General features: G+C 38.8%; 7 protein-coding genes and 1 pseudogene across 12 annotated transcripts; 3 read left to right on the top strand and 5 right to left on the bottom strand.

The window, feature by feature from the left end:
- Window positions 1–9,625: 9,625 nt before the first annotated feature.
- Window positions 9,626–12,912, top strand: LOC143550988 (uncharacterized). Its single transcript, XM_077041532.1, has 7 exons — window positions 9,626–9,802; window positions 10,931–11,079; window positions 11,159–11,216; window positions 11,506–11,577; window positions 11,669–11,764; window positions 11,829–11,918; window positions 12,510–12,912. The coding sequence occupies exons 2-7, from the start codon at window positions 10,931–10,933 to the stop codon at window positions 12,558–12,560; spliced, it is 516 nt and encodes a 171-aa protein (XP_076897647.1). The 5' UTR covers window positions 9,626–9,802; the 3' UTR covers window positions 12,561–12,912.
- Window positions 12,913–12,917: 5 nt separating this feature from the next.
- Window positions 12,918–19,649, bottom strand: LOC143550989 (DExH-box ATP-dependent RNA helicase DExH12-like; annotated as a pseudogene). Its single transcript, XR_013138425.1, has 4 exons — window positions 17,783–19,649; window positions 17,306–17,695; window positions 15,483–16,586; window positions 12,918–15,093 (listed from the first exon to the last, which is right to left on the bottom strand). The product of XR_013138425.1 is annotated as a DExH-box ATP-dependent RNA helicase DExH12-like (transcript).
- Window positions 19,650–43,721: 24,072 nt separating this feature from the next.
- LOC143550967 (AT-hook motif nuclear-localized protein 5-like) lies at window positions 43,722–46,893 on the top strand. Its single transcript, XM_077041512.1, has 6 exons — window positions 43,722–44,576; window positions 45,371–45,438; window positions 45,551–45,682; window positions 45,947–46,108; window positions 46,654–46,750; window positions 46,793–46,893. Exons 1-6 carry the CDS (start codon window positions 44,081–44,083, stop codon window positions 46,891–46,893), a joined length of 1,056 nt encoding a protein of 351 aa, XP_076897627.1. The 5' UTR covers window positions 43,722–44,080.
- An 895-nt stretch (window positions 46,894–47,788) lies between these two features.
- LOC143550987 (putative phospholipid hydroperoxide glutathione peroxidase) lies at window positions 47,789–50,066 on the bottom strand. Its single transcript, XM_077041531.1, has 6 exons — window positions 49,904–50,066; window positions 48,759–48,835; window positions 48,609–48,670; window positions 48,370–48,488; window positions 48,074–48,241; window positions 47,789–47,985 (listed from the first exon to the last, which is right to left on the bottom strand). The coding sequence occupies exons 1-6, from the start codon at window positions 49,946–49,948 to the stop codon at window positions 47,953–47,955; spliced, it is 504 nt and encodes a 167-aa protein (XP_076897646.1). The 5' UTR covers window positions 49,949–50,066; the 3' UTR covers window positions 47,789–47,952.
- Window positions 50,067–52,846: 2,780 nt separating this feature from the next.
- Window positions 52,847–55,201, top strand: LOC143550986 (serine racemase-like). Its single transcript, XM_077041530.1, has 6 exons — window positions 52,847–53,088; window positions 53,181–53,267; window positions 53,668–53,898; window positions 53,978–54,051; window positions 54,164–54,350; window positions 54,924–55,201. The coding sequence occupies exons 1-6, from the start codon at window positions 52,853–52,855 to the stop codon at window positions 55,168–55,170; spliced, it is 1,062 nt and encodes a 353-aa protein (XP_076897645.1). The 5' UTR covers window positions 52,847–52,852; the 3' UTR covers window positions 55,171–55,201.
- Window positions 55,202–56,158: 957 nt separating this feature from the next.
- Window positions 56,159–60,650, bottom strand: LOC143550985 (uncharacterized). Of its 2 annotated transcripts, XM_077041528.1 has the most exons (13): window positions 60,340–60,649; window positions 59,023–59,444; window positions 58,667–58,784; window positions 58,469–58,567; window positions 58,104–58,370; window positions 57,372–57,479; window positions 57,210–57,281; window positions 57,027–57,113; window positions 56,889–56,960; window positions 56,724–56,810; window positions 56,523–56,630; window positions 56,371–56,439; window positions 56,159–56,283 (listed from the first exon to the last, which is right to left on the bottom strand). In XM_077041528.1, exons 1-13 carry the CDS (start codon window positions 60,532–60,534, stop codon window positions 56,209–56,211), a joined length of 1,779 nt encoding a protein of 592 aa, XP_076897643.1. In that variant the 5' UTR covers window positions 60,535–60,649; the 3' UTR covers window positions 56,159–56,208. The 2 variants fall into 2 exon arrangements, with proteins under 2 accessions (XP_076897643.1, XP_076897644.1); XM_077041529.1 differs by lacking the exons at window positions 56,159–56,283; window positions 56,371–56,439; window positions 56,523–56,630 and having other exon boundaries at window positions 56,724–56,806; window positions 60,340–60,650.
- Window positions 60,651–61,738: 1,088 nt separating this feature from the next.
- LOC143550966 (LIM domain-containing protein WLIM2b-like) lies at window positions 61,739–64,527 on the bottom strand. Its single transcript, XM_077041511.1, has 5 exons — window positions 64,128–64,527; window positions 63,350–63,443; window positions 62,711–62,733; window positions 62,502–62,609; window positions 61,739–62,027 (listed from the first exon to the last, which is right to left on the bottom strand). The coding sequence occupies exons 1-5, from the start codon at window positions 64,260–64,262 to the stop codon at window positions 61,782–61,784; spliced, it is 606 nt and encodes a 201-aa protein (XP_076897626.1). The 5' UTR covers window positions 64,263–64,527; the 3' UTR covers window positions 61,739–61,781.
- A 295-nt stretch (window positions 64,528–64,822) lies between these two features.
- On the bottom strand, window positions 64,823–68,447 carry LOC143550965 (ubiquitin-like domain-containing protein CIP73). 4 transcript variants are annotated; one of them, XM_077041506.1, is made up of 13 exons: window positions 67,881–68,447; window positions 67,624–67,741; window positions 67,390–67,482; window positions 67,166–67,290; window positions 66,944–67,090; window positions 66,786–66,855; window positions 66,543–66,697; window positions 66,282–66,446; window positions 66,006–66,198; window positions 65,875–65,925; window positions 65,729–65,797; window positions 65,252–65,645; window positions 64,823–65,158 (listed from the first exon to the last, which is right to left on the bottom strand). In XM_077041506.1, the coding sequence occupies exons 1-12, from the start codon at window positions 68,031–68,033 to the stop codon at window positions 65,281–65,283; spliced, it is 1,704 nt and encodes a 567-aa protein (XP_076897621.1). In that variant the 5' UTR covers window positions 68,034–68,447; the 3' UTR covers window positions 64,823–65,158; window positions 65,252–65,280. The 4 variants fall into 4 exon arrangements, with proteins under 4 accessions (XP_076897621.1, XP_076897622.1, XP_076897624.1 ...); XM_077041507.1 differs by having other exon boundaries at window positions 65,286–65,645; XM_077041509.1 differs by having other exon boundaries at window positions 65,252–65,666; window positions 65,768–65,797.
- Window positions 68,448–69,894: the final 1,447 nt, after the last annotated feature.

Genomic DNA, 69,894 nt, shown 5'->3' with positions numbered 1-69,894 from the left:
TGACAATACTGGCAAATTTTTGAACGGGCCACGGGATGGCGTCAAGGCATAATTATTGATCCGATTCTTTCTTAGGGTTACAAAATATTGTATGGCAGTCTTCATGACCGAATTTATGATCCGATTCAGTGGTTCCACCCATACTCAGTTTTTCCTCCGGCTCGTGTACTATACCCCCTTTGGCAATACTGGCAAAATTTCGAGCGGGCCACGGGGTGGCGTCAGGGCATAATTATTGATCCGATTCTATCTTAAGGTCATAAAATAGTGTATGGCAGTTTCCATGACTGAATTTATGATCCGATTCAGTTGTTCCACCCATACTCAGTTTTTCCCCCGGCTCGTGTACTACCCAATTGGGAATACTGACGAAATTTCAAACGGGCCGCGGGGTGGCGTTAAGTCAAAATTATTGATCTGATTCTTTCTTAGGGTCACAAAATATTGTATGGCAGTCTCCATGACCGAATTTATGATCCGATTCGGTGGTTCCACTCATACTTAGTTTTTCCTCCGGCTCGTGTACTACCCCCTTTAGCAATACTGGCAAAATTTCGAACGGGCCACGGGGTGGCGTCAGGGCATAATTATTGATCCAATTCTTTCTTAGGGGTCATAAAATATTGTATGGCAGTCTCCATGACCGAATTTATGATCCGATTCGGTGGTTCCACTCATACTCAGTTTTTCCTCCGGCTCGTGTACTACCCCCTTTAGCAATACTGGCAAAATTTCGAACGGGCCACGGGGTGGCGTCAGGGCATAATTATTGATCCAATTCTTTCTTAGGGGTCATAAAATATTGTATGGAAGTCTCCATGACCGAATTTATGATGCGATTCAGTGGCTCGACCAATACTCAGTTTTTCCTCCGGCTCGTGTACTACCCGTTTGGCAATACTAGAAAATTTTCGAACGGGCCTCGGGGTGGCGTCACGGCATAATTATTGATCTGATTCTTTCTTTGGGTTACAAAATATTGTATGGAAGTCTTCATAACCGAATTTATGATCCGATTCAGTGGCTCCACCAATCCTCAGTTTTTCCTCCGGCTCGTGTACTACCCTCTTGGGCAATACGACCAAAACTTCGAACGGGCCACGGGGTGGCGTCTGGGCATAACTATTGATCCGATTCTTTCTTAGGGTCACAAAATATTGTATAGCAGTCTTCATGACCGAATTTATTATCCGATTCAGTGGTTCCACCCATACTCAGTTTTTCTTCCGGCTCGTGTACTACCCCTTTTGGCAATACAAACAAAATTTCGAACGAACCACAAGGTGGCGTCTGGGCATAATTATTGATCCGATTCTTTCTTAGGTTCACAGAATATTGTATAGCAGTCTTCATGACCGAATTTATGATCCGATTCAGTGGTTCCACCCATACTCAGTTTTTCCTCCGGCTCGTGTACTACCCCCCTCTGGCAATACTTTGAAAAGTTCGAACGGGCCACGGGGTGGCGTCAGGGCAATATTATTGATCTGATTCTTTCTTAAGGTCATAAGATAATGTATGGCAGTCTCCATGACTTGATTTAAGATCCGATTTATTGGTTCCACCAATACTCAGTTTTTCCTTCGGCTCGTGTACTACCCCCTTTGGCAATACTGGCAAAATTTTGAACGGGCCACTTGATGGCGTAAGGGCATAATTATTGATCCGATTCTTTCTTAGGGTTACAAAATATTGTATGGCAGTCTCCATTACCGAATTTATGATCTGATTCAGTGGTTCCACTCATACTCAGTTTTTCCTTCGGCTCGTGTACTATCCCCTTTGGCAATACTGGCAAAATTTCGAACGGGCACAAGGCGACGTCAGGGCATAAATATTGATTCGATTCTTTATTAGTGTCACAAAATATTGTATGTTAGTCTCCATGACCGAATTTATGATCCGATTCAATGGTTCCACCAATACTTAGGTTTTCTTCCGGCTAGTGTACTACCCCTTTTGGCAGTACTGGCAAAAGTTCGAACGGGCCACGGGGTGGCGTCAGGGTATAATTATTGATCCGATTCTTTCTTAGTTTCACAAAATCTTGTATGGCAGTCAACATAACCGAATTTATAATCTGATTCAGTGGGTCGAAGCATACTTAGTTTTTTCTTCGGCTCGTGTACTACCCCTTTCGACAATACTGGAAAAATTTCGAATGGGCCACGGGGTGGCGTCAGGGCATAACTATTGATCCGATTCTTTCTTAGTGTCATAAAATATTGTATGGCAGTCTACATGACCGAATTATGATCTGATTCAGTGTTTCCATCTATACTCATTTTTTCCTCCGGCTCGTATAATAGCCTCTTTGGAAATAGAAGCAAAACTTCGAATGGGCCACGGGGTGGCGTCATGGAAATATTATTGATCCGATTCTTTCTTAAGGTCATAAAATAGTGTATGGAAGTCTCCATGACCGAATTTATGATCCGATTCAATGGTTCCATCCATACTCAGTTTTTCCTCCGGCTCGTGTACTACCCCATTTGGCAATACTGGCAAAATTTCGAACGGGCCACGGGGTGGCGTCAGGGCATAACTGTTGGTGCATGATGTCAGTAGATCAGTATCTAGTGTATGTAATCGTGTTAGTTTGTTTTGTTTTGGTGTTTTAGATAACTTGTCTCACAAGTTCGCCTGATATAAGCGAACTTGTGGACAAGCGAAGTTAATGACAACTTCGCCTAGGCCGTTAGGCGAAGTTGTCGTAGCGTATATATTGATGTGTTACGGCTTGTTTAGTTTGTTTTGTTTTGGTGTTTTAGATAACTTGTCTCACAAGTTCGCCTGATATAAGCGAACTTGTGGACAAGCGAAGTTAATGACAACTTCGCCTAGGCTGTTAGGCGAAGTTGTCGTAGCATATATATTCATGTGTTACGGCTTGTTTAGTAGATGGAGTTGGCCAGAACGTGTAATTGTGATTGATTGTCACGTGTTAAAGTGTTGCAATACAACGTGTCTTTTGAGTATTGTAACGTGTGTTCGTGTTCGGTATTAACGTAGTTTACATCTTACGCTCGTATCGTCGTACGTAGGGATTCCGCACCTACGTAGTACGAGATACTTCCGTGTAGATCCGGCTGGGAACCTACAATAACTATTGATCCGATTCTTTCTTAGGGTCATAAAATATTGTATAGAAGTCTCCTTTACCGAATTTATGATCCAATTCAGTGGTTCGATCAATACTCAGTTTTTCCTTCCGCTCGTGTACTACCCTCTCTGGCAATACTGGCAAAAATTCGAATGGGCACGAGGTGGCGTCAGGACATAATTATTGATCTGATTCTTACTTAAGGTCATAAAATAGTGTATAGAAGTCTCCATGACCGAATTTATGATCCGATTCAGTGGTTCCACCCATACTCAATTTTTCCACCGGCTCGTGTGCTACCCCTTTTGCCAATACTGACAAAATTTCGAATGGGCCACTGGTGGCGTCGGTGCGTAATTATTAATCCGATTCTTCTTTAGAGCCATAAAATATTGTACGGAAGTCTCCATTACTGAATTTATGATCCAATTCAGTGGTTCGATCCATACTTAGTTTTTCCTCCCGCTCGTGTACTAACCCTTTGGGAATACTGGCAAAAATTCGAACGGCCACGGGGTGGCGTCAGGGCATAAATATTGATCTAATTCTTACTTAAGGTCATAAAACAGTGTATGGCAGTCTCCATGACCGAATTTATAATCTAATTCAATGTTAGACCTAACTCAGTTTTTCCTACGGCTCGTGTACTACCCCCTTTGGCAATACTGGCAAAATTTCGAATAGGTCACGGGGTGGAGTCAAGGCATAATTAATGAGCCGATTCTTTCTTAGAGTCATAAAATATTGTATGGCAGTATTCATGACCGAATTCATGATCCGATTCAGTGGTTCCACCCATACTCATTTTTTCCTTCGGCTCGTGTACTACCCATTTGGCAATACTAACAAAATTTTGAGCGGGCCACGGGGTGGCGTCAGAGTACAATTATTGATCCGATTCTTTTTTAGGGTCACAAAATATTGTATGGCAGTCTCAATGACCGAATTTGTGATTCGATTCAGTGGTTTGACTCATACTCAGTTTTTTCCTCCGGCTCGTGTACTACCCCCTTTAGTAATACTGGCAAAATTTCGAACGAACCACGAGGTGGCTTCAGGGCATAACTATTGATCTGTTTCTTTCTTAGGGTCATAAAATATTGTTTAGCAGTCTCCATGACCGAATTTATGATCCGAATAAGTGGTTCCACCCATACTCAGTTTTTTTTCAGCTCGTGTACTACCCTTTTGGCAATAATGGCAAAAGTTCGAACGGGCCATGGGGTGGCGTCAGGGCATAATTATTGATCCAATTCTTTCTTAGGGTTATAAAATAATGTATGGAAGTCTCCATTACCGAATTTATGATCCAATTCAGAGTTTCCACCCATACTCAGTTTCTCCTCCGGGCTCGTGTACTACCCCATTTGGCAATACTGACAAAATTTCGAGCGGGCCACGGGGTGGCGTCAGGGAATAATTATTGATCCGATTCTTTATTATGGTCACAAAATATTGTATGGCAGTCTCCATGACCAAATTTATGATCCGATTCAGTGGTTCGACTCATACTCAGTTTTTCCTCCGCCGTGTGTATTACCCCATTGGCAATACTTGCAAAATTTCGAACGGGCCACGGGGTGGCGTCAGGGCATAAATATTGATCCGATTCTTTCTTAGGGTCATAAAATATTGTATGACAGTCTCCATGACCGAATTTATTATCTGTTTCAGTGGTTCCACCCATACTCAGTTTTTTTTCAGCTCGTGTACTACCCTTTTTGGCAATACTGGCAAAAGTTCGAACAGGCCACGGGGTGGGGTGAGGGCATAATTATTGATCTGATTCTTTCTTAAGGTCACAAAATATTGTATAGCAGCCTCCATTACCGAATTTATGATCCGATTCAGTAGTTCGACTCATACTCAGTTTTTCCTCCGCCTCGTGTATTACCCCTTTGGCAATACTTGCAAAATTTCGAACGGGCCACGGGGTGGCGTCAGGGCATAAATATTGATCCGATTCTTTCTTAGGGTCATAAAATATTGTATGACAGTCTCCTTGACCGAATTTATTATCTGTTTCAGTGGTTCCACCCATACTCAGTTTTTTTTCAGCTCGTGTACTACCCCCTTTGGCAATACTGGCAAAAGTTCGAACAGGCCACGGGGTGGCGTCAGGGAATAATTATTAATCTGATTCTTTATTTGGGTCATAAAATAATGTATGGAAGTCTCCATTACCGAATTTATGATCCAATTCAGAGTTTCCACCCATACTCAGTTTCTCCTCCCGGCTCGTGTACTACCCCATTTGGCAATACTGACAAAATTTCGAACGGGCCACGGGGTGGCGTCAGTGTATAATTATTAATCCGATTCTTTCTTAGAGCTGTAAAATATTGTATGGAAGTCTCCATTACTGAATTTATGATCCAATTCAGTGGTTCGATCTATACTTAGTTTTTCCTCCCGCTCGTGTACTACCCCCTCTGGCAATACTGGCAAAAATTCGAACGGCCACGGGGTGGCGTCAAGGCATAAATATTGATCCGATTCTTACTTAAGGTCATAAAATAGTGTATGGCAGTCTCCATGACCGAATTTATGATCCAATTCAGTGGTTAGACCCATACTCAGTTTTTCCTCTTGCTCGTGTACTACCCCCTCTGGCAATACCGGCAAAAATTCGAACGACCACAGGGTGGCGTCAGGGCATGAATATTGATCCGATTCTTACTTAAGGTCATAAAATATTGTATGGCAGTATTCATGACCGAATTTATGATCCGATTCAGTGGTTCCACCCATAGTCAGTTTTTCCTTCAGCTCGTGTACTACCCATTTGGCAATACTGACAAAATTTTGAGCGGGCCACGGGGTGGCGTCAGGGTATAATTATTGATCCGATTTTTTTAGGGTCACAAAATATTGTATGGTAGTCTCCATGACCGAATTTGTGATCCGATTCAGTGGTTCGATTCATACTCAGTTTTTTCCTCCGGCTCGTGTACTACCCTCTTTAGTAATACTGGCAAAATTTCGAACGGGCCACGGGGTGGCGTCAGGGCATAACTATTGATCTGTTTCTTTTTAGGGTCATAAAATATTGTATGGCAGTCTCCGTGACCGAATTTATGATCCGAATCAGTGGTTCCACCCATACTCAGTTTTTTTTCAGCACTTGTACTACCCCCTTTGGCAATACTGGTAAAAGTTCGAACGGGCCACGGGGTGGCGTCAGGGCATAATTATTAATCCAATTCTTACTTAAGGTCATAAAATAGTGTATGGCAATCTCCATGACCGAATTTATGATCCAATTCAGTGGTTAAACCCATACTCAGTTTTTCCTCTTCCTCGTGTACTACCCCCTCTGGCAATACTGGCAAAAATTCGAACGACCACGGGGTGGCGTCAGGGCATAAATATTGATCCGATTCTTACTTAAGGTCATAAAATATTGTATGGCAGTCTCCATGACCGAATTTATGATCCGATTCAGTGGTTCGACTCATACTCAGTTTTTCCTCCGCCTCGTGTATTACCCCTTTGGCAATACTTGCAAAATTTCGAACGGGCCACGGGGTGGCGTCAGGGCATAAATATTGATCCGATTCTTTTTTAGGGTCATAAAATATTGTATGGCAGTCTCCATGACCGAATTTATTATCTGTTTCAGTGGTTCCACCCATACTCAGTTTTTTTCCGGCTCGTGTACTACCCCCTTTGGCAATCCTGGCAAAAGTTCGAACGGGCCACGGGGTGGCGCGAGGGCATAATTATTGATCCAATTCTTTCTTAAGGTCACAAAAATTGTATGGCAGTCTCTATGACCGAATTTATGATCCGATTCAGTGGTTCCACCCATACTCAGTTTTTACTCCGGCTCGTGTATGTTCACCGAGCCTGAGAGAAAACTGAGTTTGGGTCGAAGCACGGAATCGGACCAGATAGTCGGTCTTGGAGACTTCCATACAATATTTTTCACATACGATAGAATCGGATCAATAATTACTTGACGCCACCTCGGGGCCCGTTCGAAATTTTGCCAGTATTGCCAAGGGGTATGTTCACCGAGACGGAGTAAAAACTGAGTATGGGTCGAAACACTGAATATGATCAAAAATTCAGTCTTGGAGACTTCCATACAATATTTTATATACATACGAAAGAATCGGATCAATAATTATGTCCTGACGCCACCTCGCGGCCAGTTCGTAATTTTGCTAGTATTGCCAAAGAGATATGTTCACCGAGCCGGAGAAAAAACTGTGTATGTGTCGAACCACTGAATCGGATCATAAATTCGGTCTTGGAGACTTCCATTTAATATTTTATACACATACGAAAGAATCGGATCAATAATTATGCCCTGACGCCACCCTGGGGCCCGTTCGAAATTTTGTCAGTATTGCCAAAGGGTTCACCGAGCCGGAGAAAAAACTGATTATGGGTCGGACCACTGAATCGGATCAGAAATTTGGTCTTGGAGACTTCCATACAATATTTTATACACATACGAAGAATCGGATCAATAATTATGCCCTGACGCCACCTCGCGGCCCGTTAGAAATTTTGCCAGTATTGCCAAAGGGGTATGTTCACCGAGCTGGAGAAAAAATTGAGTATGGTTCGAACCACTGAATCGGATCAGAAATTCGGTCTTAGAGACTTTCATTCAATATTTATACACATACGAAAGAATCAGATTAATAATTATGCCCTGACGCCAACACGGGACCCGTTCGAAATTTTGCCATTATTACCAAAGGGGTATATTCACGAGCCGGAGGAAAACTGAGTATGGGTCGAACCACTGAATCGGATCAGAAATTTGGTCTTGGAGACTTCCATACAATATTTCATACACATGCGAAATAATCAGATCATTAATTATGCCTTGACGCCACCCCGGGGCCCGTTCAAAATTTTGCTAGTATTACCAAAGGGGTATGTTCATCGAGCCAAAGAAAAATATACAAGTGCCTTGCCTTGCACACCAAGGTAAGTAACTTCATAAGCAAGTTATTAAAATTGTTATTATTTTATAGATTATAGATATAGATACAAGGTAAGGGCCAAAATTTATTAATTTTTATTATTATACCGTTTTTACATCTATAATTACTTTTTCGAATTTTGAAAACTTTTTAAAATTATTTAATTAGGTAAACGATTGAATACAAAACCCTTATCGTACGAAAACGTACGTGACTAACATCTCCGTCGATTTAAAAAAACACGTGATGATAAAATTGTAAATTGATTCACTTCCATTTCATCCTAATTAACTGTTTCGTCATCGACGCCATCGCCAAATCTGGTCCCCACATATGAACTGCATTAGAATTGATAAACCGATTAGGAATACGGACGTTAGTGAAATTGGAATTCATGTCAATTTTGATATCAAATCATATTTGTTCCAATGTAAGCGTATCCGGAATTCGATTTTGAGAATAACCTATTTGAGCGTAATTTAGATTTGAGTGTAATTGGAATGATGAACCTATTTGAGTGTAATTGGAATAATAAACTTATTTGAGCGTAATTAAGATCAACGCTTAATAATATCGCGTGCGTAACTTATGATAAACCATTATTATACAATAATTCACCTATATATAATTATATTATAATAATGATCATTCGTGTAAATAATTCCTCCCAAATCACAATAACCCTACATACATCGTTCCTCAATTTTAGAGGGTGTTTGGAATTCCTTATTTTACCATATAAATTTTTATCAAACGAATAAATAATAATTTCCTGACTTATTAACTTATCATCATGTCACTACATAGGAATCCCAATTAAAAAGGCTAATAAGTTATAAGTTAGTAAATATAAGCAATCCCAAACACCCCCTTATGTTCGTCAAAAATATGGTTGTCAATTGAGTATCTGTTTTAAACACGATAAAACATGTTAATAAAAAAAGTGTGTTAAGTGGTTTTTTGTTATTTTTTTTTCAAATAATTGAAATTACCAGACTAGACTTCATTTTTATACTTATTGTACATGAAATGTAAAACTGTCTTATAACCATGATAAAGTAGTTAACGACTCGTCTTTATGTTTGATATTTGTGTTAAAGTTTAGGGATGACAGTGAAACCAGAACCCAATGGAAAAAACCCGAAACCCGACATAATTGAGACGGGTAATACCCGATGAATATTTATATGGAATACACTCTAAATAATATAAAATATATATTATATGCTATACTTGTTTATGAGAATCATTCGAGACATTTTATTTTTATGGTAATCATTTCTTATCATCAATTAGTTATATTTTCTTAAAACCCTATGGGTATTTTGACGAACTCGATTGAAAACCCGACAGATAATTACCTGATTAAAACCTGAGGGGTTTAAGACAAACTTTCATAACCAGGTACGTGTTTAAGAATACCTAAACCAGGCCCATTGTTAAACTTAGCTATCAACACGTTAAGATACGAATAAAAAGCATCAAAGGCTTCCTACCGTGTTGCACTTGGTTGATTCTCATTAACTATCACCATCGTATGTATAATAATATAATAAATGCCTCTTGTTTTTGCTGCACACCAAGTGTTTGTGAAAATGCCTAGGAAACAACCCTTGACAAATTTTAATTGATCTTTCTTGGGTCAAGATTTTGATTTGAGCTTCTTCACCAAGGACCCACCTACCTTACAAAATTTGTTTGTTTGTTTAGTTTCTTGTGTTCACTTTTCTTGGAAATCACTAGCTTCTAATAAAAGGTATATGCTTACCTTTTGAGTTAGTTTCATGTTAGAGAATCTGCAATTTGCATATTGGAAAGACATAATTAACTGTAGGGGTGTGCTCGGTTTGGTTTGGTTTGGGTCGGTTTTGAGCTAAAAACCAAACCAGTAACCGAAAGTTTGGATTTTGAAAAACCGGTTTTGGGTTTTCGGGTTGGGTTCAGTTTGCCATTTGAGCTTGAAAATTTAGGGCCGATTTTCTTTTTGCCCATAATAGTGAATTTCGGCCTAAATCATTCGGATTTTTGAATTTTTGAATACCGTTCGGGTTCGGTTTGATTTTGGTTTTGTCGGTTTTTTGTTCGAGCATGAAAAATTTGGGCCGAAAACACAAATTGGCCTAAAATAATGAATTTCGTCATGAATTATTTTGGTAAAACTAATAACTAACTGATTATTATATATTTTGTCTAAAGTATTTGAGCTATATATATTCATTAAATCCTTATGAATTATAATATAAAAATTGAAAATCTATAAATTTGGTTCGGTTATTTTTTTTCCGTTTTTATTACATGCAAAACCAAAACGAACCGGAAGTTCGGTTTTACAAAAACACAAAACCAAACCGTCTGTTTTTACTTCGGCTCGGTTTCTTCTGTTTTATTACACACAATACCAAAACCGAATCGTAAGTTCAGTTTTTACAAGAACACAAAACCAACCCGTAGGTTTTTGCTTCGGCTCGGTTTCTTCGGTTTTATTACACACAAGACCAAAACCGAACCATAAGTTCAGTTTTTACAAGAACACAAACCAACCCGTCGGCTTTTGCTTCGGTTTTTTCAGTTTGGTTAATTTGGATTTTTTGGATTGGTATTTTCGATTTCATGCGCACCCGTACTTAACCAATCTTCTATGTTTAGTTGTATGTTCTTTTTAACCTTTCTGTTTTTTTTTGTTTTTTTGTTTTTTTTTCTGGGAATGGATAAAGATTTTTAGTATGAAAAGTCTCCATCTTTTGTAATTAACTTAAATATAATTTCTGTCATGTCTTAACAAATTAAATATCTTTTTGAGGGGAATGTGAGTTTAGAATCATAAAGCATTGAGCTTTAAAATGAATTCATGTTAATCGCTAATCTCTTAATAATGGATTGATAGATGAGATTTGTGAAGCCACTCAACTTATACCAAGACTTGCTGAAGCTGCGCGCAGTGGACCGGGGCCGGTTTCTTGGTTTGGATGTCGGTGACAAATATGTTGGTCTCGCAGTTTCAGATTTTGACAACAAAGTTGCTTCACCATTAAGGTATATAAACTTGTTGCAAATGAACAGTTATTAATAGGATATGGTTTGAGATAATATTGGTTGTTTTTGTATGCTGCAGTGTTCTGGTAAGGAGGAAAAACAATATCGGTCTGATGGCTCTTGATTTCAAACAACTGGTTAGTTTTGCTTTCACAACAATCTATTCGTTTCTTTATATAAAACTAGCTTAGAATCCGTGTACTACACGAGGTGTAATATATCAATACATAAAATTCTTAAAACTTTATGTACATCTTATAGATGGAAAATGTATTATATATTCTGACGATTTTAAATAAAAAATAAAAAATATGTAAAAAATAGTATATAATTGGGTTTCGAAAATACATTAATTACTATTTAAAATTATATCATTATTTATTAAACAGTATAGATAAGATATGTTATTTTTGTTTTTGTGTGCAGATATCAAAACTGTCTCTGTCTGCATTTGTTGTCGGGTACCCATATGAATACATGCAAAAGAACAGCGAAAACGCAAGTTTTTATTTCTTTTTTGTAACTTCACCTTCTCATTTATTCTTTTTGAAATTCATGGTCTTATGATTTGTTTCTTCATCTTTATCAGGCTACACAAGTGAAAGTGTTTGTAGACGACCTTAGTAAAACCGGGAAACTTGTAGACGTGAAGTATACTTTGTGGAACGAATGCTACACGACAAAGGTGTGTGTATCTTTTTGCGCAAAATGTTGACTATAAGGTTCTGATGTGGTTAAATTGGTAACAGAATGTGGAGTTATTGTTGAAGCCATTGAATTTGCATCCGGTGGAAGCTAAAACAAGTAGTGACAAATTTGCAGCTGTAGCAATACTGCAGGTATTACTTTTGTTATTGTCTGTAGGGGTGTAAATGAGCCGAGTCGAGTTGAGCTCGTTAACATATAGAGAGCTCGAGCTCCATTTCTAAAACTCGAGCTCGGCTCGTGAATAGTTTTTCAAGCTCGAGCTCGACTTGGACTCGGCTCGTTTACTGTTTATTAGTTAAATTTTATATATATTGATAATTATTTCTGTATATGTTTTTTAATTATAAGTTTATAACGTAATATATATTATTTAGTTATTTTTTATCATAATTTTATATATAGTAGTAATTAAATAAAAAGTATATAAGCAATAGGCCCGTTTAGGCTCGTGAGCCGGCTCGAATTCAATAACTAAAACCCGGGCTTGTTTATTAAACAAGCTTATTTTTTAGGCTTGGGTTTGTTTATTAAACAAGTTTATTTTTAGGATCGAGCTAATTTAAGCTCGGCTCGATTCGAGCTTTTTTGCTAGCCGATCTCGAATAGCTTGTGACTGACTTGGTTCGTTTACACCCCTAATTGTCTTTATTATCTTATTTACCACGTTAATTCTTTGTAAAATTCTTAGCATATATTAAGTCTTATTTTTTTTGGTGTCGCAGGCGTATTTGGATTTTGTGAACAGGTATGCTGTGACTGAGCAAAGCCAATGAACATCAAGACCTTAGTTTAGGGCCATAAGTTATGCGGCATGGTTTTGAATATTTTGTTGAGTTATCATTTCATATTTAGTATTTCGAGTTTCGACTTAATTTGATACTTATCAGCGATATTTAATGTAATACTTTACGCTTAGTATTTCAAAAATTTTAATAATGTGATTGAAAAAACCCGAGGGATTCGTTCCTCGCCATTTAAGTAAATGATTACAGAAAACCCGAGGGATTCGTATCCATTTGACTGTGCACCGTGACTGTATGATGATCACAAAGTGGCGTTTTGATGGCGTTTACATAACATAACAACAAATAACAAGCTATAGCAAAAGATGATCAATATCCTAAAAACAAAATTCATGTGATTGTAACAAAAGCTTGAAAATTGACCAACATAAATACTAAAAGTCAAATGACTATAATATTAATATGAGTCTAATAATAATATCCTTGGTGAAAGTGGAAATTTATGTGATTATGAAAGAAACATCTCAAAAACACTTACTAATATGGTTTAACATCAACAGTGAAGCTATACTCTTGGTCACACCCCCATGAAAGAATCACACATCAAATACAAGCTCAACATTTTCTTCCCAACTTCACTTGGAGCACTAATATTATCAACTCTCACCCTTAACTTGCTCTGCAACTTAACCCTCTTAATCGCAAGCAGCGCGTTACTTTCAGTATCCCCGACAACAAGCCACCACCCCTCTTCTTTACTCTTCGGGTACCTCGGCCCATCCACGGGCCCTACTTCGGTCCCATCCCGTTCAAGTGTCACCATCAAAGTAAAATCATCCGTGGCCCGAATACTTTCACTATTCACCACTTCATACGACACGTCAATGTTGGGATAACGGATGCAAAACTTTGCGATATCCATTAACTGTTGATCCGACATTTGTAACAACTCTCGTCTTTCGTTATCTTCCATTTCGACTAAATCAAAAATCGTCTTCACACTTCTCCCCGGGTTTGCTTCACACCGTTCGCCTAACTCTTTAGTGAAATGAGGCAGTTGTAATAGAACCGAGTCTCGTTCCCACATTCCTTGTGTCAGCATTTGGCTAACTTCCATTGCAAGAAGAGCTAAACTAAGTGACCCGTTACTCGAAACAACATCAACCAGAGCTTGAACCAACTTACCAGCAGTTATGACCACTTCTTTTTGGTCAGACCCAAGACTCCCGCCTACCAACTGTCTTGAAAAATGAGCTTGTAACAGCGCGTTAGCCTTGACATGTGGGTCAGTGTAGTTCGGGTTTTCAAACGAAAATCGTTGATGGTTGATTAACCTCCGGATTAAAACCTCTTCACCTGGTCGAACTGCAAGTGTCTCATACTCGGATGCTGAAGCTAAAATCTCCAAAATACCCTTTAGTTTTGTGTTACTGGTAATCGAAGAACTAAACCGTTCGACTGTCGTGTAACTGATGTAATAATATGAAGCAATCATACCAAGATTATCAGGTGAAATGTTAATATCATCCTGGATCAAAACACATTTGCTCGATTCCAAATCGGTTAAAGTTTTCTCCACTAGTTTGGAAAAATGATCCGATAAATGCCTGTGACTTACACCTTGCAGGTTGTAATAGTTAGGGTTTTGGGTGAGTCTACGGTACATAAACGTCCATGTCAGATAATCAACGGCTTCTTGTTTGTTTGCAATCGCCTCAGTAACCACCTCAGCATTGAAAGTATCATGTAAGTGATGCTGCAAATGGCTTTCAACTGGAAACCCTGTAACGAAGAACTTTTTGCAGTATGCTCTACACAGGCCGTCACAAAAGATAACACATTTCCCATCACTATCGACAAGTGGTCGGCCCGTGCGACCATCATTCGAAGAAGATCGGTGAATGGATAATCGGTGTCATCATAATATTGTGTTCCCATAACAACCACCAAGTGTGCACGAAGAGAGACCGCCCAACACATTGCAGCACTAATTACACACACTCGAATGCAGCCCGTTTCAAACAGTGTCTTAACTATATCTTGGTCAATGGTGGTCAAACCCTCGTGTAGATACCCGACCCCGTGTTTCAAAGTCTCCTTCAACGTGGGCTCTTGGATTCGGTCGATAAACGGACCCACCTCATTTTCAGATTGAATATTGTTTTCGGCAATCGAGTATGTCATCAGATCGACAGCTGTCAGGCGGGTGTGTTTCCTTGTGGGAACAAACACAATGGCGGGCTCTTTATTCTTAGAGTGTTGTATGATTGCATTGTAAGTCGGTTTGCTCAATGATTGCATTAGGGCATCAAAATTAGCATATTTGTACAATGGCAGGTTTTGAATATGAGTCTCGAGGGGAACGGGCCGAACAGATGGCAGGAAATTGAAAATACCGCGTGACGTGGCACCCATCCATTCGCTCAAATTGTTAGCGTTTGCAAGTGAAGTCGATAACGCGACGATCCGTGTATTATGACCCAGACTTGCAATGTGCCTCATTCTGGGCACAATAATCTCCAAGATATGACCATTTTGCCCTCCAACCAAATGCAAATCATCATCATCATCATCATCATCATCATCATCATCATCATCATCGTACTCAGTATATCCCACCAATAGCAAAGCTATGGTAGGGTCTGAGGAGGGTAAGATGTAGGCAGCCTTACCTCTACCCCATAGGGATAGAGAGGCTACTTCCGGTGAGACCCCCGGCTCTATAGTAGTTTTGCATCAAGCCTTGGACATAAGGCACATAGCACTCAATCATCGGGACACCGGCTGATCGGTGCATGTACCCTTATCTTTCAGCTATCAACGCCACTACATGATGCCTGATTAACCGTCCGTCACTTTTAACGTTATTTTCACGAGATTAGTAAAATAACGTCAAAATTAGTGCAATTTCACTTTTGCCCACCCGAGGGTTCACACATATATACATCATCAACAATAAAAAGACTTACTTGTTGAACAAGTTTTCTTTGCTTCCAACGACGTGATAACGCGTCCCACTTATCAGGAGTACTGATTATCACCTGCCCGTTTTCAAGTAACTTCAAATCGGTTGTTGTTTCCCCGGTCAACTCACAAACGGTCAACCCGAGCCCGTCTCCAAATTTCTTTTTCCACTCGTTATATCTTTCCTTAGCAAGTGCTTCAACGGGATCAATATACACGGCCCGCATGACATCACCAGGCCCTTTCTGATAGTGTCTTAAAACCGAAAACTCAGCACATATAGTTTTCCCCCATCCAACTGATGCAGCAACTAACACATTGTCATCAGTGTTATACAGCACATCGAAGACTTGAGTTTGAACAGGGTTAAAGTGTTCGAATTCTTGATAAAGAGATTCATACAACGGGTTTCTCAAAGCGGTTACAGGGAGTGGCTGCAACTCTAGTAATTTGGTTGGTGGCGGGTACTTTTCAGGTAAGATTAAGTGACGAAACGAAACGGGTAAAACCGATAACGAACCAATCCATCTGTCAGAAACAACCTTAATATAGTACTGAGGTGGCAACGGTTCGTATAACGGTTGAACGAGCTTTAAAGTGCTGTCTTTATCGATATACTGTTTTTTCAGCAAGAAATACTGGTGATGAAGAATGTTTTCCCCATCATTATCTTCTACAATCACCCAAAACGGTTCAACATAGCCATGAATCTTGTCATCCCACTGAAAATCTGGAGTGATAGTGAGTTCAACTGTTAACATGCTTCGGGTGACTGGTTGAATATGCGCTGCAAGGTTAAGTTTCGGGACCCGGTGAATGCATTTATGAAGAATTCTTCCTAAATGCGGGGCTACGAACAAGCTCTCCTAGCTCGTGTGATGACAGATCATAATATCTTTCCCATGCTAAATCTTTTCTCTCCAGTTTTATTAAAATATCGTTTTTAAAAACATCAAATTGGCGTAGTGGAGTTTGTACACCCCAAATCCTCTTATTTATCATTTTGCACAAGTTTAAAGCTTTCTCGGTTAACTCGGCCCAGCCTCTGTTTAACACAATCTCAAAAAGAGCACGCATCAGACGTCCCGCACTCTGCAAAACCCAAAACATTGTAATTAATAATAATTAATAAAATATGTAATATGCAACCATAAATGGTAAGTGAATATATCATGGAAAATCCAAAGGGTTATTTGGATAAAATACCAAGTTACAGTCAAGTTTGTCCTGTTTTAGCCATTGTGTGTTTTTTGTCTATTTGAATCATTAAGAGATTGGAGATTGATTTTAGTCATGTTTGGGTGATTATAAGGGATTTTACAAATGACCCCATAATGACCCAAACCTTGGCTTTAAAAGGCGCAGTGAAGGCGCTAGCCTCACGTGTGTGAGGCGCCTGATATTACTAGATAACATTTTCTACCGTTAAACACCTAAAACTAAGTTAATAAAAAGATGAATCATTCATGTGTGAGATTTTTTTATTTATTATCTTTATGTCCACTAGTACACTCAAAGCTCAGGCACATTTCTTTATTTCTATGTTAGGCCTTCCAAACTAGGTGGGTTGGGTCACAGGTTAAAACGAGTTTTAGGTCTATTCAGCTTCTGAGCAAAATGAGTTTGGATCAAAATGGGCCCATCTAAAGGAGCATTATATCGGCTTGGGTCAAAATGGGTTCCGGCCAAAAAAGTATCAAAAAATATACAATGACTAAAACCTAACTATAGTTGGAATGCATTGGTATTTTATGGAGAAAAAACAAATGCAAAGTAAGTTAATGAATAAGTAGAGCATAAATAAAACCAACCTGAGTTATGAAGACCATGTCAGAAGTCAAAGAATGTCCTTCAAGCTGTAGCTGAGAAATATATGCTTGAAGTAAGACATTGATCTTTGCACTCGGTTCTTCTAAGCTTTCCTTGATGGGAATAGGAACATGATCCGCAAGCTTTACAAGTTCCATTTTTTCATCCCGTCTTACTGTCACATGTTTGAACTCCTCACTGAGTGAAAACAGCCTGCAAAGATCTATTTCACTCATAGTAGGCTTCAAATTCTCGTTGTAAGTAGCAATCGTTCCATGAGTTACGTAATAGTAACTTGCAATTCTACCCAAATTGGTCTCCTGAAAATAACCACTTTTTCTATCATACTTCACCAAGTTGTTTCTTTCAAGTATAGTCGCAGCTGAATGAACCTGCAAGAAACAATAATCAAAATCAGAAAAAGATAATTACTACAACTTTCAATAAAAACCAATAATCAAAAGCAGTTGAAAACTCACCAGATCAGCTCTCCTAGCCTCGAGTAATTGATCTGTCTTCAAAGCATCAGAAGATAAACCATAAAGTGCAGGGTTCCGCATCATACGAATGTACAGGTAAGTGTAACTAAGCCAATTGATGGCTTCTTTTGCATTTCTAACAGTTCCTATAACAATCTCTGCATTCAGTTGATCAGCCAACTTGGAAACAAACTGACTTTCAATTGGAAGCTGTTGATTCATTAAAGAAAGATAATACAACAGCTCACTATGTCCAGTTATAACAATCCCTTCACCACAAGTATCATACTGCGGTCTCCCTGCACGACCCAACATCTGCATAACATCGAGTGGACTAAGTTCAGTCCATGCTCCTTTTTCTGGATTATAAACCTGTGTTCCTTTGATAATCACAGTATGAGCTGGCAAGTTCACACCCCATGCCAAAGTGGCAGTTGAAACCAGTACTTGAATGCGTCCGGAAGCAAATAAATCTTCAACTACTTGACGATCAGCCCGAGTCATTCCCGCATTATGAATTGCAAAACCGTAAGGCAACAATTCCTTAAGATCATTGCTTTTCACAAGCTCCTTATGTCCATGAAGAATCTCGCGGCTTGCACTGTCTTTTAAAAAGATCCCTAATTTGTCATTAGCAAGAGCCGTGTCTTTAATTGCACGTGCAGTCTTTACCGTGTCTTTCCTTGAATGCACAAATATAAGCACCTGATGCTTTCCCGCCACATTAATTACCTTCTCATAACAAATATCATTCATCAACTGAAACCTCTGCAAAGGCTTCTTCACTGTGATTCCAATATACTGCTGAGCAAGCGGGCACGGTCTGTAACTATTGTCAAAATAAAAAAGACCTTTCTTTAAATCTACTCGCAGAAACAACGCCACGTCATCATAGTTCGGAAGCGTGGCAGACAATCCAACCAACCGAATATGTTCCTTTGTCGTCTCAATTTGCCTAACCGTCCTCGCAACAATAGCTTCAAGAACAGGTCCTCTGTTATCATGCAAGAGATGTACTTCATCGATAATTATAAGCTTCACGAGTTGAGTATACGTCCGGTCTCCTGACTTCCTAGTAACAATATCCCATTTCTCCGGCGTAGTTACAATAATTTGCGTTTCCTCGATTTGCTGACTCGTCAACGACTGGTCCCCGCTTAACTCCATCACCGTAACACCATACGGCTTCAAACGCGTAGACAAATTCCCAACCACTTCAGCCACCAAAGCCTTCATCGGCGCCACATACACTATCTTATAATCACTGTGGTTAAACGACCCGTCTTCATTCATATGCAAACCAATCTGTTGAAGAATCGCAAGCATAGCAACATTCGTCTTCCCAGCTCCAGTAGGCGCACAAACCAAAACATTATCCGCTTTAAACAACGCAGTCACGTAAACCTTACTCTGAACCCGATTCAACTCACTCATCCCCTCGAACGCCATCTGCGCCCAACTCGGCATACTCGAAACCTTCACAACCTTTTCATCCACACCAACCGCTTTCCCTTTCAACGCAGGCACATGAACCTCTTCATACCCTTTATTATGAACCCTACACGACCCCAACGGAAGCTCACACTTATCATTCGTAATCAAAACACCACCATTCCGAAACAAAACTTCACTCTCGAGATCAATCACCTTCCGTTGACCGTTTGACCAACTCGTCGTATCGTCAACAACGTCCTCTTGCATAACATCAAGATCACTCCTTTCATAACCATCATAATCATAACCTTCTTCATCATCTTCAAACTCAACAGCTACACCAACATTATCATTATCATTAATATTAATATTATTATCAGTATCCATAAAATCGGTTATCCGCTCGGAAACCGAAAGCATTTCATCGAACACCTGGCGTCGAAACCGAACACGTTCTCAATCGCCTTAACCTTCTGATAACTCTCCAGCTTATTACTCTTAAGAACTGTTAAAACTGAATCAGCTGCAGAACTAGCAATTTTATAAGCCTGACCACCTAACTGTTGTTGAATCAAAGCAAGCATTAACTCATAAGCAGCTTCAGTCTGTTTAGACTTAGGCTGGTAATTATTATTATTATTATTAACACTAGTACTGACTGTCGAAGCATGAAATGAATCTAACCTGATCAATGACGATGTTTTCACGGTTTTTCGAGATGAACGAACCACATCTTGATCTTCATCTTCGGCTGCTTGAGACCTGCAATGGTTTTTCGGGGGTGTGGAGGTGACTGCTAAGAAATCCTGAGGATCTCTTGTTTACAGACACAAAAAAGTGGTGGTGGCTCTTATTGAGCATGACCCTATAATAAGGAGGTGGAGACCTCCTTATATAGAGAGTCTCATGGCCACCATCATGGTACCCTAATGGGCCTAGCCCAGTTAGGGTTACCTCCACAAAACCCCCTCAGCCCAATAACATTGTATTAGTCCATATAATAAAATAAGCCAAACATAATAAATTTAGGGTCGCAAAACCGGGTTTAGTACCATACCCCTACAAGCCCCCCCAAGTCCAGTGTTGCTCCTGGACGCGCAAGCGTCTAGGTGGAGCGCTGGACTTTATGAGGTGTGTTAGGCTATGTGGCGGTTTTTTCCCTGTTCTTTGGTCTTGTCTTTGAGTTTTGGGAGGTTTTCTTCATGATGGTGACGAGCTGTAAAAATAATGAAGCCTGCGCGCGAGGCGACTTATGGATCTATGAGAATAATGAAGCCTGCGCGCGTGGCGTCTTACAGGCTATAAGAATAATAAAGCTTGCGCGCGAGGCGTCTTATGAGCTGTATGAATAATAACAGCTTGCGCGCGAGGCGTCTTATGACCTGTATGAATAATAAAGCTTGCGCGCGTGGCGTCTTACGAGCTATAAGAATAATAAAGCTTGAAAGCGAGGCGTCTTACGAGCTATGAGAATAATAACAGCTTGCGCGCGTGGCGTCTTATGAGCTGTATGAATAATAACAGCTTGCGCGCGAGGCGTCTTATGAGCTGTATGAATAATAAAGCTTGCGCGCGTGGCGTCTTACGAGCTATAAGAATAATAACAGCTTGCGCGCGAGGCGTCTTATGAGCTGTATGAATAATAAAAGCTTGCGCGTGAGGCGTCTTTCGAGCTAAAAGAATAATAACAGCTTGCGCGCGAGGCGTCTTATAAGCTGTAATAATAGTGGAGCTTGCGCGTGAGGCGGCTTACGAGCTACTTTATGTCCCGCGCCACGCGCAGATGTTGCATGCGCGTGCGCGTAGACTTTATGTCCCGCGCCACGCGCAGATGTTGTATGCGCGTGCGCGTAGACTGTAATATGTGTGAGCATGTGTAATATGCGTGAGCATATGTGATGCGTGAGCATGTGGTATGAGGATTCCCAACCCTTAAGTTTGGCGCGTGTCCATATGGGATATTATGAGGATTCCCATCCTTTAAGTTTGGCGCGTAGCCATATGGGATATTATGAGGATTCCCAACCTTGAAGTTTGGCGCGTAGCCATACGGGATATTATGAGGATTCCCAACCTTGAAGTTTGGCGCGTAGCCATACGGGATATTATGAGGATTCCCAACCTTGAAGTTTGGCGCGTAGCCATACGGGATATTACGTAGCCATACGGGATATTTTGAGGATTCCCAACCTTGAAGTTTGGCGCGTAGCCATACGGGATATTATGAGGATTCCCAACCTTGAAGTTTGGCGCGTAGCCATACGGGATATTATGAGGATTCCCAACCTTGAAGTTTGGCGCGTAGCCATATGGGATATTATGAGGATTCCCAACCTTTAAGTTTGGCGTGAGGCCTGATGCGCGCATGCACGGCGATGGAGTGGTGACTCGCGAGTGCGCGTGCATGGCGGAGGTCTCTTGCGCAAAACCCACATGGTGGTTTCCGCGGTGGCACATGCACGGCTGCGGAATGAGAACCCGCAGGCGCGCGTACATGGCGGCGGAAGTCTGGTAATTTTTGGATCTGCAATTTAAGAGTTAGACCTGCAATTTTAAACCTAAAATCCAGGTCTGTAATCTAGATCTAGATCTGTAAATCAGATCTGGATAGATCTGAAGCTCGGAGCAGATTTAAAACCATCACAGATCCGGAGACTTGATCATTCGAGTCCGGCAGTTTCTTTTCGCACAGATCTGGAAGCCTCTTTTAGATCTATGGATCTTTTTGAGCTTTAATAGAACAAGCCTTGAAGCATTTTTCTGTAAACTTCCAGATCTGGGTTTTTCCTGGGAGAGATCTGACAGCCGAGATGAAGATCGGAGGGTAGTTCGTTGCCGTCCCACGGATGGCGCCAATGTCGAAGCATGAAATGAATCTAACCTGATCCATGACGATGTTTCCACGGTTTTTCGAGATGAACGAACCACATCTTGATCTTCATCTTCGGCTGCTTGAGACCTGCAATGGTTTTTCAGGGGTGTGGAGGTGACTGCTAAGAAATCCTGAGGATCTCTTGTTTACAGACACAAAAAAGTGGTGGTGGCTCTTATTGAGCATGACCCTATAATAAGGAGGTGGAGACCTCCTTATATAGAGAGTCTCATGGCCACCATCATGGTACCCTAATGGGCCTAGCCCAGTTAGGGTTACCTCCACAAAACCCCCTCAGCCCAATAACATTGTATTAGTCCATATAATAAAATAAGCCAAACATAATAAATTTAGGGTCGCAAAACCGGGTTTAGTACCATACCCCTACACTAACATCTTCTGTTAATGTTAATACACTAATGGCTTCTTCAACACGACGTCGTTTACTGTTAATATTATTATTATTATTATTATTCTCGCTATCAAAAGTATGAAGCTGTTGTTGATTAATATTATTATTATTATTAGGGTTTCCTCTGTAAGCACGATCACCGAATGTTTTAGGATCGATTTTACCGTACAGTGACTCGCCTTCACCAAAATCCGCCATGTTAATATTAATATATAGAATAGAAGCAGTTTACGTAACGAACGAGTGCAGTGATTGATTGAATGAATGTTAGGGTTTTGATTATTATTATTATTATTATTATTATTATTATATAAGGAGATTGTTTGCTTGCTGAATACGTATATATATTTTCTAATTTAACTGATGAACGAGTGTGACTTGCTCCACACGCAACGACGGAATATATGTTACGTACAATTATTAATAAAATAATAATAATTACTACACATGCATCGATTGAATATAATAATAATAATAAATATACATTTTGCAACGTGTGTATTAGGGGTGGAGCTGAGCTGAGCTGAGCTGAGCTGCTTATGAGCTAATAGAGATAGGTTTGTGAAAAAACTCGATCAAGTCAAATTTAAAAGTAAGCTTGCTTAATAAATGAGTCTGAGTCTAAGCTTACTTATCAAGCTTGAGCCAGCTCATGAGTTTAAACGAGCATGTCATTCATATAATTTATATTATACACACATAGATAATAATTATAAATAAATAAAAATTAAATAATAAATAGTAAATAAGCTGAGCTCGAGCTTAAGAAATAGAAACTGAAACAAGCCGAGCTCGAGCTTTAGATAAGTTAAGCGAGCTAAGCTCAACTTCACCCGACTCGGTTCGTTTGCACCCCTTGTGCATATGTTTCTTCTTTTTCTTTTTTATATATTTTAAGAGTGTTTGGACTATCACAATACTTGAGTGCGTTGTTTTGTGAGACGGGAGATCAACCACTAATTTTGAAGTTCAGGTCTTACTCAGAAACAATGAAACACCATAAAGAAACTCACGCAGGGGCAGATTTAGTGTGTATCTAGGGGTAGCCCGGGTTACCCCTCAACTTTCACAACGAAGTGCAAAATTAGTACATGCTTTTTTTTCTTCTTCTCGGTTTTAGGATACCCCTGAGCAAATATTAGGTTACCCCTAAGAAGTATTGAGATAAAATCAGAGTAAAATAGCCGGAATTTTTCTTTTCTTTTTTCTTTTTTTGTTGTCACAGGAGGCTCTGCAAATGCCATTAATATGAGGAAGACGACCAAGATAACCTAATACTAACATTGGGCTACATTGGGCCATTTTAGAGCCTGAGCCCATTTCACTATTAAAAAGAAAAAAAGTCCATTAAAAAATAATTGTCTTTTTCGATAGAACAAATATTTTATATATTTATTTGTTAAACAAAGATTATTTTTCATTTATTTATTTGTATATCATTTTATTCAACTTCTTATAGAAAAGTTCACGTTTTATTTACTTTGAAAAAAATTTTAGTTTATTGTTTATTAATTTTGGAATAAGCATTTAGTTTTTTTTTAAATATTTGAATAATATTTTTTTTATTGTTAGGGGCTAAAAATATATAAAATTTATCAAGGTTTTTAAATACCAATTTGATATTAAGACAACGTGAAAAGAAGTTTACGTTTTGGTGTTTGTAATACATTGATTATTAAAAGAAAGTAGTCGTCATACAATTGTGAATACAACAAAAGTGAGGTCTGGCCTCGATTAAAGTGTTCTGGTTCCGTTAGGGCGTCAGGGGTCATAGGTCAAAAAAAATTAGGTTACCCCTGAAATTTTATTCTAGATCCGCCACTGAACTCACGGCTATTGGAAAAACCTCGTTAGTCATGCTTGTAAAGGAATATTTTATGCATATGGTATATAAAATTTACGACCGACATTGGTTGTAACACTAAGAAAAGAAGATGGGAAGATCATACATTGGAGTCGGGATGACATAAGAATATAAAATACACACGTCTATAATATTCGTTAACCTCCTTTGTTCTCCTCCGGTTCATTGTATCATGAGAACTTTGAATTTGTTGGACCGTCTTAACTGGGCTAATTTAGGGTCGGTCCGGTTCATAACAAAATATAAAGAACATAATATAAAAACTAGATAGAGGCCCAACAAACAAGAGAAGCCCAATATGCAAAGAAATATGAGAAACCAATTTAAAAAAAAAAATTCCTAATAACGGGGATTTTTAAATTAAAACATAATAATAGATATGTTTCATAACAAAAAACATTATAATGTTTGAAATAGATACAAAATTTGATTCAATGCATTTTATAGGACAAAAGGTTCTGTCAAAACACGAAACGAATCTTACCTGATCCATGACGATGTTTCCACGGATTTTCGAGATGAACGAACCACGTCTTGATCTTCTTCTTCTTCAGCGGCTGCGCCGGCGACCTGCAATGTCGAGACCTGCAATGGTTTTGGGGGTGTGAAGGTGACTGCTAAGATATCCTGAGGATTTCTTGTTCACAGACACAAAAAGTGGTGGTGGCTCTTATTGAGCATCACCCATGATAAGGAAGTGGAGACCTCCTTATATAGAGTCTCATGGCCACCATCATGGTACCCTAATGGGCCTAGCCCAGTTAGGGTTACCTCCACAAAACCCCCTCGGCCCAATAACATTGTATTAGTCCATGTAATGAAATAAGCCAAACATAATAGATTTAGGGTCGTATAACCGGGTTTTAGTACCATACCCCTACAAGCCCCCCAAGTCCAGTGTTGCTCCTGGGCGCGCAAGCGTCTAGGTGGAGCGCTGGACTTTATAAGGTGTGAGGCGGTTTTTTCCCTTTTCTTTGGCCTTGTCTTTATTGTCTTTTGAGTTTTGAGAGGTTTTCTTCATGATGGTGACATGTTGTAATAAAAGCCTGCGCGCGAGGCGACTTACGAGCTATAACAATAATGAAGCTTGCGCGTGAGGCGACTTACGAGCTATAATAATAACGGAGCTTGCGCGCATGGCGACTTATGAGCAGTAATAATAATGAAGCTGGCGCGAGAAGCGACTTACGAGCTAAAATAATAATGAAGCTGGCGCGAGAGGCGACTTACGGGCTATAATAATAACGAAGCTTGCGCGCATGGCGACTTATGAGCAGTAATAATAATGAAGCTGGCGCGAGAAGCGACTTACGAGCTAAAATAATAATGAAGCTCGCGCGAGAAGCGACTTACGAGCTAAAATAATAATAATGCCTGCGCGCGAGAGGCGTCTTACGAGCTGAGAATGTTATAGCCTGCGCGTGAGGCGCCTTACGAGCTATGAGAATAGAAAAGCCTGCGCGCGAGAGGCGTCTTACAAGCTGGGAATGATATAGCCTGCGCGTGTGGCGCCTTACGAGCTAAGAATAATAAAAGCCTGCGCGCGAGAGGCGTCTTATGAGCTTTGAGAATAATAATGCCTGCGCGCGAGAGGCGTCTTATGAGCTTTGAGAATAATAATGCCTGCGCGCGAGAGGCGACTTACGAGCTAAGAATAATAACAGCTTGCGCGCGAGGCGTCTTATGAGCTGTAAGAATAATAACAGCTTGCGCGCGAGGCGTCTTATGAGCTGTGTGAATAATAAAAGCCTGCGCGTGAGGCGACTTACGGGCTGTAAGAATAATAACAGCTTGCGCGCGAGGCGTCTTATGAGCTGTGTGAATAATAAAAGCTTGCGCGTGAGGCGACTTACGGGCTGTAAGAATAATAACAGCTTGCGCGCGAGGCGTCTTATGAGCTGTGTGAATAATAAAAGCCTGCGCGTGAGGCGACTTACGGGCTGTAAGAATAATAACAGCTTGCGCGCGAGGCGTCTTCTGAGCTGTAAGAATAATAACAGCTTGCGCGCGAGGCGTCTTATGAGCTGTGTGAATAATAAAAGCCTGCGCGTGAGGCGACTTACGGGCTGTAAGAATAATAACAGCTTGCGCGCGAGGCGTCTTATGAGCTGTGTGAATAATAAAGCCTGCGCGTGAGGCGACTTACGGGCTGTAAGAATAATAACAGCTTGCGCGCGAGGCGTTTTATGAGCTGTGTGAATAATAAAGCCTGCGCGTGAGGCGACTTACGGGCTGCTTTATGTCACGCGCCACGTGCAGATGTTGCATGCACGTGCGCGTAGACTTTGGTTTTGTGTTATGCGCCACGCGCAGATGTTGCGTGCGCGTGCGTGTAGACTGTGACATGTGCGAGCATGTGATGCGTAAGCATGTGATGCGTAAGCATGTGTAATATGCGTGAGCATATGTGATGCGTGAACATATGGTATGAGGATTCCCAACCCCTAAGTTTGGCGCGTAGCCATATGGGATATTAGGATTCCCAACCTTGCAGTTTGGCGCGTAGCCATATGGGATATTAGGAGGATTCCCAACCTTGGCGCGTAGCCATATGGGATATTAGGAGGATTCCCAACCTTGCAGTTTGGCGCGTAGCCATATGGGATATTAGGAGGATTCCCAACCTTGAAGTTTGGCGCGTAGCCATATGGGATATTAGGAGGATTCCCAACCTTGGCGCGTAGCCATATGGGATATTAGTGTAACACCCCGACCAAAGGCGGATTATACATCGGGGCGCCACATATTGTTTCATTACTCGTGACACTATTGGGTGTCAATATTTAATAAATACATTCATTCGCGCACGCGCAGAGTAAACACAAGATATAAATAAACCAACATAAATCAATATATTATAAATCATAATATTCGAACAGCAATAACTTGTCTTGATACATTTTAATCTAGGTCCAAAAGTAAAAACGTCCTATGTGTCCACAAGCTCCAAAACAGCTACTGCAAACCTGAACATGTGTTAAAATAAACGTCAAACACTTGCTTGTTGGTGAGAAATCAAGTTTAATACAATACATAGATAACAATAAATCTGCGCGCAACACGTGTATGTCTGGTGTTTATCAAGGGTGCAATCAGATTGTGATCAAGCCTAGATAGATCATAGCTCATAGTTCATAGTTCAATCCGTGCTCCCAATTGAGCACAAAAACGAGAAAACATCTGTGCAAGTGTAAACAAAGAAAACCGTAAACGATAGGTCTCCCGTGTTCATCTAATGGATCCATGAAAACTGCGGAATAGGCCGAACAAAGCGGTTAATGATACACACATACAAATAAACAGCCAAGTAAACGTCCTCAACACATGGGATACTGCGCGACTAAAGCTCATAAACAAGTTTAAGACTCTAAGTTTGTATGAACACATGAACATCCCAAAACATTAAAAGCAAAAAGGGATACAGTTAAGCTGGCAGGGTTTTCGGCTGAGCGCATCGGCTACCACATTAGCCTTACCAGGATGATACCGGATCTCACAATCGTAATCGCTGATGAGTTCGTTCCATCGGCGTTGCCTCATGTTAAGTTCCTTCTGATCAAAGATATGCTGAAGGCTTTTATGGTCGGTGTAAAGGATACACTTAGTACCATAAAGGTAGTGTCTCCAGATCTTCAAGGCAAAAACAACCGCACCAAGTTCGAGATCGTGAGTTGTATAATTCTTTTCATGAACCTTAAGTTGCCTTGATGCGTACGCGATAACCTTGCCTCGTTGCATAAGAACACAACCGAGACCTTGGTTGGATGCATCGCAATACACGACAAAATCATCATTACCCTCAGGTAGCGCAAGAACAGGAGCTTCACACAACAAACGTTTGAGCGTTAGAAAGGCTTCTTCTTGCTTCGAGCCCCAAATATACGGTTTACCTTTGTGCGTTAGAGCCGTTAAAGGCAAAGCGATCTTCGAGAAGTTCGAAATGAAACGCCGGTAATAACCAGCTAAGCCCAGAAAGGAACGGATCTCAGAAGGAGAAGATGGCGTAAACCAGTTCTTGATTGCTTCAATTTTGGATGGGTCGACATGAATACCCATCTTATTCACAACATGACCAAGAAACTGTACTTCATCAGACCAGAATTCACACTTGGAAAGCTTAGCATAGAGCTGCTTGGTTAGAAGCTCTTGCAACACCAACTGGAGATGTTGCTCATGCTCGGCCTTGGTCTTAGAATACACCAGAACATCATCGATAAACACGATCACAAATTTATCCAAGAAAGGCCTACACACCCGATTCATTAGATCCATGAAAACGGCGGGTGCGTTGGTTAAACCGAAGGACATGACCAAGAATTCAAAATGGCCATAACGAGTTCGAAAAGCAGTCTTCGGGACATCTTCATCGCGGATGCGCAACTGGTGATAGCCAGAGCGGAGATCAATCTTGGAGAAACAAGAGGCACCTTGGAGTTGATCAAAGAGGTCGTCAATACGCGGTAAGGGATACCGGTTTTTAATGGTGAGTTTGTTCAACTCGCGGTAATCAATACACATGCGAAACGATCCATCTTTCTTTTTAACGAACAACACCGGAGCACCCCAGGGCGAAGAGCTAGGGCGAATGAATCCTTTAGCGGTCAACTCTTGAAGTTGACTTGCCAATTCTTGCATCTCAGCGGGTGCAAGACGATAAGGAGATTTAGCTACGGGGGAAGCACCAGGGACAAGATCAATACGGAACTCGACTTCACGAGCGGGAGGGATACCAGGAAGATCATCAGGAAAAACTTCAGGGAAATCACGCACAACAGGGATATCGCGAAGCTTCTTCTTTCCTTCATCGGGTTTAACCACATGGGCTAAAAATGCAAAACACTTCTTCCGCATGAGTCTTTGGGCTTCGGCGCAGGACATAAGCTTAAGACCGCGGGAGGGTTTTTCGCCGTAGATGTGAAGATCACCATTTTCTCGAGGTATGCGAATCAACTTCTTGGCGCAAATAACTTCGGCGCGATTATTCGAGAGCCAGTCCATACCAATGATAACATCAAAGCTTCCAAGAGGCATGGGGATGAGGTCGATCAGAAAATCGTTTTCGTTAAGGTTAAGCGTGCAATTTTTAATCACAGAGTTAATTAAAACAGTTTCACCGTTAGCCAATTCAACTGAAAAATCTTCTTTTAAATCGCTGCGCGGTCGCGCAAGCTTCTGCTCGAAGGCGCGAGAGATAAAACTTCGATCGGCGCCAGTATCAAAAAGTACAAAAGCATAAAATCCGTTAAGCAAAAATGTACCATTAACTACGTCATTATTCGCTTGCGCTTGGTGCGCGGTTATGTTAAAAGCTCGTCCGCGTGTCACTTGGTTCGAAATCTGGTTCACCGGATTCGCTTGCGTAATCTGAACTTGTAGTCTCGGGCACGCGTTCCGGAAATGACTGGGATCACCGCAGTTATAGCACGACCTGGGTCGTGGGTTTTGGTAGGTTGGTTGTGGGTTCTGCGGGTAGACTGGTGGTATTGGATTGGCGGGAGGGACTCTACAGTATTCGGTTGAGTGACCAACGCGGCCACATCGGTTACATTGTCGACACGGGGTTTGGGTTGGGTGGTGAAGTCTACAGGTTGGGCAAAAGGGTTGGTTTCCTGTGTAAGGTTTCTTAGGAGGCGGGGCAGGGAGTGCGGGATTGGTTAAGGCATAGTTGTGGACTATAGGGGGAGTTGGGTAGGCTGATAGAGGGTTAGGCGCGTAAACTGGAGGTTGGTAGGCGGGTTGCTGGACTATGGGCGGGTTGGTAAGCGCATAGGCCTTGCGCCTGCGCTTGAGGTTGTTACGGTTTGAGGATTCTGGTTTGGTTTCTGTTGGTTCAGGGGCAGTCTTGGTGGGTTTGGTCTTTTCTGTTCCCCGCAGGAACAGGGTTCCTGCTCTGACATGGTTGTCGCTGAGCACAGCGGCCAACTCGATGGCGTCAGAGAGGGTTACTGGGTTTCTGGCCCATACAGAATCTTGAATTTCCATGGGGAGACCCCCAAGGAATTTCTCTATGGCTCGGCGGGAAGGGGTAACAAGGTGAGGGACCAGTAAGCTTAGCTCGTGGAAGCGCGTCGCGTACTCGCGCGCTTCACCGCTGTATTGCTTCAAGTTCCAGAATTCCTCCTCTAGGCGCTTAATTTCGTTGGGAGGGCAGAATTCTCGCGTCAGAATTTCCTTGAATTCCTCCCATGTCATGCTAGAAGCAGCCTCTGCGCCACGCGCATGAGCTACTCCATTCCACCATGTAAGCGCTCTAGATTCCAGGACACTGGAAGCATACAGGGTTCGTCTGTCTGAGGGGCATTGGGTGTGGAGGAAAGTGTTTTCAATCTTCTCGAGCCATTGAAGCATCATGGTGGCTCCTTCAAGACCTGTGAACTTCGGAGGGTTACCCGCGTTGAAGGATTTAATGTTGTAACCAGAGGTGTTGGTATTGTTTTGGCTCAAAGCTTGGGCTATTGCGGCGGCCATTTCCTGGGAACGTTGCTGTCTACGCATGCGCGAGGCTTCTCTTCTCTGAAATCGGCGAGATAGCGGAGGCATTCTATAAAAGTTTTAATTTTAGTTAATATCTTGGTTTTAGCACAAAGTTTAATCTTATAAAGCTTGGTTTCGCGGAGTCAGATACTATCAAAAGTTAAAGTAGATTAAATGACTTTAAATGCAGACTTAATAAAGGTAACAAATTCGAATCAAGAATCGACAATTCGTATCACCATGACTTTCCGAATTCCCGATTTAAAATATACGAGCAAACGAGTATTGGAGATTGACGATTCATGTATCACCATGACTTTTCAATCTTCAATATAAAACATACAAGAAAATGAGTATTGGAGGTTGACAATTCATGTATCACCATGACTTTTCAAGTCTCCAACCTCAGAACATAATCGTAAATGGAAATTGAAAATCAACCATTCATGTATCACCATGACTTTTCGGATTTTCAATTCCAACAAACGAACATGTAAGTAAAATCAATAAAAATCGAAATATCGCGAAATAAAACATAAAATCATATACTGCGCAAGCGCGAGCATATTTATAAACAACGAGTAATTAACAATAAGCGCGCAAACATGAGATTTCTCTCATGCGCGAGAAGGGACTCTTAGGTATTCTAGGCCGTTACGTCTAACCACCTATCCTAAAGTCAACGAGCTCTGATACCAATCTGTAACACCCCGACCAAAGGCGGATTATACATCGGGGCGCCACATATTGTTTCATTACTCGTGACACTATTGGGTGTCAATATTTAATAAATACATTCATTCGCGCACGCGCAGAGTAAACACAAGATATAAATAAACCAACATAAATCAATATATTATAAATCATAATATTCGAACAGCAATAACTTGTCTTGATACATTTTAATCTAGGTCCAAAAGTAAAAACGTCCTATGTGTCCACAAGCTCCAAAACAGCTACTGCAAACCTGAACATGTGTTAAAATAAACGTCAAACACTTGCGTGTTGGTGAGAAATCAAGTTTAATACAATACATAGATAACAATAAATCTGCGCGCAACACGTGTATGTCTGGTGTTTATCAAGGGTGCAATCAGATTGTGATCAAGCCTAGATAGATCATAGCTCATAGTTCATAGTTCAATCCGTGCTCCCAATTGAGCACAAAAACGAGAAAACATCTGTGCAAGTGTAAACAAAGAAAACCGTAAACGATAGGTCTCCCGTGTTCATCTAATGGATCCATGAAAACTGCGGAATAGGCCGAACAAAGCGGTTAATGATACACACATACAAATAAACAGCCAAGTAAACGTCCTCAACACATGGGATACTGCGCGACTAAAGCTCATAAACAAGTTTAAGACTCTAAGTTTGTATGAACACATGAACATCCCAAAACATTAAAAGCAAAAAGGGATTAGGTACGAGATTACTCACTTGATAAACGATGCGGTGTAAGATAAAGCAAGAACCAACTTTAAACAAGCACTAGTTAACCTATAAACAAGATTATTGTTTTAATGATTGGTTTTAAGTCTTGATTATAAGTTAGCATAATTAAATTATTATATATAATATATATATTACCGGAACAGCAGGACAGAACAGGGAGGAAGACGGAGGCAGAGAGGGAGGCGGCAGAGAGCAAGGAAAACAGGAGAGATTAAGTGCTTTGTGTGTGTAGTGTTAGGAAAAATAATACTATTATTTATAGAGAAACCCTAGGGAACACAATCCCTAGAAAAAGGGGAAAAGATCTCAAAAAGTAAAAGATTCCAAAAGCAAAAGATATCAAAAGATATGGCAGCTGCAGGGAGCAAGATAAAGCTGTCAGGGAACAGTAAAAAGCATGGGCGGATCAGATAAAGGTACAGGTCAAGCATGGCAAAAGCAGATCTCAAAAGATTATGTCAGTCACTTTATCTGCCAACCAATGGGGTTGGTGCGCATGCTGCGCCGAAAGTAACTTTTCAGACATAAAGCAGATTAGGTCAACAGCTCAAAAGATAAGACAACACAAAAGCAAACGGCTAGATTAAACAGAAGAAAACTCAAAGGGTTTAGCGCGAGAAGGCTGACACAGAAGGTCAAGAGAGCGCGAGCGCGAAGGCAGACAGAACTAACCTTAACGCGTCGCGGAAAGAACTACATTTCTAAGCGCGCCGCGGGAAGAATCACATTTCTTAGCGCGCCGCGGGAGGAACTAAAATTCCTAGCGCGCCGCGGGAAGAACTATAATTCTTCGCGCGTCGAGGGATGAACTACGATCCTTAGCGCGCTGCGAGAAGAACTACAAATCCTTAGCGCGTCGCGGGAAGAACTACCGTCCTTCGCGCGCTGCGAGAAGAATTACAATTCTTAGCGCGCTGCGAGAAGAGTTCGTCTCGCGTATCGCTGAAACAGGTGGTCTTCACGCAGGATTCCTTGCATGGGGGTCTGCGCAGACAACCTTAGGCGGGAAGGAACAAAAGAGTTAGAAGAAAAAGAGGGAAACAAGGCTTAAGGGCGGGACGGCGACAAGAGGGAAAAGAAGGCGGAAAGAGAGAAGGAGAGGGACGGGACGGCGGAAAGAAAGAGAGGAAGAGGCGGGAAGGAAAATATATATATTATTATTAAAAGTAAAATATAAGTATAAATATTAAATCATAAAAGAAAGAGATCGGATAAGGGAAACGGGTACCTAGGTCGGGTCGGATCGGGGCAGATGTCACAGTCTCCCCTACTTTAAGAAATTTCGTCCCGAAATTTATCTCGAAGTAGGTTGCGCAGAGAACAGGTGCGGGTACTTGATCTTCATTTGATCTTCCCTTTCCCATGTGAACTCGGCTCCGCGCTTGGACTCCCATCGAACTTTCACGATAGGGATACGACTGCGCTTGGTTTGCTTTACCTCGCGATCCATAATCTCAACAGGCTTCTCAACGAAATGCATAGTTTCATCAACCTGAACTTCATCAAGTGGAATGTGAAAGTTCTCGTCAGCTAAACACTTCTTGAGATTGGATACATGGAACGTTGGATGAACATTACTGAGCGCGGGCGGCAGGTCAAGTCTGTAGGCAACTTTTCCTACACGCGCGAGAATCTTGAATGGACCAACATAACGAGTAGCAAGCTTACCCTTCTTCCCAAAGCGGACAACACCTTTCCAAGGCGACACTTTGAGGAGAACAAGATCACCAACTTGAAATTCGAGAGGCTTCCGCCTACGATCTGCGTAACTCTTCTGTCGGCTTCTGGCAGTCAGCAGATGATCACGGATCTTGGCGATTTTATCGGTTGTCTCTTGAACAAGTTCGGGTCCTGTGATTTGAGCTTCTCCCACTTCGCTCCAACAAATCGGGGAGCGGCACTTACGACCGTAAAGTGCTTCAAATGGGGCCATACCGATACTGGAATGATAGCTGTTATTATAAGAGAACTCGACCAAAGGCAGGTGTGAATCCCAATTACCTCCAAAATCAAGAACACAAGATCGGAGCATATCTTCAAGAGTCTGAATAGTTCGCTCAGACTGTCCGTCAGTCTGAGGATGATATGCCGTACTCATGTCCAAGCGAGTTCCTAGCGCAAATTGGAGAGATTTCCAAAAGCGAGATATAAAACGGCCATCGCGATCGGATATGATGCTCAAAGGAGTACCATGGCGGCAGACAATTTCCTTGACATAAAGCTGCGCGAGTTGCTCAACACGGTAGTTTTCACGAATGGGCAGAAAGTGAGCAGACTTAGTCAAACGATCCACTATTACCCAAATGCTATCATGTTTGCTTGCTGTCAAAGGTAACTTGGTAATAAAGTCCATCGCTACACATTCCCATTTCCACGTAGGAATTTCAGGTTGTTCGAGTAAACCAGATGGGCGTTGGTGTTCAGCTTTCACTTTAGAACAAGTCAGGCATCTAGCTACGAACACAGCAATATCCTTCTTCATACCGGGCCACCAATAAGTAATGCGCAAATCCTTGTACATCTTATCAGCGCCAGGATGAATAGAATACCGAGATTTGTGCGCTTCACTCAGGATATCAGCGCGAAGATTCTCATCAACGGGAATCCAGATGCGATTAAGATAGCAGAGAATTCCACTCAGATTAGGCACAAAATGCGCTTCCGCGCCACACGCTAACTCGGCGCGAAGGTTACCATTACTGATGGATGCGCCCTGCGCGTCACGAATGCGTGATTCAAGATTGCTCTGAATCGGCGCAAAGTGAAGCTGCGTGCGCGGCAAGATACAGTTAAGCTGGCAGGGTTTTCGGCTGAGCGCATCGGCTACCACATTAGCCTTACCAGGATGATACCGGATCTCACAATCGTAATCGCTGATGAGTTCGTTCCATCGGCGTTGCCTCATGTTAAGTTCCTTCTGATCAAAGATATGCTGAAGGCTTTTATGGTCGGTGTAAAGGATACACTTAGTACCATAAAGGTAGTGTCTCCAGATCTTCAAGGCAAAAACAACCGCACCAAGTTCGAGATCGTGAGTTGTATAATTCTTTTCATGAACCTTAAGTTGCCTTGATGCGTACGCGATAACCTTGCCTCGTTGCATAAGAACACAACCGAGACCTTGGTTGGATGCATCGCAATACACGACAAAATTATCATTACCCTCAGGTAGCGCAAGAACAGGAGCTTCACACAACAAACGTTTGAGCGTTAGAAAGGCTTCTTCTTGCTTCGAGCCCCAAATATACGGTTTACCTTTGTGCGTTAGAGCCGTTAAAGGCAAAGCGATCTTCGAGAAGTTCGAAATGAAACGCCGGTAATAACCAGCTAAGCCCAGAAAGGAACGGATCTCAGAAGGAGAAGATGGCGTAAACCAGTTCTTGATTGCTTCAATTTTGGATGGGTCGACATGAATACCCATCTTATTCACAACATGACCAAGAAACTGTACTTCATCAGACCAGAATTCACACTTGGAAAGCTTAGCATAGAGCTGCTTGGTTAGAAGCTCTTGCAACACCAACTGGAGATGTTGCTCATGCTCGGCCTTGGTCTTAGAATACACCAGAACATCATCGATAAACACGATCACGAATTTATCCAAGAAAGGCCTACACACCCGATTCATTAGATCCATGAAAACGGCGGGTGCGTTGGTTAAACCGAAGGACATGACCAAGAATTCAAAATGGCCATAACGAGTTCGAAAAGCAGTCTTCGGGACATCTTCATCGCGGATGCGCAACTGGTGATAGCCAGAGCGGAGATCAATCTTGGAGAAACAAGAGGCACCTTGGAGTTGATCAAAGAGGTCGTCAATACGCGGTAAGGGATACCGGTTTTTAATGGTGAGTTTGTTCAACTCGCGGTAATCAATACACATGCGAAACGATCCATCTTTCTTTTTAACGAACAACACCGGAGCACCCCAGGGCGAAGAGCTAGGGCGAATGAATCCTTTAGCGGTCAACTCTTGAAGTTGACTTGCCAATTCTTGCATCTCAGCGGGTGCAAGACGATAAGGAGATTTAGCTACGGGGGAAGCACCAGGGACAAGATCAATACGGAACTCGACTTCACGAGCGGGAGGGATACCAGGAAGATCATCAGGAAAAACTTCAGGGAAATCACGCACAACAGGGATATCGTGAAGCTTCTTCTTTCCTTCATCGGGTTTAACCACATGGGCTAAAAATGCAAAACACTTCTTCCGCATGAGTCTTTGGGCTTCGGCGCAGGACATAAGCTTAAGACCGCGGGAGGGTTTTTCGCCGTAGATGTGAAGATCACCATTTTCTCGAGGTATGCGAATCAACTTCTTGGCGCAAATAACTTCGGCGCGATTATTCGAGAGCCAGTCCATACCAATGATAACATCAAAGCTTCCAAGAGGCATGGGGATGAGGTCGATCAGAAAATCGTTTTCGTTAAGGTTAAGCGTGCAATTTTTAATCACAGAGTTAATTAAAACAGTTTCACCGTTAGCCAATTCAACTGAAAAATCTTCTTTTAAATCGCTGCGCGGTCGCGCAAGCTTCTGCTCGAAGGCGCGAGAGATAAAACTTCGATCGGCGCCAGTATCAAAAAGTACAAAAGCATAAAATCCGTTAAGCAAAAATGTACCATTAACTACGTCATTATTCGCTTGCGCTTGGTGCGCGGTTATGTTAAAAGCTCGTCCGCGTGTCACTTGGTTCGAAATCTGGTTCACCGGATTCGCTTGCGTAATCTGAACTTGTAGTCTCGGGCACGCGTTCCGGAAATGACTGGGATCACCGCAGTTATAGCACGACCTGGGTCGTGGGTTTTGGTAGGTTGGTTGTGGGTTATGCGGGTAGACTGGTGGTATTGGATTGGCGGGAGGGACTCTACAGTATTCGGTTGAGTGACCAACGCGGCCACATCGGTTACATTGTCGACACGGGGTTTGGGTTGGGTGGTGAAGTCTACAGGTTGGGCAAAAGGGTTGGTTTCCTGTGTAAGGTTTCTTAGGAGGCGGGGCAGGGAGTGCGGGATTGGTTAAGGCATAGTTGTGGACTATAGGGGGAGTTGGGTAGGCTGATAGAGGGTTAGGCGCGTAAACTGGAGGTTGGTAGGCGGGTTGCTGGACTATGGGCGGGTTGGTAAGCGCATAGGCCTTGCGCCTGCGCTTGAGGTTGTTACGGTTTGAGGATTCTGGTTTGGTTTCTGTTGGTTCAGGGGCAGTCTTGGTGGGTTTGGTCTTTTCTGTTCCCCGCAGGAACAGGGTTCCTGCTCTGACATGGTTGTCGCTGAGCACAGCGGCCAACTCGATGGCGTCAGAGAGGGTTACTGGGTTTCTGGCCCATACAGAATCTTGAATTTCCATGGGGAGACCCCCAAGGAATTTCTCTATGGCTCGGCGGGAAGGGGTAACAAGGTGAGGGACCAGTAAGCTTAGCTCGTGGAAGCGCGTCGCGTACTCGCGCGCTTCACCGCTGTATTGCTTCAAGTTCCAGAATTCCTCCTCTAGGCGCTTAATTTCGTTGGGAGGGCAGAATTCTCGCGTCAGAATTTCCTTGAATTCCTCCCATGTCATGCTAGAAGCAGCCTCTGCGCCACGCGCATGAGCTACTCCATTCCACCATGTAAGCGCTCTAGATTCCAGGACACTGGAAGCATACAGGGTTCGTCTGTCTGAGGGGCATTGGGTGTGGAGGAAAGTGTTTTCAATCTTCTCGAGCCATTGAAGCATCATGGTGGCTCCTTCAAGACCTGTGAACTTCGGAGGGTTACCCGCGTTGAAGGATTTAATGTTGTAACCAGAGGTGTTGGTATTGTTTTGGCTCAAAGCTTGGGCTATTGCGGCGGCCATTTCCTGGGAACGTTGCTGTCTACGCATGCGCGAGGCTTCTCTTCTCTGAAATCGGCGAGATAGCGGAGGCATTCTATAAAAGTTTTAATTTTAGTTAATATCTTGGTTTTAGCACAAAGTTTAATCTTATAAAGCTTGGTTTCGCGGAGTCAGATACTATCAAAAGTTAAAGTAGATTAAATGACTTTAAATGCAGACTTAATAAAGGTAACAAATTCGAATCAAGAATCGACAATTCGTATCACCATGACTTTCCGAATTCCCGATTTAAAATATACGAGCAAACGAGTATTGGAGATTGACGATTCATGTATCACCATGACTTTTCAATCTTCAATATAAAACATACAAGAAAATGAGTATTGGAGGTTGACAATTCATGTATCACCATGACTTTTCAAGTCTCCAACCTCAGAACATAATCGTAAATGGAAATTGAAAATCAACCATTCATGTATCACCATGACTTTTCGGATTTTCAATTCCAACAAACGAACATGTAAGTAAAATCAATAAAAATCGAAATATCTCGAAATAAAACATAAAATCATATACTGCGCAAGCGCGAGCATATTTATAAACAACGAGTAATTAACAATAAGCGCGCAAACATGAGATTTCTCTCATGCGCGAGAAGGGACTCTTAGGTATTCTAGGCCGTTACGTCTAACCACCTATCCTAAAGTCAACGAGCTCTGATACCAATCTGTAACACCCCGACCAAAGGCGGATTATACATCGGGGCGCCACATATTGTTTCATTACTCGTGACACTATTGGGTGTCAATATTTAATAAATACATTCATTCGCGCACGCGCAGAGTAAACACAAGATATAAATAAACCAACATAAATCAATATATTATAAATCATAATATTCGAACAGCAATAACTTGTCTTGATACATTTTAATCTAGGTCCAAAAGTAAAAACGTCCTATGTGTCCACAAGCTCCAAAACAGCTACTGCAAACCTGAACATGTGTTAAAATAAACGTCAAACACTTGCGTGTTGGTGAGAAATCAAGTTTAATACAATACATAGATAACAATAAATCTGCGCGCAACACGTGTATGTCTGGTGTTTATCAAGGGTGCAATCAGATTGTGATCAAGCCTAGATAGATCATAGCTCATAGTTCATAGTTCAATCCGTGCTCCCAATTGAGCACAAAAACGAGAAAACATCTGTGCAAGTGTAAACAAAGAAAACCGTAAACGATAGGTCTCCCGTGTTCATCTAATGGATCCATGAAAACTGCGGAATAGGCCGAACAAAGCGGTTAATGATACACACATACAAATAAACAGCCAAGTAAACGTCCTCAACACATGGGATACTGCGCGACTAAAGCTCATAAACAAGTTTAAGACTCTAAGTTTGTATGAACACATGAACATCCCAAAACATTAAAAGCAAAAAGGGATTAGGTACGAGATTACTCACTTGATAAACGATGCGGTGTAAGATAAAGCAAGAACCAACTTTAAACAAGCACTAGTTAACCTATAAACAAGATTATTGTTTTAATGATTGGTTTTAAGTCTTGATTATAAGTTAGCATAATTAAATTATTATATATAATATATATATTACCGGAACAGCAGGACAGAACAGGGAGGAAGACGGAGGCAGAGAGGGAGGCGGCAGAGAGCAAGGAAAACAGGAGAGATTAAGTGCTTTGTGTGTGTAGTGTTAGGAAAAATAATACTATTATTTATAGAGAAACCCTAGGGAACACAATCCCTAGAAAAAGGGGAAAAGATCTCAAAAAGTAAAAGATTCCAAAAGCAAAAGATATCAAAAGATATGGCAGCTGCAGGGAGCAAGATAAAGCTGTCAGGGAACAGTAAAAAGCATGGGCGGATCAGATAAAGGTACAGGTCAAGCATGGCAAAAGCAGATCTCAAAAGATTATGTCAGTCACTTTATCTGCCAACCAATGGGGTTGGTGCGCATGCTGCGCCGAAAGTAACTTTTCAGACATAAAGCAGATTAGGTCAACAGCTCAAAAGATAAGACAACACAAAAGCAAACGGCTAGATTAAACAGAAGAAAACTCAAAGGGTTTAGCGCGAGAAGGCTGACACAGAAGGTCAAGAGAGCGCGAGCGCGAAGGCAGACAGAACTAACCTTAACGCGTCGCGGAAAGAACTACATTTCTAAGCGCGCCGCGGGAAGAATCACATTTCTTAGCGCGCCGCGGGAGGAACTAAAATTCCTAGCGCGCCGCGGGAAGAACTATAATTCTTCGCGCGTCGAGGGATGAACTACGATCCTTAGCGCGCTGCGAGAAGAACTACAAATCCTTAGCGCGTCGCGGGAAGAACTACCGTCCTTCGCGCGCTGCGAGAAGAATTACAATTCTTAGCGCGCTGCGAGAAGAGTTCGTCTCGCGTATCGCTGAAACAGGTGGTCTTCACGCAGGATTCCTTGCAAGGGGGTCTGCGCAGACAACCTTAGGCGGGAAGGAACAAAAGAGTTAGAAGAAAAAGAGGGAAACAAGGCTTAAGGGCGGGACGGCGACAAGAGGGAAAAGAAGGCGGAAAGAGAGAAGGAGAGGGACGGGACGGCGGAAAGAAAGAGAGGAAGAGGCGGGAAGGAAAATATATATATTATTATTAAAAGTAAAATATAAGTATAAATATTAAATCATAAAAGAAAGAGATCGGATAAGGGAAACGGGTACCTAGGTCGGGTCGGATCGGGGCAGATGTCACAATTAGGAGGATTCCCAACCTTGAAGTTTGGCGCGTAGCCATATGGGATATTAGGAGGATTCCCAACCTTGAAGTTTGGCGCGTAGCCATATGGGATATTAGGAGGATTCCCAACCTTGAAGTTTGGCGCGTAGCCATATGGGATATTAGGAGGATTCCCAACCTTGAAGTTTGGCGCGTAGCCTGATGCGCGCATGCACGGCGATAGAGTGGTGACTCGCAAGTGCGTGTGCATGGCGGAGGTCTCTTGCGCAAAACCCAGATGGTGGTTTCCGCGGCGGCACATGCACGGCTGCGGAGTGAGAACCCCCGGGCGTGCGTACATGGCGGCGGAAGTCTAGTAACTTCTGGATCTGCAATTTAAGAGTCAGATCTGCAACTTTAGACCTAAAATCCAGGTCTGTAATCTAGACCTAGATCTGTAAATCAGATCTGGACAGATCTGAAGCCCGGAGCAGATTTAAAACCATCACAGATTCGGAGATCCTGAATCACAGATTCACAGATTCGGAGATCTGATCATTCGAATCACGGATTTTCCTTCTTGCCCAGATCTGGAAGCCTCTTTTTAGATCTATGGATCTTTTTGAGCTTTAATAGAACAAGCTTTGAAGCCTTTTTCTGTAAACTTCCAAATCTGTGTTTTTCTTGGGAGAGATCTGACAGCCGAGATGAAGATCGAAGGGCAGTTCGTTGCCGTCCCATGGATGGCGCCAATGTCGAAACACGAAACGAATCTTACCTGATCCATGACGATGTTTCCACGGATTTTCGAGATGAACGAACCACGTCTTGATCTTCTTCTTCTTCAGCGGCTGCGCCGGCGACCTGCAATGTCGAGACCTGCAATGGTTTTGGGGGTATGGAGGTGACTGCTAAGATATCCTGAGGATTTCTTGTTCACAGACACAAAAAGTGGTGGTGGCTCTTATTGAGCATCACCCATGATAAGGAAGTGGAGACCTCCTTATATAGATACTCATGGCCACCATCATGGTACCCTAATGGGCCTAGCCCAGTTAGGGTTACCTCCACAAAACCCCCTCGGCCCAATAACATTGTATTAGTCCATGTAATGAAATAAGCCAAACATAATAGATTTAGGGTCGTAGAACCGGGTTTTAGTACCATACCCCTACAGGTTCATCTCATTCTTGAAGTATTGATCACTCCTCCATGTGTTCCATAATAGTCGATGTAACCTAACATTCGTTAACAAAAGACAATAATACAAAAATACGTCTGAGCATAATGATCTGTGGACACATAACAAGTTCATAAATTCTATTAACTTATAAAAATTGTATCTCAGAGCATTCTCATCCCACCCCCTATCTCCAAACCAAAAATTATACTAAAACTCACTTTATTTTCTCTCTCCATTTCAATTAAATAATATTTTTTATACCTTTTATCATTACATTTTCTCTTTCCTTCACTCACAACCACTTTCAAAATATATTAAAAAATTATAGGGGATGAACAGTAACTTTTCAAATATACAGAAAAATCACTACTTTTTCTAAAATATAAAAACTCTTCACTCACAACACCTTGAATCACTCTCTAAATTATAAAAACACCCCTCACATAATATGAGGTGTTGGATGAGAATGCTCTCATAACATATCAATTTATAATTTGTACTTTATGTATAAACTTGAATATCTTCCAATAAAAAAATCTAAATAACATACCATTGAAATTCATAAAAAATAAACATAATAATTTGGTTTCATAAGGGCGTCCCCATCTAATTTTTGGCAAAATTATCAATTTAGACGACAAAAAATAATTATTCAAAATAATTGTTGACTTGAAGAATGAAGATAATAATCAAAATATCATAAAACTTGATTCGAGTATTTTAGAATCCGTCGTATTTTTGGTAAAACTATCAATTTGGACGACTTAAATTAATTATTCAAAATAACTGTTGACTTGAAGATAATAATCAGAATATCATAAAACTTGATTCGAGTATTTTGAAAATCGTCGTATTTTTGGCAAAACTATCAATTTGGGCGAATGCAATTAATTATTCTAAATAAATGTTGACTTGAAGATAATAATCAGAATATCATAAAACTTGATTCGAGTATTTTGAAAATTGTCGTATTTTTGGCAAAACTATCAATTTGGACGACTGAAATTAATTATCCAAAATAACTACCGACTTGAAGATAATAATCAAAATATCTTAGACGTTGATTCGAATTAAATACAAAAACGTCATATTTATGAAAAAATTATCAGTTTGGATGACTGAAATCAATTATCCGAAAAACTACTGGCGTATTACAACCAGAAGGAAATTTGATTACAATTTACAACTTCACTGGCCATCATAAAAATATATAATATAATCATGCTTGACTATAAAACTATACAATGCATAAAATTATTAGATATTATTATACTATATGATAAAACTCATGTGTTACACGAGGCTGAGTAATTATAAAACCGTTAATAAACCGAATTTATATCCTATTACCGGGATAATTTTGACTCGTTAATTATACCAAACCTATACTCTTTTTTTTTTTGAACGACCAACTAAGTAACGCTGGGTATTCCGTACGCGGCCCCCCATTGACCAAAGGTAGCCCGAGCCGGCCACTATTTCAGACGAACGAAGCCCCTAATAGTCCACCCTTTTGATAGATTCATCGGATAAAACCCAAACCTATAGTCTATTACCATTACCATCAAAATATATGCTCAACTAAAAAAATATTAATAAATAATTATAGTTGACTAATTAATATTATGATTATTAAATGTCAAATATTATTCTCCATTTATTTAATTATAAAATGACAACTTATACTGTCATCACTTCACTTTTGTCTTCACCTCCTTCACTCTCCACCCCCAAACCACCTTTCTCTTCATTTCAAAACCAGGTTCTTGATCATGGGTTCTTTGTAAGTTAAAAACCCATTGTTTATGTGTTTGATCATATGGGTATTCAAGATTCTCACCAAAGTTTCAATCTTGCACCATAAAGATTCAGTTTTTACTTAACCCCTTTTGGTTTCTTGTGTTAAAATTGAATTTTAGGCTGTTAATTTACAAACCCTGGAAAAATCTTGATAAAGTTTGTAACTTTTTGCTTAATTTGAGTTGGGTTTTGCTTAAAGTCTCTGTTTTTAGTCTTTTTCTTGCTCAAATTTTGCTTGATCATAAAAAAGATTGTTAATTTTTGTGATTTAGTCATTTAGTGAATACATGGATGCTAGGGATGGAATGCCATCATTTTATCTCGGCCCAGGGGTTTTCGGGTCGGGTTCTGTTGTCGGGTCGGGTTCGGGTTCGTATACAGGTGGGGCACAAGATCTACTTGGGTTCCTTACCCAAGCAAACCCTGATTTTTTCCATAACCATAACAACATTGTAGACTTGGACCCGATCGGTTCATCGTACCTGTACCAGTATCCGTACCTGGTGGAACAAACTCCACCACCAACTTTTCATGATGTCATCAACATAAGTGATGACGATGTCGGTGGTGGCGGCGGCAGTGGTGGTGCGGTTGTGTCTGACCCTGGGATGAGAAAGAGAGGTAGGCCGAGGATATATAATGTGGACGGGTCAGATATGAGTGCGCCAGCCCTTAACTCTGCATCATCGGCTCGTGGATCTCATGGTTCGGGAATACCGATACCTAAACAGATCAAGGGGAGGCCGCCTGGCAGTGGTAGGGTGCAAATGCTTGCCAATGCTGGTATGTTTACTTGCCAAATTAACTTGCTTTACTTGTTATTATATTATGCTGGTATTATGTATGCATATCTTGTATGCATTGTGATAGTGTGTTGTTAAGGAAAGTTGTGTATGCATATGTTTGTTTTTTAAACTAACTAGTAGTAGTATTCATGTAAAGTTGTATATGCATATGTTTGTTTTTGATATTTGGTAAATTAGTTATTGCTCTATAGATAACTAAATGCTAAGTTTGGTGTTTTATATGCTTACGTATTGTACGGCTTCGTATAGAGATAGTTAAAGCAAATCTATAAGCACACGTGTGCGAATAGCAGTTAATTCGAGGCATCTTATATAAAAAGTTTGTTGAGCTATATCTATATGTAATATAAGTATAATGAGAATCTCACATAGTCACATGTATGCATAGAAGCATAGGCATGATCTCTTGAAACATTTTCAGTTATATGATGAATTTGCAAGGTTTCTTTAATCGTGATGGTCATAACTATATTCTTTGTTATTTGATGCGATGAGAAATCAATGCGAGACCTAGAAAATGAAAGTGATGGTGATAATTATTTAATATTTTTTTGTATGCAAATCAATGTTACAACACGTTTATCGTAAGTTATATTGTTTTCATTATACATCTAAACAAAGTTTGTGTTTTTATTATCATATCAGCTCTATTCTCAATGCATCAAATGCTAATCTTGTTGTTTCAAGAATCTTTGTTTTATTTGTTGGTAATTCAGTATTCAATATTCTTGAATCTTTGATTCATTTATATAATTCTTTTTTTTTCATCAGGTGAATGGATGTATTCTTCAGCGGGATTGGCTTTTACACCTCACGTGATCTTTATTAATACCGGAGAGGTACTTGACTGCCTATAACATATCACATTTGAAGTGAAACTAATAAATTTATTCAGATATCATAACTCGATCAATTTTGTACTCTTTGGGTGAAAAACGTTAAATGTTGCAGGATGTTGCAGAAAAGATATATTCATTTGCACAACAAAGGCCAAGGGGTGTATGCATAATTTCAGCCGTCGGTTCAGTCTCTGAGGTGCAGCTGCGCAAACTTCCATCTTCTGCTGGCACCGTGACTTATGAGGTTAGACACTTTTTACCCCCCCCCCCCCCCAAAAAAAAAAAAAAAAAAAACTTGTTTGCAGTTAACATACGATCACGTGTAATAATCTTGAAAGTTTGAATGTTTTACCATTGTAGTTCGTATGTTAAATTAGTCAACTATGTCTTTCCAAGTTTAACTTCAAAATCTCGCTCCGTTTCTTAGCATATGCCTGTTGTTGGAATTTTTTCGTGCTTTTTTTATCGTATGGTTGAATTTTACATTGTTTTGTTGACCTTTTTTCAGGGCCCGTTTCACATACTAAGCTTATCAGGGTCTTATCTGGTCCCTGAATCTGGTGCACCCAACAGCCGAACAGGAGGCCTTAGTATATCAGTTTCCAGCCCGGATATTGACGTCCTTGGTGGTGCCATAGGTGGCAGGCTAATTGCATCCAGCATGGTCCAGGTCCTTTTTTACACCCCCTTTAGTATTAGTTCATAAAGATCCACAAAAAGTTTTTATCTTTAAAGAACCCCAAAAAGATAGTTTCAATCATGAAAAAACTTGTAAAAAGTTCCAATCTTTAAAAACGCGTAACAAGTTTCGATCTTTAATGCACCCGTAACAAGTTTCGATCTTTAATGCACCCGTAACAAGTTTGGATCTTTAATGCATTTGTAACAAGTTTCGATCTTTAATGCGCCCGTGTGTTTTGACTTTAATGCACCTGTGACGGGTTTCAATCTTCAAGAACCCGTAACATGTTTCATGCTTTAAAGATCCAGTAACACGTGTCGATCTTTAAAAAACCAGTAACAAGTTTCCATCTTTAAAAAACCCGTTTGAAGTTTCAATCTTAAAAGAACTCGTAACAAGTTTCAATCTTTAAAAAACCGTTTAAAGTTTCAATCTTTAAAGAACCCGTAAAAAGTTTCAATTTTTAACGAACCCGTAAAAAGTTACAACTAAAGAACCCTAAATTCATATGTAATATTTTTTTTTTCTTTCAGGTGGTGGCATTCAGTTTTGTGTATGGTGGTAAAAATTCTAAAAAGGCGAAAGGCGCACCCTCGGCAAAAGAAAAAAGTCCCAGTGTTCAGCCCAACGCTCCCTCGGCACATGAAAAAAGTCCCAGTGTTCAGCCCAACGACACTAACCCAGCTCCGAGCCAGGCGATTCCATTGACACAAGATGCACCGGCTAGAAAGAAAAAAGTTTACACCGAGATTGACCTGACCTACCGCGGATGACATGGCATCTGTGTATAGGCCTGGTTGTAAATGACCCTTTGAAGAACAGAGTTGATGCATCTTTTAGACTATTATAGGTCTGCTTATCTTGTTTTATTTGAATATTATAGATGGTATGTCGAGCTAGCGTATTATAACCGATAACGTTAGCGCTTTTCATTTTCGACTAATTTGAAGAAAGTTTATCTTGAAATGCACCCTTGTTGTTTTAGATGGTATGTCAAGCTAGCGATTTCATAACCGAAAAAGTTAGCATTTTTCATTTTCAACTAGGTTTGAGAAAGTCTAATTTGAAAGTGCTAATCTTAGATCTTGAAATGCACCATTGTTGCTTATTATTGGCTGGTAGAAGTAGTCAATTTGATGCAAAAGAATAAACTTTTGGGTAGTGGAGCAAATGAGCCGAGTTGCTCGTGAGCTAATCGAGCTTGGATTCATAAAAGGCTCGAAACAAAGCTCTTAGTTATCAAGCCCGAGCTCGAGCTTTTTGTGAATTTATAAGTTTGACCTTTTAAAACTTCTATGTGCTTTTCATAGTGCAAAACCGAGCTCAAGCTAAGCTTTGGCTTGTTTAAGGTACTACACGAGCTCGAGCTAAGCTTAGACTCGTTTAAAGGATTTCTCAAAATATTAAAAATCATAAAAAAAAACGTTACGAATTAATTAAATATAGCAAATAAGTCAATCCCGAGCTTTAGAAAATACTCTCGAGTTCTAGCTTTAGAAAAAGAGCTTGAAACGAGCCGAGCTCGCTCTCGTAAGTCAAAACGAGCCCCCTTCAAGCCTAGTTGAGCACTTGAGCTCGGGTTCCGCTCGTTTACACACCCACTTTTGGGTCAAATATTTCTTCTTGTAAAGTTTCAATTTTTTATCAATATATCATTAATCAATCATATAAGCCAATAAGCCAATCCCATATATCATATACCAAATAATAATCCAAGCTTCATTTGACAATAGATAAACATAAAAACATTTGATACTTAATTACAATCAAGTAACATAGATGGTTGCTAATTTATTACTAAAATCACTCGATAACCAAACCATTCACGAAACTTAAGCGACGTTAAGCAGCTTCTTGATATCCTTCTGCAATTAACAAAACCAAAAGAATATGTTAAATTGCCATCCAAGATTTAAACCGAAAAGATTATAAGACAGATGAAACATAGTATACCTCGATGCTCAGAGGACTGGTGGTGGGCGCATAACGGTCAACAACCTCCCCATCACGGTTGACTAGAAACTTTGTGAAGTTCCACTTAATACTGTCACCAAGAAACCCTCCTTTGCTCGATTTCAAGAATTTATACAACGGTTCGGCCTCCTTCCCGTTCACATTGACCTGGTCAACAAACAAATTTACGATGAAATGAAAAAAGTGTAATGAATCTTGAATCAAGAAAGTTTCGTTATTTCCGTAATTCCTTATTACGATCTTTTTTACAAAAAAAAAGTCTATAGGATACTAACCTTACTGAAGACGGGGTACTCGGCTTTAAAACGAGTGCAAGCAAACTCCTGAATTTGTTCATTGGATCCCGGTTCTTGCCCCCCGAATTGGTTGCATGGGAATGCAAGAATCTCGAAACCTGTATAATCACAAACACAGTTCAGACTTCAATGCGCAATTTAGCATTACAAAGAAATAATAATACAAATAATAAAAAAAGATTAAAAAAAAAGCTTTATAACAAAGGCAGAAAACAAACCTTGATCCTTGTACTTCTGGTACAAGGTTGTCAACTCGGGATAGTTCGAGTTGGTAAAGCCACTGCAACATAAGAAATATGGCATTCATTAGATTAATCTGAAACAGTGATATTGTAAAAATTAAAATATATATGTTGATAAAAGTATACCATTGTGAAGCAACATTGACAATCAACAACACTTTTCCCTTGTACTTGCTAAGATCAACATCTTGACCCTTTGCATCCTAAAATAAAAGGAATGCAAAAATAATTAAACACCGATTTGCGATAAAAAAACGTTTTGGATAAACAAATTTGAAGCTGTTTATTCCAAAACCTAAGCAGATCGAGAAATCTTGTCTTTAAAAATAAACAATCTTTTTAACAATCAATCATTCTTTTTAAAAACAAATAATCTTATAAAAGACATTCTTTTTAAAAGTAAACAATCTTTTTAACAAACAATAATTCTTTTTAACAAACAATCAAGCTTTTCAAAAGCAAAAGAATAATAGTATAACACCCTTCACAGAAGTAATGATTTTTGGAAGAAAAAAAAAGTACCAAGAAACAAGGTACCCAAAAACTAAACTAATCATCAAATCAAGAAAAGATGCTAATATCTCAACCCCAATTGGATTTAAACCCTATAAACAGTCAGTGAGTCGATTTGAAACAACTTGAGCTGAGTTTGCTCATTTTTGTAACCGAGCCAAACTCGTCCTAAGCTCGGCTCGGGTCATGGCTCGGCTCGTTTGACTTCAAAATCAAGCACGAGCCTAGCTGAGCTGCCTTGTTTTATTTCGAGCTCGAGCTCAAATCCACCCTAGCTCGACTCAGGCTCGACTTGTGAACAGCCCTTAATCAGACCCCGTCAGAACCATATATTTGTACTTTGACATAAGTACATAACCACCAAATTTTAAAAAAAAAAATCCCTAAAAATGAAATCACAAATTTATATGACCTAAATTTAACAATAAGAAACAATAAATGTTTCAGATAAATCTTGCAGCTTAAAAACTACTTTTCCAATATATTTCTTAACAAACAATCAATTTTATCAGAAGCAAAATACTAATAGTCTAATACCCTTTACAAAAGTAATAATTTTGGGCAAAAAAGTTTCAAGAAACAGAGTACCCACAAACTAAATCAATCATAAAATCAAGAAAACATAAAAATATCTCAACCCCAGATGGATTTAAATCCAATAACCATTTTTCAAAGAAACCCCCAAATTGAATTTAAAATACAAAATTCAAACCCTAATTTAATTAATAATAGCAAAAAGTAAAAATAAAAAATCAAACCTTAACAGTGAAGTCATAGACTGTTTTCTTAGCTTCAGAGGCCATCTTTTGCTATGATACAATCAAAAAACTTAAATCTTTTGTATTGGGTATCAAGAAAAACAAAGAAAGTTGTGTAATTTGCAAGAACTGATATGGGTTCTATTTATACTGATTAAAAGAATTGGATAAACAAGTTGGTTGTGGCCGGATGGTAGAGCAACCACCAGGAGGCAAGGGGATCAAGCCTTGCTACCACCAAATTATATGGGAGATATGAGGGATGACCCTGGCTTGTCATGGTTCGAGTCCTTATCTGACCCGGTTTTACGGCTCCTCGCTGTCGTGCCGTTTGGCGGGCGTGGGGGTCGGGTTTTATCCGGTGAATTCCTCAACAGGTGAACCGCTAGGGGCTCCGTCCGTCCGGACTAGTGACCGGCTCGGGCTACCTTTAGCCATTGGGGGCCGCATACGGGATACCCGGCATTACTTAGTAGGCCGTTAAAAAAAAAGAAAAAAGAATTGGATTCTTGGGTCAAAATCAAGAATTTATTTAAAAAAAGGTGTTGACTTTTTGCTTTTTTTGGGTGTGAATATGTGTGAATGCAGAAGTGGCAACGTGGCTGATTTGTTGATGTGGGATTATCGTGTCGGTGTAGAGGAAAATAATATTCTCTTAATGGTTTAATATGTTAGAAATGATACACATAAGGCATGTATTAAACATGATAACGACTCGTTTAACTATTTTATATTTTATATTTATATGACAGTTTTAAGTTTTATATACCAATATTTAAGTAAATTAAAAAAATCATATGCTGTACTTTTCTAATTAATAGATTTTATCATGTTTTAAACAGGTACTCAATTTTCAAGCTTAGAATGGTTTAATTTGATGGTGGATTGATCTAACGGTTGATGTTTGTTTGTTTGTGGGGTGTTACATGTGACTCCTTTTAGTTTAAAGTGTTTCTAGAACCCAACTTTAACAGTTTTGTATTACAAAGTTGATTTTAAAATCAGGGTTCTTTTTTGTTAGAAAAGTTACTTTATGCTTAGAATTATAATCTTAACATGTGATATGTGATATTATGATGACACACATATTTGTATGTGATTTATAAAGGCACCGATTCTCACCACTTACGTATAAAAAATTAAGAGTTTGTGGGCTGGGAGTTGTGATAGGAGAGAAATAGCTGAGACTACTACCAGGGGCGTAGTCAAGCCCAAGAAAGACTAGGGTCCATGTCTTAACATATTTTTATACAACCGAGTTGTATGTGCTATGTTACAGTCTATAGAGCAATTACGGCTGAAATATGGATCTAAACCAAGAAGACTTAAAAGGCACAAATATATGACAATATTATAAGGATGATTTACATTGGAATACGTATGTTACAATGTGTTATAGAAAGTCCATCCTGTAAATAAGACATTAGGTACCAAACTTATATGTCATAAACAATAACCCTCTATATGGAATGTTTAACCTATCAATATGTTCGGACTCTAGCCCCGACTGGATTTCATTTTTTATGTTGCCATAATGATCTAAGATCGGATCATTTAAAACTAGTCTCAATCGATAATTAAACCCAACTCTGTTGAAAATATATATACAATGTTTAAAACTATCAGTTCTCATGATCAATATATCAGATTTTAATCAACAGTAACTTATACACTAATATACAAGTTAGATATACAAACTATTTGAAATCACATATCTTGTAATATTGCTTAAGGAGCTATTTTATATATTTTGATCAAGAAACATGTAAATTTATTTAGTCTAAAAATACAAATATAAGAATTAAGATATAGGACATGTGCTTTGTTTATAAATTTACATATGAATGCAATCATATTCATAGTGATGTTTTGTTGAAGTTAACAAAGGAAATACAGGAAGGTTCTAGATTCTGGTCGTTCTCTTTGTTGTTTTGTCGCATAATTGCGAGGGCCATGATTTCAAAATTGTGTTCTAGACACCCTTATAAATTCAATTATTTAATAAACATTTCTTATTATATTTTTTTATTTCATTTAAGAATATATAAATAAACCCACATGGCCATGCCAAAATTGACAGGTGGGTTTGGTTAATGAGCCCCGGTTAATGGTACATACTATACTAGGGAAACGGTCCTATTGTTAACACTCGTTTTGAGTTTTAGACGGGTTTTTTCGGGTTATGGAACCGTTTGTTAGTATTGGAATTATGGAATCGATTAGTACAGTTTCTAAGTCATTCTTGCAGGAATCCGATTTTTTGGTGATTGTAGGACTCGAGAACTAATCCTATTGTATTTTAAACGACTAATTCAAACAAAAATGGATAAATTTAAACTACGGGGAAAAAAATGGGCAGGGTGGGACCACCCTAGGCCATAGGGAATCCTCGCCCCTGGTAGTTCAGTCTGGCTCATGACCAGCCCTATAATTAACAACCTGTTCTAATCCAATGTCTTTCAACCCAACCCAAAACACCCCATTTTAAGCCGACCCGTTTTCACACATACCTTGTTTCTACTTAACCCGAACCCAGTGTTGTAAAAATCCCGACTAGTCACTGAAATCCCCGATTAATCGTTTGTCCCCACTTCACTGATTAATTTTGGGCTAGTCGGCCAATTAATTGGTCAATTGTCAAATCCGGCCAAAATCGGCGGTTTCCGGCAAGATTATGACCAAAATCAGCGATTCCACGCGAGATTCCAGCAAAAACCAGCGGTTTCATGCGAGATTCCAGCCAAAATATGTTTGTGTATATATAAAACTGAAAATTATGCATTAAAATCCAATTCAATTAATCCCAACTAATCACTAGTCCCACCACACCACCCGATTAACAACTAACGATTTTTACAACACTACCCGAACCCATTTGACATGACCCGTTTGCGAATCCTAGTTAAAGTAGACATTTTTAATCTAAATAATAATAATAATAATAATTACATGTACTATGTTCATCTTCCAAACACACCATCTAGATCTCTTGTTGATCTGATCTCACTTAAAACAAAAAGAAGCATGGAACAAGATAAGAAATATGCAGCTGACATAAACTCAATAACCAAAGCACATGCTTTAATAAAGCCATATGTTCATGTAACTCCTGTCTTGTCTTCTGAAACCCTAAACACCATTGCTGGCAAATCTTTATTTTTCAAGTGTGAATGCTTCCAAAAGGGGTAACAAATGTTTTTTTTTATATATATATTTTCTTTAGCATATTTCTTGTTCATCACAATGACTTTTTTTTATTTTTTTTTATGGTTATCAGTGGAGCTTTTAAATTCAGAGGTGCATCAAATGCTATCTTTTCTCTTGATGAACAACAAGCAGCCAAAGGAGTTGTAACTCATAGCAGGTATTATTATTATTATTATTATTTAAGTCAAACATACTAATTTCAAGAAAAAAATGTACTTTGCAAGAATGCTTGATTTTGGAGAATTTGGGCAAATATGATAGAAACAACATTATCTTTATTATTCATTTTGGTTCAAGATTACTCATTTTAGCATAAAGTTTGAATTTTTGATAGTTAATTATTATTTTTTTAAAATTTTTAGTATATTATGGTAATTTAAGTCAAACACGCTAATTTCAAGAAAATAATGTAGTTTGCAAGAATGCTTGATTTTGGAGAAATTATGCAAATGTGATTGAAAAAAAATATTCTTTTTGGTTCAAGATTACTCATTTTAGCATAAAGTTTTGAGTTTTTGATAGTTAATTCTGTTTTTTAAATTTGTTTGTATATCTAGTGGTAATCATGCTGCAGCACTGGCTTTGGCTGCAAAGCTTAGAGGAATTCCTGCGTTTATAGTTATACCGAAAAACGCTCCAAAATGTAAAGTTGAAAATGTGAAACGTTATGGCGGTCAGATCATATGGAGTGAGGCTAATATGCAATCTAGAGAAGAAACTGCAAACAAAGTATTACATGAGACGGGTGCTGTTCTTGTTCATCCATATAATGACAGTCGTATAATAAGGTATTTATATAGTAATATTTGATCTTTAAGGTATTTAATATTTATAGTTTTATTTAACATTTTCTTGTTTTCTCTATAGTGGTCAGGGTACGTTGTCACTCGAGTTTCTTGATCAGGTCCCACACCTCGACACTCTAATAGTTCCAATAAGTGGTTTGTAACTTCGTAATTCGTATATTCTACTATCATATCATCTATATCTATTGATATTAATATTATACTGAAAACTTGTTTGCTTAGATTCCTTTTTTCATGTAACATGCAGGTGGCGGTTTAATATCTGGAGTCGCGATTGGAGCCAAATCACTGAACCCTGCCATACGGGTCGTGGCTGCTGAACCAAAAGGTGCAGACGATGCTGCACAATCAAAAGCATCTGGTAGAATTATAACTTTGGCTCTAACCGACACCATTGCAGATGGGCTTCGAGCTTCCCTTGGAGATCTTACTTGGTAATCTTTAAAACATGCATTAAAGTATTAAACTCGACAATCACACACATAATTAGGGGTGTGCATGAAACCGTTAAAACTGATCCGAAACCTAAAAACCCAAACAAAAAAAGCCGAACTGAAACAAAAACTGACGGTTTGGTTTTATGTTTGTGTAAAATCCGAACTTATGGTTCAGCTTAAGTATATTAACTAATTTATAAGAATTTATTGTTTTTTATAGATTTTTATTTTTTATTTTAAGTACTTTTTAAGAATTTAATAAATAGGCAGCTTAAATACTTAAGCCCAAATGTATTATAATCAACTACTTTTTAATTTAAAAAAATGATTTAGGCCCAAATTCATTATTTTCGGTCCAAAATTTTCAAGCTCAAATGGCAAGGCCGAAAAAACTGAAACCAAAAAAACCAAAACCAAAACCGAATGGTTATCAAAAATTCAAACACCAAAGTTTTGATTTTAGCCTAAAATCAACTCAGACTGAACGTGCACACGCCTAAACCTAAACCTAATAATAATAATAATTAATAATAATAACTAATAATAATAATAAAGTGTGTATTTATGCAGGCCCGTTGTACGTGATCTTGTTGATGATATTATAACTGTGGAAGATAAAGAGATAGTTGAAGCTATGAGATATTGTTATGAAGTACTTAAGGTTGCAATTGAACCTAGTGGTGCTATAGGCCTTGCTGCAGTTCTTTCAGACAAGTTCAAGCAAAGTCCTGTTTTTAAGGATTCGCATAATATCGGCATTGTGCTTTCGGGCGGTAATGTGGATCTCGGCGTGCTATGGGAATCATTGAATCGTTGATATTTTGTACATTTTATATTCAACTAGAACATTTGTAACATTTAACAGTTATGTTTCAAGCAATAGTTTTGTTTAGAGGTGGTAATTGGATATAATATTTGTTTTTTGGTAGTACAAACAATAGTGACTAATATAGATTATATTAAAAATAGTAACAATACGCGAGACGGTTTTTATGTATTGCGTACGAGCACTTGATTAGTTTTTGAGTTCCTGTAAAACTTGCAGTTAGGACTGTAAACGAATCGAACGAACGAACGGCTCACAAACAGGAAATCATGTTCGCGTTCGTTCGTTAAGAAGTTTAACTTGTTCACTAACGCAAACGAGCATGTACAGTTTAAGAAAAAAAAACATCATTCTTAGTCCAAAACATTAGATATAATCACCTTAACTAGATGTAAAGTTAAGCACTTGAGATAATAATAATAAATAAACATAATCATCCCCTTAATCGGTGGTTTTATTTTTATGATGTGAACTAAGCACAAGTTAAATTTGTTGTTAGTTAAAGCAAAACTTTATAAAACAGACCATTAACGAAACAAACTGAACATAAACAATAAAATTAAAAAAATTAAATGTTAGGTTGATTATTACAAATAAAATATTATCAAAACATAAAACAAACCTTTAACTAACAAACAGAAATAAATGAACGTAAATGAACACTTTACCGAACGTTCACGAACACAAATAAACGAACACAACCTTTGTTCACGTTTGCTCATTTAACTAAACAAACAAAATTTAATGTTTGTGTTCATTCATTTATAAACGAACGAACGATTCACGAACTGTTCGCTGAACGTTCGGCTCGCTTACAGCCCTACTTGCAGTCATTATGAGAGCTCAAAAAATATATAAAACTCAAATAAACTTTACAGCCGTTCATTATTCGGTCAAAAAAAATACATGTATGAACACTATAATGCATGTTTAACACCCTTAAAACCATGTGTGTACTTGCATAACTTTACAGGTATATCCAACTGTACAATAACGAATTTGATTATATATAAAATGTGCATTTGTAATTTATTCTTTTCTCTTGTTGCACAACAAAATCGCGTGCTTCATCTCCTCTGTATCTAGCCATGTCTGCACCATCACCTGCCCAAAACATAAACATAAACGCATGTCATTTACTCATTTACAACAAATTTAAGTTTGACTTTTGAAAGTCAAATATAAACATACCTCTTGTACTTTATTTCCGGCTCGAGCTAGCAACTTGTACTCGTTCTGGAACATGGATGCCATATAAACCTGCCCATAAACATTATTCAATACCGATACGTAAAATCTAAGAAAAACATATGCAAAGATTTTTCTTAAAAAAAATATATTACTTGAAATGACGGGGTCAAACCAGGGCTCAAGAAAAACCGCCCTTTTGTTACTGACTCAATGCCTTCATATCTCTGCAGTCCTTTGACAAGTAATTCAAGATCGGTCCACTGTCAAATTTATATGAGATTATTGTTAAAGAACAATTATTTTATAACAACTTGAATGCACAAAATTAGTAGAAATGGAATGACTAAAATAACCTCGTCTTCAGGTTCGGTGTAAGATATACCATTCGAGACAGTATTATGACCGATAACAGCCTCCAAAGACTCGGTCAACGGATCTGGCTGCCACAAGATAACCATCATACTATAGCCACCATCATTATAAAATATTGAAAGTATTGAAGAAACTTGATAAGTTACCGTTATTTCTTTCAAAGATAAGAATATGCGTTCGAGTGAAAAATCTAACTGATGAACTTTTGCTTCTACCATCTGTAAACCAAATGATTCTCGTTATTTTGTTACAATAATTATATTTTTCGAAAAATTTTCGTTTACCTGCCCAATCTTGAAAGATGATGTGGCGTTCGAAGTTGCATCCCATGAAACTTCTGTCTGGTGTATCAATGCAGGCACTCCTTCAATCTATATTATTCAAGTAATGCTTTGAAAACAAGGTCTTTAAAAAAGAAATATTATGTGACGACTGACGAGTACCCTTACGAAAGAAATGTTACTTGCCTCGACGAATATTCCGAAATATGATATCTTTTTTATGCAACATGTCACTATATGCCCAACTTTAAGCTTAGCCTGCCAAAAAAAAAAAAAAAAACAACTCAAATTTAACATAATGTTATGTGAAATTAAGTAACTTGAAAAAATTACTGTCTAAAATTTTACCATGAGGTTTCTTTTTCTTTGTATTGACTCTTCTTGTTCTTTTGGCTTCACAGAAAATATTAGCTTCCGAGATTCTCTGTCGGCTAAAATCACATTAACTTTGATTTTCTGCAAAAAAGTCGGTATCTTTATGTTATTAATAATATTACTTTTATGCCCTCTATCCCATTGGTTAACAGGGTATTGGTGAGTCTCGTGAGTTTTCTGTTAACGGTGGGCTTATAAACAAACCGAACGAACACAAATGGAACATCTTTGTGTTTGTTCGCTTAACTATAACCGAACAAACGATCGAACATGGACAATTAAACGAACAGGGTTCTCTTGTTCATGTCCATTCATTAAGAAAAGGAACACGTCCGAGTTCGTGAACGTTTATGTTAGTTCGTTTTATAAACGAATGGTTCTCAAAACGACATAGTTGAACAAACATAACTGAGCTAAAACTAGTTAAAAGTAATGTGCAGAACCAAGTGTTGGGCCTAAAAGTTATTAAAACTAGAACAAAGTTGTAAGGGGCAAAAAAAATTTAAATGAATATATTAACGAACTTAAATGAACGAACGAGACATATGTTCATGTTCCATGTTCGTTTAAATGAACAATTTTTTTTTGTAAATAAACAAACTTCCCGCCAAACGGTTCATGAATAGTTCACTAACCGTTCGTTTTATTTAAAAGCCTAGTTAACGGGTTCTCACGGTTACCAAGAAAATAAAGATGTGCTAATACCTGACCAACAAAGGTTGACAAATATTCAAGTTTCTCTTGGTTATAAATTGCAAGAAGATCCTCAAGTTCCATATGTGGCGATATTTCCCCCTCAATTATTTCAAGATCTACACTTGCAGCATCAAAGTTTCCAACAACGCCTAAATTCTTTCTGTATGTAGCGGGATCAAAGCCTTTGTTCTTCAACCAAGATTCAAAAGCTAAAAACTTCCACTTAGCGGCAAGATATCGATATGGCAAAAACCCTATCAAAGAGCCAAAATAAACCTGTAAACAAAGGGCAAAATATAAAAAAAATAAAAATAAAAAATTTATTATCATATTAAGGTTGCCAGGTCAGCAGGTTCTGTTTTATGAACACTTACAACGAATCCTCGGGTGCTACAACTTATCAACTCCACTTCTCCTCTTCCTGTAGTCTTTATCATATCTTGAGCCCGTTTCCAGTCCGTATCTTCACCATCCTATGTTTGTATCACTTAGAATTCAGGTTTTATTAATTCATAACTTGAAATGGAAAAATGAGCAGGTCGAAAATAAAATATGATAAATAATAATAATACCTTCAAGAACATTCCTGAAAGCGAGTTTTCACGTGTAACGAAATACGGTATTAGATTCTCAACCTTAGTATTCCTTCCACCAATGCCAAACATCTCTTTCACGGGTTGGCCTAACGACCTATAACATATCAAAAAGTACAAAATGTGTATACATATGTCGGGTCAGTTAAACCAAAAACACTTTTTGTCCAAAAGATTTGAACTTTATGCAAAGAAATAGCGAGCCAATGATTTTAAAGATTTGCAAGAAGTTTTGTGCATCAAACATACATTTTGAGCATCTTTGACCCCTTTGACCCGTTTCGCTTTAAGCTTAAAAATTTCAACAATTTGACCCGTTTGAGATAAAACCGTACCTCTCGGGTCGTCCTTGCAAGGTAGCATCTTGAGATGGTTCTGAAACGAAAACGGTTGTTACATCCGTACTTTCCTGTGACTGGTCAAGATTTCTTGAACTTATGTTATCTTCGTAAGTTTGATCAACTTTTTCGGTTGGGAGTGTACTTTCTTTAATATTAACCGTCAGCTCTACTTCATTATTTTTCATAAGAGGTTCAAGATTCTTCACCAATACCATACGACTAAACCGTCCCATATCATCTTGTTTACCTATTTGCAGAGATAGATTAGGTTTTAGGGACAAACTTGATAACAGCTTTGTATCATCATCGTCATCGAAAGCAGTTGACTTCCATAATATAACATTTGGAGTCTTTGTAAGTGGTTGTTTACGTCCCCTTCCTTTCTCATGTTCCGAGTTTGGTTTTCTATCTTTTATCTAGGAAAGACACATAAAAGCATAGTAAACTAAACAATGGAATTTAGCATCATGATTGATGAAGTAATTTTCCATACCAATAATGAAATATACATATCAAATTTGAAGTTGCAGACAAGTTTTTTGGGGTGTAAACGAGCCGAGGCGAGATTGAGCTAGCCTCGTTTTGACCTACGAGAACTCGAGCTTGGCTCATTTTGAGCACTTTTTCTAAAGCTCGAGCTCGGTTCGTTTATTATTTATAAATTAATTTGTATACATTTTTATTCATTTTTATATATTTTGAGAAACACCTAAACGAGCCTAAGCTCGGCTCGAGCTCGGTTCGTTTATTATTTATTAATTAATTTGTATACATTTTTATTTATTTTATATATTTTGAGAAACACCTTAACGAGCCTAAGCTCGGCTCGAGCTCGATTGTGAAGTGTAAATTAAATACATAGAGGTCCTAAAAAGTTAAAACTTAGAGATAAACTAAGCTCGTTAAGGCTCGACGAGCCTAAATGATCTTCCGGTACAAGGCTCGAGCTCGGGCTTGAAAAAGGTTCGGCTCGTTTTGAGCTTTTTATCGATCTGATCTCGAGTAGCTCACTAGCGGCTCGGCTTTGCACCCCTACTTTTTTCAACTCTTCATCATTTCAAGATTCAGTTTAAAGACATCAAAAGCCTATGCTTTTATAGAGTTTAAAAAAATCAACCACATTACTTCAAACAAAACAAATATAGTATCTTTTCAAGATTGTCAATCAAGAATCTCAAAAGGCTTTCTTTTTTCACAAATCCATTCTAAATTAATAATTTTTAATAATACCCAATCAAGAACACAACAAGAATCACTATTTATACCAATTTCAAAAATACCCAAATCAAATTTACTAAAAAAAAAACTGACCTTGGCAAGAGTATGTTTAGGGTTTTCACCAATTAATTTATCAAACTTGAGCTCCATTTGGTCCAAATTTCCTGCAAAGACTACAACTTTTGTATATTGTTTAAGAGGGTTTTTAGAGGCTTTTGGGTTAATATAATAATAATTATAAGGTATGGAGAATCCAAAGCTGGAAGCTTTAATGGTAGTCAGAGACATGTTTTAAGAGATTGTTGTGTGTTTTTGTGTGGTGTCACTCACTGTATGTGAGTTACAGGATAAGTACCATAGTCATGTTATGACTTGTGTTCAAAATTAAAATTTGCGACTTTTGATTTTAGTACAAGAAGATATTTTTGAGTTGAAAGATGAAATGTGCAACTCTTTTCATTTATAGAATATTTGTAGAATATGTTGTGCTTAAAAATAGTTTATAGCAGTGGCGAAGCTTGGACTGAGGCGCCGGGGGGCGAGCTCAAAATATATACAAAAAAAAAACAACAAACGAGGGGGGCCGGACTCAAATTTTCGAACAAAAAAGACTAAACTTACACTACGTATAAAATTTTTCGGCCGAAAACAAGTAAATTTACACTACTGCGCAAAAAAACAGAGGGGGCGGGGCTACCACCGGCCCCAATGAAGATGCGCCCCTGGTTTATAGTAAATAATCAAAATGGTGATTGAGATAAAGTGTGATGGTTAGATGTCTGACTTATGTATGGTGTATTGTATGGTTCTTATGTTTTTTTTTTTTATTAAAATTATAATTTTAAAACAAGTTTCTTCTGAATGTATATAAAAAATACGTGAGATTGTTATTTTTTACTCTCTTATTCGCTCTCATTTATCACACTTGTCTAATAGTTCTTTGTCGAGGGTGATGCTGATGATAGTGGGATTTTTGAGGGTTAATTTTTTTTAGGTGGGGGGGGGGGGGTTGTTTGGAAAATATAGTGCAGGAGGGTGGTCATATTTTTATAATTTGTTATTATTTCATCTTTTAAGAGTACTTTGGTCATTTTATAAAAACTTAACAGACGTTAGTTTTAATATTCAAACTTGTTTACAAATAAACCGCACTAGATGTTAGTTAGAGCACAATGACCCTTTTGTATGCAACCGACCCGAAATCAGAAATAAAACCGGTAAATAACTAATTTTCAATTAATAAAAAGTTAATACACCTAAAACTTTACAATGACTTGATATCATAACTCTTAACTTAACTAAATAAACAATATAATCAATTTGATAAATATGATCTATTTAATTCAAACTTCATTTCAATCTCTTTGATCTTCTTATGTGACTTTATTTTTTTACATCATATATATTTAACATGAATAAGAAATATGTTTACAAAATTAGTTATAGATTTAAAGAAAATGAAACAGAATGATACATTATGTAACACCCTAAACAAATCTCACATCAGTCATGAATATAATGGACCATGAGTTTAGTTATTCAGCTGGTACTTTCTCTTCGGATATGACTCCTGCCACTATCTGTTCAACAGCTTCATTCCTTTTCATGGATCCCACCTTTGTTAGGTTATTGTAGTTACCCTTCTCCTTAAACAGCTGAGAGAAATGCGCCTTGCAAAATAAATTCCCCTCTAAAGCCGCGTAATTAGACGGCGTCAGCTTGCAACCTCCTTGAGCGCATCTGAAGCACTGCTTATGGTAAAATTCTCCCTCCACCGTTACCTACATCCATCCATCCATCATTTTACTTACAAGGCATGTGCATGAAGTCGAAAAAACTTAACCAAGACAGAAACCGACGGTTTGCTTTTATGTTTTTGTAAAACCAAACCTACCGTTCAATTTTAGTTTTGCATGTAATAAAAACCGAACCATATTTCAAGTTTTTTTTATTTTTCTTTTAAGTAATTGATAAGAACTTAACAAATATATAACTCAAATATTTTAACCCAAATGTATAATAATCAATTAATCATTAATTAACAAAATGATTTATGCCTAAATTCATTGTTTCAGGCCAATTTTTTTTTCGGCCCAAAAGCTTAAATTGCAAAACCGAAAAAACAAAAACCGAACGGTTTCAAAATAAAAAAAAACCTAAGTTTTGGTTTTTGTTTCGAAACAAACCCAAACCTAATCGTGCACTAATATTTTATATTTTACTATAACTATTAATATCCTAAAAACATAACAAACCTTTTCTATTGGATACACAGTTTTGTGACAAACTGCACATTTATCCTGAGTCCCAGAGAACATTAAAGAGAGTTTGCTAGCCAACTTGCTTGGGTTAGGGTTATTTTTCTACATGATTACCACACTTTAATGCTTAGTATTCATGCAATTATAATAGTACATTTCTTACATAATATTGTGTCTAAATTGAGAAAAGACTGTTCACATACCATTCCATTTGTTTTGTTTGATGCTGAAACCAACAAAAAAATTGAGTTACAAAAGAAGAAGAATATAACAATAACAAAGCTATATACATATAAAAAGAAGAATCATTAAAAAAACTAAATTGTTGTGAGATAAATACAAATCATTTGTATTTTTACGTACGAATTTAAACTTTGTACTTGTTACATATACGTATACGTATACGTTGGTTATGTACATAAAAACTATTAAGCTAATTAATTCATATAAGTTTTAATTTGTATTGTTTACCTAGACATGTTTAGGGTCAGATGCAGGGTTGCTTATGAGATTTCGGATGTACTGTATAACTATTAAAATGACCCTTAAAATATGAAGTTATACACACACACATGTAAAATGCACACGGCAATAACTAGAGCCAACTCGGCTCGCTTTCTCTCGGTTGAAGAACTAAATAAACTTGTTTACCCTCACCTCACCTATGGCAAATCTATAGTAATACTACTTTTGTGTTTAAATAGTAAATAAAATAGTTAAAAATAACTTTTTTTATATATGTAAAAAAGGGAAAATTATGGGCCCCGGTTTTTTGGGCCATGTGATTACCCACCCGACGCACCCTAATCCGCTGACCCTAAATATAGAGCGGGGAAGCTCACATGGTATTCTGGAGGCGCCTCCCATCTCCTTGAACTTTTGATCGAAGTGGGGCTTGCAATAGAGTGATCCATCCAATTGAAAGTACCTACTAATCTAGCACATCAAATTTATAAAATTAATAACAATATTCTAAAACTTAATTACATTTTTATTGATGTAATTGATTCTTCTTCAAAAAGTTGGATAGACGGTGGTGAATCCAGGATAGTTTATTGCAGGGACATGTGTTAGGTCAGTCAAATAAAACAAAAAAAAAAAAACGATAATAAATAACATGAAATATTTTAACATAACCTGTAATACATAATTTGTTATATGTGAACGAATAAATTACATTTCGGTTCTTTACATGCAATGTCATGTAATTTACGAACGTCTTGAGGACATAGAGGTCGATAGGAAATATATAGAGGAAATATATAGAGAGAGAGTTAGTTCGGCCGAAAATGAGTAAATTTACATTATGAATACAAATTTTCGGGCGATAAACAAATTAATTTACACTACCGCGCAAAAGACAGGTGCAGCGCCACCCCTGCCCCGTATGGCAAATAGGAAAAGTAGTACTATTGGCACTAAAGCAATATTAACATACCAAAAAGGGAAAATCACCAAGATTTATCAATTAATTTTTTCATATAACTTAAAGCTACAATTTCCTTGTGTTTTTAGTCTCATAATTATACATTGGATCTGCTATTGTGAATAAATTGTGTAACTCGATTGCCAGATAAATTAATAACACATTTTGTTAATCCGATATAAGCTAGCACATACCACGAGTTTCCCATTGCATTGGACGCATCTAAAACATGTCCTATGATACGGAACACCATCCGCCGAAACCATTTCGACGAAATGAACAGTCTTATCACACGCCTTGCATTTCTGTACCGTCCCGCTAAAAGACATCTTTTACCACCTTGATCAATATGTCTAGACAAACAAACCAAAACTAAAATGGAGAAAAAACCTCAACACACAAAATGTTTGGGAAGCTTTTATTATGTTATTTCCTTAGGACATGGTTTAAATGGTTTGTTGTTCATTAAATTATGAAATTGTGTTATTAAGTGGCCAAGATTGTTTTGGCATCAAAGGTTGAGCTAGATTCATGCTTTGTAAATTGGGAATCAATAACTTTGAGAAATAATAGGAACTAATACACATAATATTTTCGATCGGTAACAAACTTCTGCACGGTGTACCCGAATCTAACCCGACCTGGAACCGGTCCCTACCCGTACCAACCCGCGGTTAATACCTGGTATTGGTTTCTCCCCAGAGTCGGACCCGACCCAGACCTGCCAGAACAGGTTCCACCTTTACCCAGTCAAAACCCGGACCGACCCTACCCGAAACCCTAAAAAAACTCGCAAAACCCTGTCAAATACCCGACTATACCTGGAACCGCTTCCTACCTGACCCAATTTTGGCTTTCGTTGGTCATACCCGGAATCGGTACCTATCCATTTCCGGTTCCTGAAAACACATGGTTTGTGCACCTCTAGTCCAAATACTATCATACAGATGTTAAGTTCAAGATCAAATTTCGACACGGGCCAAAGCTTTTTTTAGCTATAATATCATAACGTTCCCGCCAAAATCAATATTCTTTTTCGGGAAAGATTAAACAAGCATTTAGTAATCCTAATAAGTTAATAAGTTATAGATATACCATCAACAATCATATCAAGAGACCAATACCTAATGATTCGGGTAATCTGTACAACGATTTCATAATACCTCGATCATAACTTCAGAATTATAAACAAAAAACACTACTGTCGTTCCCGCTCCTATTCAACCTACAAACGCACACAAAAGATTTTAGATATTCAGTAACCAAATTTTTTGTGTTATTATGAATGTTTTCTTTATTGGGTTAAGAACAAACAAACCTGAGGATTAGTTGTAACTTGTAACATCACTAACGTTGTTCACGGTCCATAGAAGGTGGTGGTTGAGACGGAGTTGAAGCAGAATCGGAATCAGAACCAGAACTACTACTACCACCACCACCACCACCACTGAAAGCTTGTGCAAAGATGGGCATCATCAGTTGTATCATACTTGACATATCAAAACCACCATCACCGCCACCGCTGCCGGGTCCACCCATACCAGCAAACAGGTTTTCCAACTCTTGATCATCGTCAATCTCTTGAGCGGCTTGATCGACTATGTTCCTCATTGCAGGATTCTGAGATAGTTGACCCAACATATACCTGAACACGTCTGCTGGACCAATTCCGGGTGGGTTTGAAACTCCAGATGCAGCTCCTTCTGGTTGGCCTGGACTTACAAAATAACTAACTTTACATAAACAAATTCGTTTAATGAGCAGCGATTAAACAAAAGATGCTTAGACATAATACCTGCTGAAGCCTGATTATCACTTCCCGTGCTATCATTACCCCTAGTTTGCGAATTAGTTCCATTCATAGCTACATTCAAAGATGATATTTTACGGTTAAATGTCTGTTACTACTGTTTGTACATAAAACGATAGCAGTAATGTTACCTGCTCCATTAACAGGTTCTCCTTCGTTGACTGGTCTCCTTTGACCGATTCCTAGGAAAAACTTACAAACTGTGAGGGACAATGGTGACAAAAACGGTAATTGGCTGGTACAAGTAGTTACATTTACATACCTGAACGGATATGAACATTTATGTTTCTTGGAACAGCACCCATACCAACAGGACCGAAATCCATAGAACTGAAGCCAGTAGCATTACCACCAAACAGTGAATTAGTTAGTAGAGGAAAGGGCTGAACCATTATAGGATTAGGCCCGGATGAAGATATGTAAACAGCGGGTCCAGCACGCACAGATGATTCAGCCTGCAACATGCAAACCCTAATTAATTTCGAATCAAGAATTCATCTAATGACGATAGTAATATAAAAGAAAAAAAGTGGCATACAGGAGACTGTCCGATACGCAAATTCATCATTGTACGACCGAGCTCAAGCAGAAGAGAGCCTAAATGCAGCATAGCAAGCCCTGATTGCATTGCTTCTGACTGAATCTGAGCTCTAACCGTGGGGTCCGTGCAATTCTCCTCTTCCTCTAGTCGACTTGCAGTATGCTACACGTTGCAGCATATTACAAATAATAATCGGAATTCAGAAGCTAGTAAAAGGTTTGTATTCATACTAAAATCAGGTAACATAGTAGAAATTACAGATAAAGAATCGATAACGGGCCCACTGAGAAGGCGTTGTGCATGTCGCATAACAACTGCAAGAGCTGCAGGTAATGGCACATCACGAGCACTAGAAGGCAATTCAACAGTTGGTGACTGTTCAGCTCCATTTAAAGGTTGATTTGGTTGATACCCTGTGAAGAGCCCCAAAATGAAAACTTAAGATAAACTATTATTATTTAAAAATATAAAGAAGCAAAGCAATAGTTCATGAGTCAGTACCATTCTGTGACAATGCCTGCTCCATACGACTCATAAACACAGAAAGTGTGCGCAATGAATTAGGAATTGGCTGAAATACACACACAAACATGTGAGACAATAGAGTAAGTTGCAAAAAAACAACAGTTGATGTGAAAAATAAAGTTTAAAACTATTACCACCATAGCGAGTATTGGTATAGCTATTCCCGTTCCTAAAGGAACTTGTGTCCCTTGAGGGGCAGGTTGACTAGGGTCTCTCGGTTGCCTTTGATTGTTGACATTAGCGTCCCTAGCTCCAAATGAATCAAAAACAGCTGACATAACCTAGAAGCAAAATAAGAAGTTTTGAAACATAATACCATCAATTTTTAAACAACGTTGCACAAAGCATCAGCATACCGGACTAGTATCACGGGCCCCACCAACACTTTGGCTCCCACCACCAAATGTCCCAAATAAAATACTATGTGAAACACGTGCAATACGAGGACGTAAACCAGCAGCATTAGCATCTTGTCCTGTAGCTATAAAAGTTACCACATAGACATTATGTGTGTGACCCTCATTACAATTATGTAATATAACATTATAACTCTTAATATGTCATAAAGAGAGAACCAAACCTGTGTTACCACCACTTGCACTTGTTGTCCCAGTGGAAGAACCAGAAGAAGGTTGTCTAGCCACAAGATGCAATGTGTGTCCACTTTCAACGTCTATAAATCATCAAGGCTTTCAAGTGAGAACACATGATCTTAACTTCTTTAACATATAAACCAGTCAGCCTATTTTTAATAAGCTAATTAATTTAATCTGCGTGCTTTGAAACACATCTAGTCATCGTGTAAAAAGGATACGATATTCAGAAAGACGATGCTCATCTTTCAAAACCCTGCCCCTAAAGATTAGTCGTTGCAGTGTAACCGGGAGGCCAACATCACTGGCTATTTTCTCCTTGAATGTTGAGACTAGCATCTGAAATATTGACAACAATATAGAAAAATAGTCAAAAGAGCAATTTGAGAAATCACTATGAATATACGAGCTATATACGTTAAAAGAAAGACATAGATACAAAATTTAAACGCTTTAAAAGAGTGAGAGAAGGGTATACATTTTTATCAACATGAAAGTCATACAACTGTGAATCAAGTGTCTTGATATGTATGTCCACTGTTGATTCAGAACTTTCACCAGCAACATCGCTGGTGCTCACATGTACATCTGCCATGTGACGGTTGAACCTGATACAAAGCCAAGAAGACATAATAGGAACAATCAGAAAGAGGCTGTAAATGAATTCAAGTAAACAAAACCTTGTTCATATACGTCTGCCAAGCTTTTAACGGATAAGCAAATGGTTTACAACCAGCTAACCGAACGAAATTTCTTGTTCGAGTTCGTTCATTAAGGAAATGAACTCGTTCATGAACGGTTCACAAATACAAACAACGAACGAACACCAATGAACACAAGCAATGTTTTATTTAACTTCGCTAACCAAGAATGGTCAATGTCAACGGTTCCAGTCCAGCTACCAAGTCTGTGCTGTTTTTTTAACATTCATCTTCATATGTTAATTTTACGTACCAATTAATCACATAATACTCATGTATTCTTTGTTTTATAGCTAATAACTTTGTTCAAATCTACATACGAAGATTAGGAAAGTCATTAAAAGAATTAAAAACCTTTAATGAACAAACATAACGAACAAATTATCAAACGTTCACGAACGCAACTGACTGAACATAGCCACTACTCGTGTTCGTTTATTTAGCTAATAATCAAACAAAATTCCTTGTTCATGTTCACTCATTTATTAAACAAACAAACTTCCCGCCAAACAGTTCACCTCACGTTTGGTTCCCTTTAATGAAAGAACATAAACAATCACACAATTACGAACATGTAACCAACCGTTCACGAGCATAAATGAACGAACACAACCTTTGTTCATGTTCGCACGTTTCTTAAACGAACGTAAACATAACGGTTATAAACGAGCTTCCCACCCAACAGTTCACCGAACAATTATATCTCTTTAATGAAGAAACATTAACCAACACACATTAACAAACGTAAATGACCGAACATAAGCAAACACGTTCACAACATAAATGAACAAACGCGACCTCCGTTCATGTTCGCACATTTATTAAACAAACGAAACGGTTCGTTGCTAAACATCCGGTTCATTTACAGCTCTACATTCACTCTTATAACTCTATAAAACAATTAATCATAGAAACTAGTTACCGAACACATATTAATGAACATAAATGAACATAATCAAACAGACATAAATAAACGTAAACGAACACACATTAACGAATAAGCGTAAACAAACACGTCACCGAACATTCACGTCCACGTGTTTCTTAAACGAACGTAAACAACAAGATTCGCCAAACGTTCGGTTCGTTTACAAATACAGCTCTACATTTCACTCTTAACTCTATAAAACAACTAATCCTAAACATTACAGTTCCAGCTTTCAATCACACAACTCAATACTTAGGGTTTCCACAACGCATAACCAGAATCGACGTCTAAATGAACCTAGCTAGGGTTTATCACGTAAAACATCACCAAATGTTACAAATAAACTGAATAACTAGGTGCGATTGACAACAAATCGAAGTATATGTCTAAAATGAGCGATAAACGTAACATTCACGTCAAAATAAACCGTACGATTGTAAATAATAATACATATTATTATTATTATCTTATTATTATTAAGTGAGCTGAGATTACGAAGAGACTGTACAAGTTTATGCAGAGGACTTACAGAGACGATGATCGGAGAGTCGCCGGAACGATTGACGGTGCAAACAAGCACGACACGAGGACTGTGTGTTGACTGTCACCTGCTGCTTCAACTTTTGAAACACAAATGAAATTATTATTATTACTATTATTATTATTATTATTAGTATTATTATATAAAAATATTATTTGCTATGCTACTATACAAAATTACAAGTATCTCCCTATGATAGTCGTAAGTTTTTCATGTTAGCTATATTTTTATTGGTTTTTATTAATTTCAACTATTATTTTTTTATTGCCACCGATCATAACTAACAAATTGGTTCTTGACAGTCTCAACTTTTAACGTATTT

Source organism: Bidens hawaiensis, unplaced genomic scaffold (assembly GCF_021521415.1).
Source record: "Bidens hawaiensis isolate Kalapana, Puna unplaced genomic scaffold, B.hawaiensis_p1.1 tig00016205_1, whole genome shotgun sequence".
Taxonomy (NCBI): Eukaryota; Viridiplantae; Streptophyta; class Magnoliopsida; order Asterales; family Asteraceae; genus Bidens; species Bidens hawaiensis.
Note: the sequence above shows the minus strand (reverse complement) of the source record. Positions and strands in the feature narration are given on the sequence as shown.

Bases quoted from the DNA above. Each gene is read 5' to 3' on its own strand.
- LOC143550965 (XM_077041506.1), bottom strand. From the start codon at position 68,033: ATGTCTTCTTGGCTTTGTATCAGGTTCAACCGTCACATGGCAGATGTA. The intron at 66,856-66,943 runs GTAATAGTTTTA...TGTGTATTTCAG, and splicing joins TACCAATACTCGCTATGGTG to CCAATTCCTAATTCATTGCG. The intron at 65,798-65,874 runs GTAACATTACTG...CTTTGAATGTAG, and splicing joins AGAACCTGTTAATGGAGCAG to CTATGAATGGAACTAATTCG.
- LOC143550966 (XM_077041511.1), bottom strand. From the start codon at position 64,262: ATGTCTTTTAGCGGGACGGTACAGAAATGCAAGGCGTGTGATAAGACT. The intron at 63,444-64,127 runs GTATGTGCTAGC...TTGATGTGCTAG, and splicing joins AATGCAATGGGAAACTCGTG to ATTAGTAGGTACTTTCAATT. The intron at 62,734-63,349 runs GTGAGCTTCCCC...TGTTGGTTTCAG, and splicing joins AGGCGCCTCCAGAATACCAT to CATCAAACAAAACAAATGGA.
- LOC143550987 (XM_077041531.1), bottom strand. From the start codon at position 49,948: ATGGCCTCTGAAGCTAAGAAAACAGTCTATGACTTCACTGTTAAG. The intron at 48,671-48,758 runs GTATACTTTTAT...CTTATGTTGCAG, and splicing joins GTCAATGTTGCTTCACAATG to TGGCTTTACCAACTCGAACT. The intron at 48,242-48,369 runs GTTAGTATCCTA...TTTGTTGACCAG, and splicing joins AGTACCCCGTCTTCAGTAAG to GTCAATGTGAACGGGAAGGA.
- LOC143550986 (XM_077041530.1), top strand. From the start codon at position 52,853: ATGTACTATGTTCATCTTCCAAACACACCATCTAGATCTCTTGTTGAT. The intron at 53,268-53,667 runs GTATTATTATTA...TTGTATATCTAG, and splicing joins GGAGTTGTAACTCATAGCAG to TGGTAATCATGCTGCAGCAC. The intron at 54,052-54,163 runs GTTTGTAACTTC...TGTAACATGCAG, and splicing joins TCTAATAGTTCCAATAAGTG to GTGGCGGTTTAATATCTGGA.
- LOC143550988 (XM_077041532.1), top strand. From the start codon at position 10,931: ATGAGATTTGTGAAGCCACTCAACTTATACCAAGACTTGCTGAAGCTG. The intron at 11,765-11,828 runs GTGTGTGTATCT...AATTGGTAACAG, and splicing joins ACGAATGCTACACGACAAAG to AATGTGGAGTTATTGTTGAA. The intron at 11,919-12,509 runs GTATTACTTTTG...TTGGTGTCGCAG, and splicing joins CAGCTGTAGCAATACTGCAG to GCGTATTTGGATTTTGTGAA.
- LOC143550967 (XM_077041512.1), top strand. From the start codon at position 44,081: ATGGATGCTAGGGATGGAATGCCATCATTTTATCTCGGCCCAGGGGTT. The intron at 44,577-45,370 runs GTATGTTTACTT...TTTTTTCATCAG, and splicing joins GCAAATGCTTGCCAATGCTG to GTGAATGGATGTATTCTTCA. The intron at 46,109-46,653 runs GTCCTTTTTTAC...TTTTTCTTTCAG, and splicing joins TTGCATCCAGCATGGTCCAG to GTGGTGGCATTCAGTTTTGT.
- LOC143550985 (XM_077041528.1), bottom strand. From the start codon at position 60,534: ATGTCTCTGACTACCATTAAAGCTTCCAGCTTTGGATTCTCCATACCT. The intron at 58,785-59,022 runs GTACGGTTTTAT...GATATGTTATAG, and splicing joins TTGCAAGGACGACCCGAGAG to GTCGTTAGGCCAACCCGTGA. The intron at 56,961-57,026 runs GTAAACGAAAAT...TTTGGTTTACAG, and splicing joins CATCTTTCAAGATTGGGCAG to ATGGTAGAAGCAAAAGTTCA.